This window comes from Pinus tabuliformis, chromosome X (genome assembly GCF_031772625.1).
Source record: "Pinus tabuliformis cultivar Carrire ecotype Pingquan chromosome X, CPIR1, whole genome shotgun sequence".
In the NCBI taxonomy this organism is placed as follows: Eukaryota; Viridiplantae; Streptophyta; class Pinopsida; order Pinales; family Pinaceae; genus Pinus; species Pinus tabuliformis.
In genome coordinates, this window is record NC_142308.1 from 502,951,997 (window position 1) to 503,024,085 (window position 72,089).

At 37.5% G+C, this 72,089-nt stretch overlaps 1 protein-coding gene across 1 annotated transcript; it reads right to left on the bottom strand.

Moving 5' to 3' along the window:
• Positions 1-14,757: 14,757 nt before the first annotated feature.
• On the bottom strand, positions 14,758-18,950 carry LOC149140889 (uncharacterized). Its single transcript, XM_089451092.1, has 2 exons — positions 18,910-18,950; positions 14,758-15,421 (listed from the first exon to the last, which is right to left on the bottom strand). Exons 1-2 carry the CDS (start codon positions 18,948-18,950, stop codon positions 14,758-14,760), a joined length of 705 nt encoding a protein of 234 aa, XP_089307218.1.
• Between the last annotated feature and the right edge of the window lie 53,139 nt (positions 18,951-72,089).

Sequence of the window (72,089 nt, forward strand, 5' to 3'; positions counted from 1 at the left end):
ACCCTCAAGCCTCCTCTTATACTTTTCCTGTTGACAAATCAACGGTTGAGATTAAGTCCCTAATCAACGGATAAGATTAGAACTGCCTTTATCCTCGTCACTTAGAACTTTCTCGCCCATTTTTATTAATACACATTAATATTTTTACTTTCCTAAGTTTAGACTTAGGAACCCATTAAAAATATTAATTATCTTAATAACTCCTCATCTAGGTGGAATTTCTCCAAACAATTTATGGGTCTTGGATATTTCATGTGCCTTGGCCTCTCCACCAAATTTCATGGCTAGAGAACATCCGATGCTACCCAAAATCAACACTTGATGTGGGAAGCGACTTTGAGAAGTGAAAAAGTAATCTTTTCCCAAATGGAAAAATCATGAAAAGAAAAGTATCCTTCTAACATATTTAACCATTTATCTATGATGTTTCCTTCTATCTGACCTTCAAATATGTGGATGTTGAAGTTAACTTGTACCTTACGGGATGTGTCACTTCTAGAGTGGCTGTTGGAAGGAGATGTGTCACATTTGGGTAACGATTGAGGGATTTGGGTGTTGGGTGTGGAGCTCGATTATCTTCTGTATTCAAAGGTTTCAGTCGGATGTATACCCCAGGAAGACTGTACACCCCTCCACGCGGGGGGATGTGGGGGGGGGGGGGGGGGGGGGGGGGGGGGGACTTGTCCCCCTCGCGGGGGTCCGGGGGGTAAATCCCACCCGGCTGGGGGGTCCGGGGGCCAGTGGTCCTCCAGTGGGGGTTCAGGGGCAATGCCCCCAAAGCTAAAAATAGATGTAAAATTTCCTTGTAAAGGTCTAGTAATTTCTAGTCAATCTGGGACGTTCATTAGGCGGATGATCTGACGGTAGATGTTATGTTTAGTTTAGGGTTTTTTGCCCTAGAAGGCAACCCCTCACTATATATGAGGGAATTATCTTGTGTCTATGTAGATCTGTATTCTGTGTGAGAAAAGAGAGAGGAGATTGAGAGCAAAGAGGGTGTTACAGTGGATCTGTTGTAAGTTGTATCTCTTCAGTTGGCTGGATAATATAATAAAAGAAGGACTAGTTGTTTCTTCGTGGACGCAGCCCAAACTGGGTGAACCACGTATATTTGTGTCTCTCTTGTTTTATGCATTTTCTGTGTTTATATTTCTACAATATTTTATGTGTTCCATTGCTCCATAATATATAATTTTCTAACAACTGGTATCAGAGTTGAAGGTCTATTTGGCTGATAAACTCGCAGGAGAGAAGGGTTCCTAGTTCGAGTGGGAGCAATGGCAGAAGATGGTAGGTTTAGGGTCAAAAAATTCAACAACTAAAACTACCAACTGTGGAAGATGCAGATGGAAGATTATCTGTATCAGAGAGATATGTACCTACCTTTGAGTAGAAATACAAAGCATCTGATGAGTATGACAGACATAGAATGGGACATTCTGGAGAGAAAGGCACTTGGAACAATACGGCTTTGCCTAGCGGCGTCGGTAGCATTTAATATTTCAAAGGAAATGACAACACAGGGTTTAATGTCGCCATTGGCAAAACTGTATGAAAAACCCTCGGCCTCAAATAAGGTATTTCTTAGGAAGTGTTTATTTAATATGAAGATGTCAGAAGGTGGATCTGTTGCAGATCATTTAAATGATTTTAATACAGTTACAAGTAATTTAAGTTCTGTAGGGGTAAATTTTGATGATGAAGTTAGGGCTCTATTATTTCTGTGCTCATTACCAAAAAGTTGGAATGGTTTAGTTATGGCCGTTAGTAACTCTGTCTCTGGATCTAGTACTTTAAAGTTTGATGATGTTTTTCGTGCAATCCTTAGCGAGGAAATGCGACAGAAAAGCTACATGTGAGACATCAGGTAATGCCTTGACTGCAGAGACTAGGGGAAGAAAAATGGAAAGAGGAAAGAGCCCAGGATATCAGAGTAAGTCAAGAAAAGGCAAATCCAAGTCCAGATCGGGGATAGTGTGCTAGAAATGCGGGAAGAAAGGACACCTGAAGAAAGACTGCAAGTCTTGAAAGGGAAAAGAAGGAGATGCACGGCAAGAAACTAATCATGAAGTGAATGTAACAGGTGATGTGTTGCAAGATGCTTTGATTCTTTCATTAGAAAATATTATTGATGCCTGGGTGGTAGATTCAGGGGCCTCATTCCATGCCACACCTAATAAGAAACATTTTCATGATTATGTTCAAGGAGATTTTGGACAAGTTCGATTGGGTGATGATAAACCCTGTAAAATCGTTGGAATGGGTACATTTTTCATAAAATAGAAAAATGGAAATTAGTGGCTATTGAAGAAGGTAAAGCATGTTCCAGATCTAAAGAAAAATCTAATTTCAACAGGGCAGTTGAGAGGTGAAGGTTTCGTAACTACTTTCACAGATAAAACCTGGAAGGTCACTAAAGGATCCCTCGTAATAGTGAAAGGAGAAAAGGTTATAACATTGTATTTATGCAATGGTATTTCTAATTCTGTTAATTCTTTAACCTCTACATGAGAAGATACAGCATTGTGGCATCATAGGCTCGGGCACATGAGTGAGAAGGGGATGCACATTCTTCACTCAAGAAATTCGTTGCCAAGTTTGAAGCATGTTGATTTAAAATTCTGTGAGAATATGGAAAATAAAAGAGAGTCAGATTCCTTAGAGTTGGGAAAGAAAAGAAGAGCGAAAAATTAGAGCTTGTGCATACAGATGTATGGGGACCTGCTCAGGTATCATCTCTTGGTGGCTCTTGTTATTATGTTACTTTTATTGATGATGCAACCAGAAAAACCTGGATTTATTGTATTCAAAATAAATCTGATGTATTTGATACTTTCAAGAAATGGAAAGCTTTGGCTGAAAATGAGACAGGGAAAAGGTCGATGTGTCTCAGATCAGATAATGGAGGTGAATATTGTAGCAAAGAGTTTGATAGGTACTGTTCAAAATATGGAATTCACAGAGAGAAGACAGTTCCAGGAACACCACAAGAAAATGGTGTGTCAGAAAGGATGAACAGGACAATCATGGAGTGTGCAAGGTGCATGAGATTTCATGTAGGATTGCCCTTAAAATTTTGGATAGATGCTGTAGACACTGTTGTTTATCTAATAAAAAGAGGGCCTTCAAGTTCCTTGGATGGTGGTATTCCAGAGGAGGTATGGACAAGTAGAAAGGTAAACTATTCATTTTTAAAGACTTTTGGTTGTGAAGCCTTTGTCCACATTAATAAAGAAAATAGAACAAAGCTTGAGGCAAAATCAAAGAAATGTACCTTTATTGGATATGGTGTTAATGATTTTGGTTATCGCTTATATGATTATGAAAATCACAAAATCGTTAGGAGCAGAGATGTAATATTCAATGAAAAGGTTTTGTATAAGGATCAATTGCAGGAAAAGAAACAGGAAAAAGAAAACAGAGAATACACAGTGCTTGACGAGATCACAGGAAAAGTGATGGTGCCTGAAAACCATAATGATCAATAGCCAGAACAACAACCACAACAACAACAAGCACCTCAAACACGTGAAAGTGGTGTTAGAAGATCTACTAGGATAAGTAGACCCCTAAATGATACTCTCCTTCATTATATTATATATTGTTAACTGATTCTAGTGAACCGGAATGTTATGAAGAAGTAATGTAGGTAGAAACCAAGAAGAAGTGGGAGAAAGCCATGAAAGAAGAGATGGACTCCTTAGCACATAACCAGACTTGGGACTTAGTCAGGTTGCCTGCAGGTAAAACAACATTGTAGAATAAATGGGTTTACAAGCTGAAGGAAGAAGATGGAGGAAAACAGAGGTACAAAGCTAGACTTGTGGTGAAGGGGTTTGTACAGAAGAAAGGTATTGATTTTGATGAAATATTTTCTCCTGTTGTTAAAATGACTTCAGTCAGAACTATTTTAAGTCTAGTAGCAGCTGAATATTTGCATCTTGAGCAGTTAGATGTAAAGACAACCTTTCTCCATGGGGATTTGGAGGAAGAGATATATATGCAATAGCCACAAGGATATGAGGTAAAAGGGAAGGAGAAACTAGTGCATAGGTTGAAGAAGAGCTTGTATGGCTTAGAGCAGGCTCCAAGGTAGTGGTATTTAAAATTTGACAGGTTTATGTCTGAACAAGGTTATACTAGATGTCACTTTGATCATTGTGTTTATCTCAAAAGGCAAAATGATGGCAGCTATATTATATTGTTATTGTATACATGTAGATGACATTCTTGTTGCAGGATCTAACATGCAGGAAATAAATGTTCTCAAAAGAAAATTGGCAAACTCATTTGCAATGAAGGATTTGGGTGCTCCAAAACAAATCCTTGGTATGAGAATAACTAGAGACAGGAAGAATTGCAAATTAACATTGTCTTAAAGTGAGTACATAGAAAAGGTGTTGAAAAGGTTTAATATGTAGAATGAAAAACCAGTTGGTATACCTTTGGCTAGCCATTTAAAATTAAGTAAGGAGGCATGTCCCAATACTCAGGAAGAAATGGCTCATATGTCTAAAGTTCCATATGCATTAGTAGTTGGAACCTTAATGTATGCAATGGTCTGCATATTGCACATGCAGTGGGAGTTGTAAACAGGTACATGAAAAATCAAGGAAAAGAACATTGGATGGTAGTGAAGTGGATTCTCAGGTATTTGAGAGGTACCACAAATCAAGCATTATGCTTTGGTGGTTCAAACATTGCTCTATAGGGATATGTTGATGTAGATATGGCAGGTGACAGAGATAACAGGAGGAGCACTACAGGATATGTATTTACTGTAGGTGGAACATCTGTCAGTTGGGTTTCAAAAATCCAAAGTGTTGTTGCACTTTCAACAATAGAAGTAGAGTATGTTGCTGCTACAGAGGCTAGTAAAGAACTTATTTGGTTACAAAGGTTTCTAGATGAATTGGGTAAGAATCAGGAGTTGGGCAGGTTATACAGTGACAGCCAGAGTGCCAAATATCTTGCAAAGAACTCTGTATTTCATTCCAAGACTAAACATATACAGCTTAAGTACCATTTCACATGGTCAGCATTGGAAGATGGATAGTTGTAGCTGGAAAAGATACACACTAGCTAGAATCCTACAGATATGCTAGCAAAAGTTGTAACCATGGAGAAACTGAGAATCTACTTAGTTCCAATTTGTCTTCAAGTATGATGAATAAGATGAGAAACAAGCAGGTCCAAAGTGGAGTTATTGTCTAGCAAATGAAGTAGAGGTGGAGTTGCTATAATCAGTCTCCAAGTGGGAGATTGTTGGGTGTGGAGCCTAATTATCTTCTGTATTCAAAGGTTTCAGCTAGATGTATATCCCAGGAATATTGCACACCCCTCCACGCGGGGGGGACTTGTCACCCCCGCGGGGGTAAATCCCCCCCAATTAAGGGGTCCGGGGGCCAGCGGTCCCCCGTTGAGGGTTCGGGGGCAGCGCCCCCGAAGCTAAAAATAGATGTAAAATTTCCTTATAAAAGTCTAGTAATTTCTAATCAATCTGGGCCGTTCATTAGGTGGATGATCTGATAGTAAAATTTATGTTTAGTTTAGAATTTTTTTCCCTAGAAGGCAACCCTTCACTATATATTATGGAATTGTATTACGTCTATGTAGATATGTATTTTGTGTGAGAGAAGAGAGAGGAGATTGAGAGCGAAGAGGGTGTTATAGCAGATCTACTGTAGGTTGTATCTCTTCGGTTTGTTGGATAATATAATTAAAGAAGCACTGGTTGTTTCTCCGTGGACGTAGCCCAAACTAGGTGAACCACGTATATCTGTGTCTCTCTTGTTTTATGTATTTTCTATGTTTATATTTCTACAATATTTTATGTGTTCCATTGCTCTGTAATATATAATTTTCTAACATTGGGAAAACTTGTCTATCATCACATTCCTCTGTCGCTGAAGGGCTTCTTTGATCAAGATTTTGAAAGGATATCCTGCCCCTCAGCTTCCTTCTCTTCTGTCATGGGAGGATTTCAGGAATTGTTAGGTTGATCTTGCAAAGGTTTGATTGGTTTGAGTTCTAATTCCTTATATCCTAACCTTGTTGGGGACATGCAAAGAAAAAAAGTTAAAGAGGAGACCACTCTGATACCACTGATCCGAACATAAACATGAATGCAAAAAATTACAACTATAACCATAAATACATAGATGCAAGATAAGTAACTCTTCATTTCATTAATATCAAATACTAAAAAATGCTTACAAATAAAATGGAAATAAACTAGCTCGGGCAATGGTAGGTTATGTCTAAGAAGATATGGGGTGGATACATGCCTCTAAATTGTGTTACAATGAGGTTTAAGGGATTATTTATTATTGAACAACAAGGAAAACCATAAACAACCAAAACCCTAACCCGAGGAGATGGAACACCAAGATTTTGTGGACCTCGTTGGGGTTAGTTGGGCAAGCAACTTCCCGGGGTCATAACTTAGTCATATTATCTCCATTTGGTGCGTACGATACTATGTTAGAAATATCTCTACATGTACTACAAGATTTGTGATAGGCCCTTTCCTATGGTTATGAGCATGCTGCAAAACTCAAAAAATGTCGTTTAGGGGTTCAAAATTGCTCCAGAAGTTGAGGGCCTGAAAAACTAGTAAAAATAGTAATTGTTGCAATAAACAAGGAAACGGATGAAACCAACTGGAGATGTAGGTGGAATAGGTAGGTGGTCACCAATATCCACCTGGATCAGGGGGTGCCTAGAATGCTCCATTAAGTAGAGTATCGAATGGGAAAGGGTGAGAGGTCCTCACAGGATCATCTTTGTTGCTAGTTGTCACCTCCATACAGGAAATATTTCATTATTTTATTTTCCCTTTCTTTTGTAATTAATTCCATCAAATATCTAAAATCTTTGTAGCCAATTGTTTGATGTCTTGTGAAATCAATTTTCACTAACTTTATAAATACTTGAATTGATTATTTTCATTGTTTTGTTCAATGATGATTGTTAATTTCTAATGGCATCTCTTTTTACATTATGTAGTTTTTAACTTTCTTTATTTTTAACCAAAAATTAGGTAGATATCTAGTACCAATACGTTTGAAGACACTACATCCCACCCCATGGAGACTCCTACCCCTTAAGTTACATCAAAATGAGTTTTAGATTTAAAGGAAAGTGAGTTTTAGATGTTAAGGAACATTCCCACAATTGTAGCGTGCATCCTCTTCACCACTAGTACATTCAATTTTTGCAATGTCTTTAAGGAATAATGAGTTTAGGGAATATATAAATTTTACTATATTGGTTGCAAACTTTCTATTTCTCGTTAATCTTCATCATCGAATACATATATATTAATTTGTTTAACCACCACAATATTCTTTCCACATATTGCATTATTCACACTCACAAAACACACTCCAAAGAGAAAGCATGTATATTGTTGGAAATCTAAAAAAAATCCAATTATTGATATTGAAAATAAAGCCACCAAGTATTAGAACATTCCCAATTCTAAAATAAGTGAATAAATTGTTGATACAATATTGGATGTTATGTATTAATTATGTGGTTTTCTTTGTGACAAGTGCTTGTTGACATCTCTATATTTCATGAAGTAGAATTCCATCTACTTATTGTTGTGCTTTAATTGGAAGAATTTTAATCTTTGGTGGCATTATTTTCAATTTAAATAATTGGATTTGTTTGAACTTCCAAACAATGTGTACTTTCTCAACCTTCAACCATTCTCCTAATCTCCAGGACATGTTATGTGGACACAGGTCAACAATAAACATAATGAAAAACAATCTCTATGGGATGGAATAGTTTCTATGAGTATAAAGTTTCTTCTACAATGTCTTATCCCAAAATAATTTTTAAATTCGGTTTGTAGTAGCATATACATCCCAACTTACCATGATCATTATGCCAATATAGGTGCCAACAAAGCTAGTGGCACTCCTACTAAATGATTGATTGGTTGCAAGATGAATGTGTATTCTTTACTTGGCCCCCCTCATCTTCACTCTATGTTGGAGATTTCATGTGGCTACTGTGAATATTAAACAAATCTCTCCTCTCTAAAATTATATTACAAACATCATCTTAGTTATAAAGTAGTTTTCAAACATTGTAATCATGTTTTCGCAATGTGCTTTCTAATAGTGTGAATTACTTTTATTAATGATGAAAAAAATGGATAGAACATACAAAATGTGAAATAGTACAAAACATAAGATATTTAATTCTCATGTGACTAACATGTGACAAATAGAAAGAAAGAATTTTAGAGAGATAGGTTGAAAGCTACAAGTGGTTGAAAATGGAGTGATTTATTTCATGTGTAAAACATGAAAATAAAGTACAAATAACATCAAAATCATACAAGAAAATAGTGTCTAAAGAATATAATAAAAGTGATTTTAAAGATGCATATGTCAAAAGGAAACACAATCTAAAAAGAATGATAAATTACATGTAAATATGTGAAGCTAAAGATATTACAACTCTAATATAATTCTATATCACCTATCATTTTAAAGATTCCAATGGGAAACAAAGTATACAATATTTAGCTCGATGTTCAATATTGCGTAATTGGAGGGTTGTGAACAACACATGATTGTGTGTGTGTGTGTGTATGAAGAGTGGAAGGAAGAATGAGAAGATATAACAACACATGAGGGTTTTGTGGAAGGAGGGTTGTGAACAACACATGAGTGTGTGTATATATATGAAGACTGGAAGGAATAATGATAAGATGTAAAAGGCCAAATTGATGTAAAATAGGTACATAATTAAATTTTTAATTCTGATGTGACTAACAAGTGAATTACATAAAATGGGGAGTTGTAAGAAATATAGGTTATGAGGGAAAAGTGGTTGAAAATGGTCTTTTATCTTATGCGCAAAATGTGGAAAGAAGGTACAAGAACATCAAGAACACCCAAGAAAAGAGAGAGCCAAAGGAAGACAATAAAAGTAATTTTTAAGATGCATATATGTCAAATGGAATACTATATATAAAAAAGAATGAGAAATTACATATAAAGGCCCCATGGCCAATACATTACAACTCTAATACAATGTTAATACCACCTGTCCTTTTAAAGAGTCCATTGGGAAACAAAGTGTAAAATATTTAACACAATGTTCAATCTAAGATGATTGGAAGATTAGGAATATAATATATGTGTGAGTGTGTGTGGACGTGCACACATGTAGCATGATAGGCAAGGCACTTTAAAATGCAAGTAACAAGATATCCTTGCTACTTTAGATATGTAAGATCAAAGGACAACATTAAAAAGGGTTGATTGAAGGGGTAAGGTTGGGAACATGATATCTTCATTACTTTGTATGTAACAATAAAAAGGTTCAACCTCAATAGGAGAATAACTTTGATATATTGTGCATGTGACATTTAAAAGTGCTATAGTTTTAATTGTGAAAAAACTATTCTCTTTCTATGTCACAAGTTCAAATCCAAAAATGGATAGGGTATGTATACCTTTATACACTAGGAAATCAAATCATTGCATAAATAGGGGTTGCTTTGAAGAAAAATAAGGGTGTCTCACACATCAATTTAGTGCGTCAATAGGTCGATCACCTTAACTAGTTTTAACAAGGTCCAGAAGGCTTACAACAATTTTTTTCTCCTCAATATTTAATGGATCTCAAATAAAATGACTATATGCTAGTAATAAGAGTGTATTATTAAAAAACATATAGAAAAAATTGATTATATTATTATATACAAATATATACCAGTTTAATAGGATGATACATAAAAAAACGTTTTCCCCATTAATCTTTATTAATTTTGTGTTTATTCATATTTGGATTCATATGTATTTTTAGTTTGCTTTCCTATTTGTTTATTGATGTAATTCTAACTTATTTTTTTTGGGGCATGTAGGATATACTACCTAGTTTCCCACTTTTATCATTCTACTTCCTCAATAGTTTTCTGAAGAATGTCTACTTAGTTTCACAATCTCCTCCAAATTAGGAAAGACCATGGCACTAACTTTATATAAATGGATTTTTTCTTAATCAAGCATTTTGTTATATTTTCACCCAAAACACATCAAATTGAATTTTTCTAGGTAACATTTATGTATGTACTTCCACGCAAGATACAATGTCATCCTTGAAAGATGTTACAACCACATATTTTTCAATATGGTTAGGTTTAAAGGAAAAGTTCTTCTTCCCATACGTAGAAAAAGACAAAGGATACTAAAACCCACACTAGTGATCTAATTATAGGACCTCTAAGGAGTTCCATATCAAGATGTATCCCTATTAATTTCGAGCCTCATTCTTACTTTGTCTATTAGTTTCTATTTTTGTCTAATTTTTAGTGATCTAAGAGTTCAGTGTCCAAGTTAGCCAGAATCCATGGATTTTCCAATCGAGGGCTAACAAATCAAGTACTCTATATAATTAGCTTTACTATGTCCCAAACCAAGTCCAACATTTCACCTAATTCATGGCTTCTATATTTGTTAGGAATTTTGGATTTTTGTACCAATAGAGTTTTAAAAGTGTAAAAATAACACTTCAATGAATAAATGGAAAATCCCTTTTAAGCCTCCCTATCAGAGTCAAGGGAGCCATAACTCCCTAAGAAAAGGCACATTGTTAATAACTCATATGTATTTTTTTTGCCATGTAATAAAGGTTTTGGGTTATGGGCTTTCACAATTTGAAAAAAAATAAAGTCTATTTGGAATATCCAATGGGGGTAGGCAATTTAGTCTCAACAACCCTTTTATGTATATTGGTTTTTTTTGAATAATTGTTTTTTCAAATATATAGTTATTAAGTTAAATCAAATTTACCCAAAGCTTGAAATTTTATTAACTTAGAATTGAAAATACATTATATAAATTGGAGAAGCCATTTTCCATATTAAATGGAATCACTTTTTAGTTTAGGAAATAATTTTCCATAATAAGCAGATATAAAATAGTTAAAGTAGAATTGATCTCACGTCAGTAAGAAGACGAGAAAAAAATTCTAACATAGACCTTCCGGTTGACTTACATAGCCCAATGGAAAAGCTATATTAACGTTTATCTTTGCGGAAATTTAACAACTCAAAAAACGGTCAGATTGCAATTTATGTTATTCAGATGGTTTTATAAACGATTTGTGTTTTCTGAACCAGAACCCGAGATTGTTCTTCGCTCTTCAACCCTTTCATTCACAATATGAGGAATGATAAAATTGTAAATGCCAATTTTTTCCCCGATGAAGATAATGAAAAGATGCCCCAAAAATAACATAATGAAGTTCCGAATTTCCAATGAAAATAATGATTAGGGGTGCAATTATAGACTTAGAAAAGCAATGTCAACACCATTCGACTGTGATTTGACATTAATTGTTGGGATAAAATAAATAAGCAGAGCTGTACTACGTGGTTATGTTGACAAACAAATAATTTTAAGTTTAGTTTTCTGTCTTGTGGGCCTCTTAAAAGTATGGGAACACATACGAGAGAAAACTTTTGAAAGAAACAATTATTTTCTTTAAATTCTCGGAACACATACCAGAGAAAACTTTTGAGAGAAACAACTATTTTGTTCCTAAAACAAATAAATTAATCCTGGAGAAGGTGAAAGTTGTGAATAAGGGTGAAGCAGTTTCTAAACCTTGTTCCTAAAACAGATAAATTATTCTTTGAGAAGGTGATACTTTTTTTCAGCAGGGAAGAAATGCCTATTTTGTATTATATAAAACAGTACATATACACAGTTACATATTAGCATCATATACCAAAAAAAACAGCCATTATCTGGCTGATCGGGATAATAACTATATGCCATTTTTATCAGCATCCCCCAATCCATAATATTCACAAAATATATGTCTCTGAATTATTGAGAAAGTGCTCATTTTCTAACATTATCTTCTAAAATTATCCTCCATGTACAAAAATCATCAATGTGTCTTCGTTCACATATTTACCATATACAAAAAGTAGAGAATAAAGTATGTTAAAAAATACTTATCTGTATTGTTCTGATGCTCAGGTGATAAAGTTGTGAAGTGCTCTACCCGGGCATGAGAATACTTCCTACTTCTATTATCCTTGTCATCACTTTTATCTGAATGTGCAATCCATCTAGTGTATCGGGTACCCCCTTCTCTGACATCCTGTTTGCATTTTTGTTGTAGTCTCTGTTGATGTGTTTTATGGTGGAACCTTGGAGTGTGGTCCATAAACTTTCTATTTGACTTAACGAGCCTTGAAGTGAGTTTTGTTGTATATTGTTTTTTCCCATGATATGGTCAATAATATATCGGGAATCTCCATAGATGTGCTTTTGTGGGATATCCATGAATTAACTGAACCAGATTAACCCCCACAAAGAAATAGCTTTAACTTTCATACTCAATCCCTCTCCGCATACCAGTGTATCTAGAAGTCTTGGTCTTCAGAATATTTTATCCAAATACCACATCTGCATCTCCCTCCTTATGAAGCCCCATCAAAAACGCTTGTTGGGTATGTATTACCAGGAGCCATCCCCTTGTCTTCCTTATTTTTATACAAAGTTCCATTTTCCTAACCAAAATTGATCCATCGATCTATGTAGTCACAAATCATATCTTCTCTCCACTTTTTACTTCCAAAGATAAATTGATTGAACGTCATTTCCAAATTTCCCAAAAGACTGCTAGAGAGAGCGTCCTCCATCTGGTGCATTGTGTACTCCACCATTCTAAGCAGTCATTTATGGTATTGAATTGGATATATGGAATCTTCATATTAGCAGTAAAATGCTTCCAAATACTAATAGAACTTGGGAATTCTAGAAATAGATGTATGTTATCTTCACCTTCATTCCCACATAGGTGGTATATCTCGAGACCTTATTGATTTCTCTTTTGTAAATTGTCCCATGTAAGGTTTTTATTCTACCATGTTAGCCACAGGAACATGGTTATCTTTATAGGAAGGTTCATATGCCAGAATTTATAGAACTGGCACCTATCAAAGATTTGTAGTTCTTTCATGCAAATATTAAAGTAGCGGACCACTATTTCTATCTCCCCAATTTTCTTCCTTTTCTTCTAGTCAATGTAATCTAGTCTCCCTGCGGTCATAGAAAACACTAGTGCTCTTCATTGAATTAGTGATTCCAATCCATTCCTATTCGAGATGTCTGGTGAGGTCCAATTGGTTGGGCTCCATCCAAATTGGTATGGTACCAATCTACTCTCAGATGACTTGGTTCCAGACAAAGATTCCTTTTCTATTGGGGTAGTTTAATAACTTTGCTAAAATAGGTGAATTTGTGTTTGTACCTAGGATATGATCTTCCCCCTTGTGTTCACTGCCAAAAAGCTAGGATATGTTCTGTAGAAAAATTTCTTTTATCTTGTTCCAACTGCACCAGGTCTTTGATCCTTTTTTATTTCCAATAAATCCTTGTCTCATCTAGCAAATAAACTCCTTATTCTTAAGATATTTGAAGCAAATTATCTTACCCCATTGGGCTTCACTGAAAATATCCCTCCATAACGATTTAAGCAACAATGCCCAGCCAAGACGTCTGACATTTATAACTCCCCATCCTCCAAGCTTTTTCGGTCTGGAAATCTTCTCCAATTTGAGCAGATGGTATTTGAAACTCTTTCTAGCCCCAAACCACATGTATTTTGCCATTATATGATTGAGAGTGTTTAAAATAAGCCGCAGGATTCAAAATACATGTGCCCAATAGACTCCCAATTGTGTGAGCACTGATTGGGTGAGGGTGATACGACCTCCCGGAGATAAGCACCCATGTTTCCAACCCTTGATTCTCATATGAAATCGATCAATGAGCCACATCCAATCTATATTCTTGTATTTTCCCGGTTTTAGGTGGTGTCCTAAGTATTACACGCTGTAACCAGAGGTTGCGCTCCCACCCCGAAATTCCTCTGTATATATAAGATGTCTTCTAAGTTACATGATCCATATAGGATGGAGGATTTGAGCTCATTCATAAAGATGCCAAAGGCTCTTCCGAAATTCTTGAAGGTTTGGGATAGTGTGAGCCATTTGAATCTGTTGATCATTCCCATCAACAAAATATCATCTACAAAAAAGTTGTGTGAGATTAAAATTTGACTGCTAATTTTTAAAGCAACAAACTCACTTATTGTTACCGCTTTTTTGTTGTGCAAGCTTAAAGCATCCATGGACAGTATGAATAGGAGGGGAGAAAGAGATCATCCTTGTCTAAGTCCCCTTCTGACTCCAAAAAAGTGAGATGGATAACCATTAGTTACCACAACGTATATGACTGTTGTGACACATGCCATTATCCATTTAGCAGCATTTGGTCTTATGCCAATTTTATGAAGAACCATTCTCAAATATCCCCAATCTAGGTAGTCGTATACCTTTTTGAGGTCCACCTTCATAACTGCGACATTCATCTTTTTTGTTTGAATAGTATGCATGCACTCCTGAGCAATGGCCACAACATCATGTATTTATCTGTTCTGGAGAAAGCCATATTTCTCTGGGGATATGAATTTTGATAACATTTCCTTTATCCTAGTGGCGATTGTCTTAGATATAATCTTATAAATGAGATTGCAAAGTGAAATTGGATGATAATCAACAAAGGTGGTCGACATTTCCTTCTTAGGTATGAGTACAATGTAAGTAGAATTTATATGAGGATGTATATTTCCATTTATTCTAGATTCTTCTACCATTCTTAGAAGGTCCTCTTGAAAAATGTCAAGGAAATGAACAAAAAATTCAATCGTCTAGCCATCTGGTCCTGAGCTTTTGTCACCCTTCATTGTTTTTATAACTTGGGACAATTCCTCCACCGTGACAGTTTTATATAGCTCCTGATTCACCTCCTCATCAAACATTGTAGGGTATTCACTTACCCCCCAAACTTGTGCCTCCCTGCCATCAAATTCCTTGTGTTTGTAGGCATGTTCAAAATGAGTGACTACAAGATTTGTGATTTCCCGTTGTGTGCTATAGCAATTTCCATCATCATTTGCTATCTCCCAAATGGTGTTCATTTTCCTTTTGTGATTGGCGTATCGGTGAAAGAACTTAGTATTCTTGTCCCCTTCCCAGATCCAAATAGCACGACTCTTTAAATGCCATGTGGTTTCCTTTTGTTGGAGGATCTTCTTCTTATTCATCTCCAGTACATGGATTTTTTCTCGCACTTCGGCAGATGGGTAGTGTGTGGCCATAACATCATGTAGTGGCCTTAGGGCCTTTTCTATTTCTGTCAGTTGTTGTTTCAGAATTACATTCTTCTTTCGTTCCCATCTTTTAACCATTGCTTTTAAGGCATGTAGCCTGTGTAAAATGTCCTCCATGGTGTAGAGGCCAATCATTCTATCCCTGTCTTTAGACCAGTGAGCACGGACGAGGGTCTCAAATTCTGGGTCTTCTAGCCATACTCTGTTAAAATTAAACAACAAACCAAACCTTATATCCTCACTATGCCAAGTGAGAGTAATTGGCCGATGTTTTGATATATAGTTATTGATAATACAGGATCTCACATCTCCTAGTTTTTCCACCATGTGTTCATGTAAGAGAAAACGATCAAGTCTCTTAGATGTATAGTTAATTCCATTCCTACCATTGTCCTAGGTAAGTGCACTCTTGACAGGGAAGATGTCTATTAAATTGTGTTCAAAAATAATATCTCTGAGTTCTGTGCCATCTTATCAACAGTTCTGGATTGACGCCACACATCATCAATCCCAATAATGTAGTTAAGGTCCCCAACCAATATAAGAGAGAATAAATGAAAAATTCCAGATGCTTCCATGTTGTCCTAGAGTACCTCCCTATCCATCTAAAGGGCATATATATTGAGGAATTTTGTCTTCCCTGGGATGCCTCTGATGTTCCCTGCCAAGAACATGCCCAAAGAAGAGGAAAAAGTATTCATCTTAGCCCATCAAGGATCCCATAGGACAGCTAAACCCCCTGGCCTTCCAGTAGCATTAGTAGCCACCATATACCATGTAGGGAGCATCCTCCAGAAATAATCTATAGTCTGAGTAGCTGAGTGCATAGTTTTTTGAATGAGAATATTAATAGAATAGGAAGAGAGAAAGAGCTCCTTGACGGGGAGGAATTTTGGAAGGGCCCCCAAACCCCGAATATTCATAGAAAGGATGGAATTCATTTAGGTCATGTAGTGGGCATGCTTGCTTTAAGTGCCCGAGGAGAAATGGGGGATGAAATAGGAATATCGATGAGGGAAGGGGAATTTGTCAAAGTAGTATCAGTTTGTCGTGGGCATCCCCAAAAATGTCTACTACCTCTGTTTTGAGTCCTCCTTACAATTATGTTCCCAGCAAAGGATGGGTTGATAACCAGGGATGTTGAGCCAAGTGGTTTGTGAATAGTGAGAGAGTGAAGTTCAAGTGTCTTCCTCTGAAGTAAAAAATCTAAGTCACTATAAACGGAGTTATTCGGTGAGGATACCGGAGATATCGGTGAAATAGGCCTTGTAGGAGTTGAAATAGGGTGGGTGGTAGGGGAGAAAGGATTACGTGCCTGCGTATATGCGGCGAAGGATGTGGAGGGAATGTTGAAAGGACATCTCTGAGACAGAACAAAATTCAGGGGAGGTAGAACTGGGGCAGAAAGAAACTGATTTTGTTCTTTTCATGGTGAGTTAGCATAATTATGAGAGCCAAAGTGTTCTGACGTCCAAGGGATGTGGGAACATGAATGGGAAAATAAATGTTTACAAGATGGGAAGATGGATCAGAAAAAAACAAAGCAGAGTGATTTCTATTACTTGGACATGGGAGTTTGCCACCTGGAGTCACAGTCTTTCCTCGACATGAGTTATAATATTCAGGCATGGCCTTCGTCTTGTTCATGTATTTTCCCTGTGACATCCCTGGCTAGAATGCCAACCACCTTTTCCCTTAGGACAAATTGCCATGAGATGGCCAGTCTGATGGCATATGAGGCATCTAAAGGGTATTCCCCGAAATCTAGACACTGTCAAAGATTGATATCCTCCCATCTTAATTCAATATGGTCTGGGAATACCTCGTAGAAATCCTTCTCAATTATGATCCAAGCAACCCTTTTTTCCCTGGCCCCAAATAATGGGGGTTGACGTAGATGAATTTTCCTATGGCATTGTCGATATCAGTGAACATTTCCTTCGTCTAAAATTCAGTTGGAAGTCCCGGTAGTTTGACCCAAATGAGCTTGTTTTTAAGAATTTTCTTCAGAGGATTAAAGTCCACATACCATGAGTGTAGAGGTAGGAAACCGCGTCCCTTCACCCATGGCAGTGCTAAAATGTTTTGTAAATCTTCCTCACTCAGAAAATGGTAACTGTACCAACTGCCCATTAATCTAACCACCGTAGAGATATATCCCAGAAGAGACTTCCATTTAGTCGCAACCCAATTCCACATCTCTGCTTCCTCAATCTCTGCAAAATACCATTTACCCACCAGTGCTCTCTTCTGAAGGCTAATTACTTTGTCAAAAAAAACGTCGTGGCCGAAAGATAGTATAAGTGTTGGAGCAATGATTTGGGTGGCACGATGTTTTTGGCCACTCCGTCTTCCACCCCCTTTTTACGAGCCTTGTGTGAGACATGCGCTTCAAGCCCGCCATCTACCCGCATATGTCTTCCATCTCCAAGGTTAGTCAGTCGAGGAGGGTCGGCCATGTTCCTTGTCGACTCCAAGATAGCGTGGCGCTATGATTCAACATCCACAATGCCGCGAATGAATGCCTCGTGCGCTGAGGTGTCGGATGCAAAGGGGTCCATCCGAGACCAAATAAATAAAATGAAACAATCCCCAGGTATGGTACCATCCCACCAATCAAGATTTTATCCTGCAAAAAATAAATGAGGGTCCTCCCTCCGGCTAAGGGGAGGTCAACTCCCACGCCTCAACCAACCTGGATCTCACAAACCAAGGAGAAAGAACGTCGCTGAAAACAAATGCCTGATAAGTAAAGAATGTACTTCAGATCCGGAAATAAGTTAGGCCCGAAAATGGAGGGTCAGCACATAAGAGGGATCAGGTGGGGGCCTCACATAGAATGTGCGAAGTGTGAGATGATAAGGACTACTCTCAAGTCAGAAATGGAAATCCATCCTATCGCCCTTCGGAGTTTTTTTTTTTAATTTAAACAACCCCAGAAAATTTGAGATTCCGGATTTCGATGGTTGCCCCTCCCTGGAAAAACCAAAGTTGTCAAGGACCAACAATCCAAAAAAAAATCAAGACTCTAGATCTTCACAACAACACATGCAGAAACAACTCCAGCATGACCACCATCGATAGCAAATTCTAAAACCAAAACTTTTGCATGGTTGAGAAACAATGAAAAAGTTTGTCCATTTATACCAGATTGTATAAAGACTTTGTGTCCGAAAACAAGATTCCAATAGTTAAAGGCAAGTAATAGCCCAGAGATTAGTCCATACAGGCATCTAAGTGACAGGAAAAGTGGAAAGAGTGTGTCTTAAAAATGCAAATCAAGATGTATACAACATTGAGAAGGAGCAGAAGGAGCAGGATGATATGGATGACTTCCGAAAAAAGAAGAGACGGAAGTAGATCAAGTAAAAAAAAAACTGGCATTGCTTTAAAAAAAAACAGATGGACTGATGTCCAGACTAGACTATCTATAACAATATATCTTCCGGTAGATCCAGTCCCATTCCCTCAACTATTGGCCACTTCCTAGAACCATATCCAGCTAAACTTATCAGCTTTTCATGTTGAAACCTGAAACTTACGAATGTTCCATTACGCAGGCTCCTGGCCTAAAATGATAAAAAAAAACCCAACTCATCTTTTATCGGCATGTGTCTCCGAAATAACAATACTCTACCTGCACGATTTTTCCCTATTTCTCCTTCTAATGCTCAGAAAAAATTGCGATACCTTTCGAAATTTTCAGGAGCGGAGAGTGTATCCACGGACATAGCAGACGCATGCAGTGCAGGGATCGGGAAACGATGAGTCCTCCTTTCTCCTCAGAGGCTTCTGGAGAAGGTGATACTTGTGAATTGGCGGAGCAGTTTCTAAACCTTGTTCCTAAAACAGATAAATAAATCGAAACTCTGGTTTCAAGGATCAACCAGTGTCATCCAGTTCGGTCCTGAGTGGTGATTTAGACTCCATACCTCTTGGATAAGCCCAATATAATTATACCAATGCGCACAGATCATCCACTGCGTTCGCTCAGAGATGAGACACTTGAACTCGGGTTGATCACACGACCTATAACACCGGAGAATGTCGGAGGAACACCCTTGATAGAGGAGCAGCGCAGCAACACTGGAAATGCCTAGGAGCTCCCGACCTGCATGACAATTTTTACTTCTCAGGGTCGCACACTAGTGGATATTTGGGTTATCTCGTGGGATATGCGCGTTTCAGCTGGATATGCGGATTATGATAACAAAGTATGCGAATTATATGCAAACTATAATGGAATATGTGAATTATCATCTGATATGTGAGTTCTTGGTATTTATTACTATCGAGTTATTGTTGGATACGCGGCTTATCACGGCAGCATATACGGATCATTACCTATTACGCGAGATATCCTTGGATACGCGGATCGATCACTGCTGGATATGCGAATGTCACACACCTTCACGTAAAAATATACCTAGTAAAAAAAAAAAAATTAACTGTAGTATAAAAGTTACCACACGTACTCTTTAAATGAGAACACACCAATCAATAGTTTACGCATCAATATGTAACCACTATGTGTAAACCTTATACAGTTGACCTTGTGAACATTTAACACCATTGTGATGTATATGGTTCACCATGACCAAATTGAGGTTATGCATCTACGTAATGGCTCTTAAGTTTTTGCATTGTGATATAACTATATTATTTGCCAAGTCCATTTTTGTTGACATTTGGCTTTAACCTTAAAACACCTCCCAGTACATGGAGCCATTGCTGTCTCGGTTTCCGATGGGCCAAGTGCAGGCTTGGCATGCTTACCTACCTACCGCACCGGTTACGAGAGTTCACAGCTGGACAGGTGGATTGGCGGGTACGCAAGGCCATGTGACACCTTGACTTTGGGGCCCTCGGCCTTCCCGCCTCCTCTTCCCGCTTCATTTGGACGCTCCGGATTTGGCTTGGAAATCGGACGGAGGAGATGGCTTTAAGGGTTTTGCTTCATTACATAAACCCCGTGAATTAAGGGCTAGGTTCATTTGTTCATTTGTTGTGCATTCAGTCCGTCGACTTGGCTCGCTGCTGCAACTATGTTGGTCTGTCCAGCTCACAGTCCAACCTGTTACCGCTCTGGATGCCACATAAGGCCAGCTCCGGAATTCTTCAGGTAACCTCGTATTCAGTACACGGTTATGGTCTGTTTTCCTTCCGCTGTAATACGCATTTTGATTAAGTTTTGCTCTCTGTTGCAGGTGAATACCGGGAAGGTTGCTCAACCCGGATTCAGGGTCGAGGTAAGGAACCCCCAACAAGTCTCGTCTCGGCGGATACAGGTTGGTTTCTTTCCAAAACCTCTGGTTCAGTTTTAAAGGGGCTCGGAGCCATTGTTCTGAGCTATTTTTCATGCTCAACTTGCAGACCTCCGATGCTGCTAGCTTGCACCTGGGGTCTGACGGGGTACTCCTATGAGGACCCTCGAGATCTTGTTATGTGCGGTTCCTTATTGGTTTGAAGTTTCTCCGGTGGCTTGTCTGCAGATGGAAACAATATTACAGTTCTTATTTCCTTCCGGTCATGGTAGTTTTCACACAGTCGAGCTAGGGTCTTTAGGGTTTTATAACTGTTAACTTTAATCTGGCCGGAGGGTTGCCTTTAAAACTACGGCAACAACCTCAGCTCTTTGCTACTTCTATTTACAGTAAAAATGTATGTATTTTCATGACAGGGTATATATTGTTTCGTTCATGAATGAACTCGTTGTCTTGGTTAATTTCTCCTGACGCATAAGCCTCTGTACAACTCTTCGTTATAGTATTTCTTCTTAAACTACAGCCGCTTGGCTTGCTGGTGTTGTCTGTAATCGGCTGCCTGTGTTTTGTTTATTTTGAACATTTAAACGCTGTGAAACTTAGCGTTACCAAGTTGCTAGTTTTCCTTGCGGTTATCATGTAAATAATGATTACTCATATACAGGTTCTTACGGTTAGCATATGTACTGGTTTATTGTTCGGTTATGGGTACTTTCGATACATTGTTATATAGCTATCTTCTGTTGTTTTCTTGCTTATAGAAATAGCAATACACAGTGCTTTGATTCTTATGGGTATAAGGGTTTATACGGGGTTAGGGTCTGTTCCCTTATCCTCATTCCTCATCCCGGAAAGATCTTCTCGGTGCTTCTTATGAGATGTTTGCGACCCCATCGCATAAATCTACCTGCGAGAACCATGTTCCAGGTAGCTAAGATATGATCTCTGTTCTAAGCAATTTCTTTCATTCGTGTATATATATAATGTTTACGTTTGACCGAATGTACTCACATTCCATTCAGTTTCATAAATATATCATTGTTATATGCATCTGTGTATGGCCATGCGCATACTGTCTTATTTCAGTGGAGTCCTTCGGCTACAGCCGTGACCATGTTTTTCCGAGACCTGGGTTGGTTCAGGCTCGTATATCAGTTTCTTTTTGTTAAAGATTGTATGCATATTGGTTCGAACTTTCAGTTACAGTTTTTCTATTACAATATCTTCTGCTTAACCACTCCATGGTTAACGCTGCCTGCTCATGCTATACACAGAGCCTTGACAGACTTTAATGGATTATTTAATCAATGTACAAACTAATTTAATAGTTATAATGGTTTTCCTGATGGTTTACAAACCTAACCCTTCGTGTAATGTCCACTGTCGGACAGACTCTTATACCTGCGCTAACAGCAGGTAACCTTTCTCTCTACCCATTTAACGATTCCAGGTGCACTGGAACAGTACTAGAATCATACGGTCTTCTTTAATATCTACACTTTAATACCAGAATAGGACTTACTCTATAACATCCAAGAATTGCTGAAGTTAGAACACCGTACCTGGTTATAGTTTCACTATCAGATACTCAAGCAGTCTCTTGTGCCTTGAGTTCGCTCGTCCACCCAGCCACGAGATCCATCTTCTGATAGAATTCTCTCCCCCGAGCTATCTTGCAGGTCTCAAACCCTCAGCAAGATCTGGGCACCCAGTGCCTGGTTACTTGGTCCTTACCAGACTTAACCAATTCTCAGTATATCCTCTTTCCTCCTTTTTGGTTTTCTTTTTGGAAAAAGAGTTTTCTTCTGTCTGTCCCCACAGCACAGAACTTCCTCCCCATACCCAGGACTTCCTGTTTGGGAGGGCAGTTCAAATCAGTTATGACAACTGATTTCCGTTCTTTGAAATACACCTCCCAGAGGCTGCCAGCATTTCAAGAAAATATTCCATTTATTAATAATGTAGTTTATCATAGTTTTTGTTTCTTTTAAACATAAACAACAACTACTTAACATATCGTCTTTTACTTCAGTAAAAATCCACATTTACATTCTGCTGGGGATATTACATCTCCCCCCCCTAAGATTGGACATCGTCCCGATGTCTATTCTTCTTAAAAAAATGCGGGTAAGCTTTTTCTAGGAGTTCCTCATCCTCCCAAGTGGCCTCTTCAGGCCCGTAATGCTGCCATTGAACCTTAGCTTGGATAATAGCCCGTTTCTGCAGCTGCACTTCTCTCCGGTCGAGAATGGTCAGTGGTTCGACCAGAACTTCGCCTTCCGGCTCGACCTGCGAAAGCAACAGATTTAGTTATTCACTGTTTAAGAACAGAATTTATTCATAATGAGCAACTTTAACTCTTACCCGAATTCCTTTCCATTGAATCACATGTTTGGGATCGTAGACGTATTGTTTTAATACGGAAACATGAAAAACATTGTGAATCTTAATATGGCTTGGTAGAGCAAGCTGATAAGCTACTGGCCCTACTCTAGCCAGAATTTGGAAAGGTCCAAAATAGCGGGGTGCCAGCTTGGCACACCCACTCCACTGCAAGGCACTTCTTCTGGTTTGAATCCTTACGAAAACGTGATCTCCGACCTGGAATTCCTTGAACCTTCTCTTTCGATCAGCGAAACTTTTTTGTCTGTCTTGAGCAGCTTTTAAATTATTGCGCACCTTCTTCACCATGTCTTCCATTTCTTTAAGCATATCCGGGCCCAATCTTAATCTATCTTCAGGTCCACCCCAACTTGAGGGTGTACGGCACTTCCACCCGTACAGTACCTCAAAAGGACTCAATTGTGTTGATGAATGGTACCCGTTATTATATGCGAATTCAACCAAATGGAGATAATCCTCCCACTGGTTTGGCCGCAACATAACACATGCCCTCAGCATATCTTCCAACACCTGGTTTACCCGCTCCGTTTGCCCATCGGTCTGGGGATGATAGGCTGTACTGAAGTTCAGTTGTGTCCCCAGTTCCGCAAACAATGTCCTCCAAAAGGCTGATGTGAACTTAACATCACGGTCGGAAATTATCACCTTCGGAAGTCCATGCAACTTAAACACATTTTGCATAAAGATATGGGCAATTTGCACAGCTTTATACGTGGACTGAACCGGTATGAAATGTGCTGCCTTACTTAGTTTGTCCACTACTACCATAATGGAATCATGATTTTTCTTTGTTCGGGGTAACCTGGTTATAAAGTCCATGGAAATGATCTCCCACTTCCATTCCGGAATGGGTAAGGGTTGTAGCAACCCTGCTGGATGCATATGTTCTGCCTTAATTTGTTGGCATTTTAGACAGCGTGCTAGATATTCAGCCACTTCTTGTTTCATTTTTGGCCAATAATATTCTTTCCGAAGTGCAACAACCATTTTCTGATACCCTGGATGTCCGGTGTAATGGCTGGTATGGAATTCATCCGGAATCATTTTCCGAAGATCATTTTCTTTAGGCACATACAGCCTTTTATGGAAATACAGCAATCCGGCATCATCTAACTCATATCCTTGCTGTCTTTCCTTGTCAGAAAGCTGCTGTACTCGCTGTTTAAGCTGCTGGTATTCCGCGTCTTGATCAGCTGCTAACTTTATCTTTTCCAGTAAGGTACTCTGCCAATTGCTAACTGAAAGTTTGCACACACATTGCACCTTTCGGCTCAAGGCATCGGCCACTCGATTCTCCTTTCCTTTCAAATGCTTAATTTCGAAGTCAAACCCACTTAAGAAATCTGCCCAACGAGCTTGTCTCGTATTTAAGGTAGGTTGACTGAAATAGTTCGTCAGGCTGTGATGGTCTGTCAGCAACAAAAATTTTCTCCCTAACAGGTAGTGCCTCCACATTTTCAGCGCATGAATAACAACTGTCAATTCCAAGTCATACGCAGAGTATTTTTGTTCATGTTCCTTCAATTTCCTTGATTCATATGCAATCACTTTTCCTTCTTGCATTAGCACTCCCCCCACACCTTCTTTACTTGCATCAGTGCAGACCACGTAATCCTTATTAGGATCAGCTATACTCAAGATAGGTGCAGTGGTGAGTAAGTGTTTGAGCTGCTCAAAACTTCGCTGACATTCTGATGTCCACTTAAAAATCTTCCCTTTCTTTTGCAAAGAGGTGATAGGGTATGCTACTCTTGAAAAACCTTCCACAAACCATCTATAATAACCTGCTAGCCCCATGAAAGATCTGATATCTGCCACGTCCTTGGGTACAGGCCACTCCATTATAGTTCTGATTTTTTCAGGGTCCACTACAATTCCTTCCTTTGAAATCACATGACCCAAATACTGTATTTCCTCCTTGAAGAAATCACACTTACTGAACTTTGCATATAACTGATTTTCCCGCAAGGTTTGCAACACCACCCGTAGATGTTCCTCATGCTCCTCTCTTGATCGGGAGTAAATCAAAATGTCGTCTATGAAGATTAGCACAAACTTATCCAAGAACTTGTGAAATACACTGTTCATCAAACACATGAATGTAGCAGGTGCATTGGTCAAACCAAAAGGTAGCACCACGAACTCGTAATGTCCGTACCGCGTTCTAAAGGCTGTTTTTGCGATATCCTCCTCCTTAATTCTGATCTGATGATAACCAGATCGCAAATCAATCTTAGAGAATATCGTTGCTCCCTTTACCTGGTCGAAAAGTTCATCGATCCGAGGTAAGGGATATTTGTTTTTGATCGTGAGCTTATTCAGCTAATGATAATCAATACACATCCGGAAGGTTCCATCCTTCTTTTTGACGAATAACACTGGGGCTCCCCAGGGTGATATGCTGGGATGGATGTAATTCTTGTCCAACAGCTCCTACAGTTGCATTTTTAATTCTGTTAGCTCAGGTATACTCATTCGGTAAGGCGCCCGTGATACGGGTGCTGCTCCCGGAATTAGTTCAATGGTGAAGTCCACATCCCTTTTAGGTGGCAGTCCTGGTACTTCCTCGGGAAATACATCCACAAACTCTTGTACTACTGGAATACTGTCCAGCATAGCTGTTTTATCCTTTTGATTTGCATAACCCACCTGAATTGCATAAATTTGACACCTCTTCTTGATACATTTAGCTAACTGCGATGCTGTAATGGGTCTGATCTGTACTGGATGTTTGATTCCTTGCAGCTCCTGCTGCTCCCCATGATCGTCCTTATAATAAATGGTTTTCGTCTTGCAATTCACTAGCGACCAGTGTTTTTCCAGCCAATCCATCCCAATCAGGACGTCATATGAACCCAACGGTAGTATGTTTAAATCTGCCACTATTGGCTGCCCTGCTATGGTTAAGGAGCATTTGTTTATTTTGGCCATGACTCGCCTCTTGGCTCCCGTGGCTAATTGAACCAGCCACGGACTTCTAAATTTCTCAGATTGTAATTTACACTGCTCCACTATCCTAGGGCTAACATAACTTAAAGTGGCTCCTGGATCAATAAGAACAACTAAAGAAAATTTTGAAATTTTACATTCAAATTCAACCATAGATGGCTGGTATTCTGCTTGGCGGTCTTTCAGGGCTGCATTAATTCTGGGTATGCTACGTGCCACGTCTCCTACAGTTGAGGCTTCATGAATTTGGGAGATCTGATCTGTCCCTTTTCGCTGCGGGCAGTTCTTGACATAGTGAGGTCCTCCACAGCCCCAGCATTGTACTGGAGGTCTGGTCACCCCTTCACTTTCTGGCCTAGCAGACTGTTCATTTACTCTAGATTCACTTGCTGGCCTTGCTCGGGGTGCACCTCTGGCTGCAGTTCTACTGTTAAATCCTTTCGCAGCAGCTCCCTTACCTCCATTGCTGCAACCTCCCTTGCTGTTTCCAGCCATGCGACTGTTCTTTTTCTCATTCCATCTTTTGTTTGAAGTATCCCCCTTCTGCCTACTCTGCTGATAACAGATCCTTGCCTTTCGAATGGCTTCATCCATGGTTCTCGGATTGTCAAACTCAATCCGCTCTCTTATGTATGAAGGTAAGCTGCTAACAAACCTTTGAACCTTGGCTTTCTCTTCTTTGATATAAGGTACGTAATGTAGCAGAGAGGTAAAACGATTAATGAACTCATCCATAGTCTGCTGCCCCAATCTCAAATCATGGAACTCTCTTGCTTTCTCATCGTAAAATCGGTTAGTTAGGTACCTTTCTTTGAAGTACTTCTGAAACTTTTCCCAAGTAATGGTTCTTTCGCTGACCCCTTTAACGATCTTGATTTCCTCCCACCACAAGGTTGCCTTACCCTGTAGCTGGAAAATGGCCAGCCTTGCTTTGAAGTTGTGATCGTACTCATACAACTGGAAGTATTTATTCATGTTTATTAACCATGCCTCCGCTGCCTCTTCCTGTTCGCCATCGAAATGCGGGGGTTTAATCTTTCAGAATTCTCCCTGCAATTCCACTTTCTGACGTTTTGAGGTTTGCTGTTGTGGCACATTGTCAGAATGATCCTCCTTGTCTTCAGAATTTTCAGGTACATTCTGAAAGTCCTGCTCCTCTGTTACTCTCTGCTGTTCCGCGCTGGGGTTAATTGAGGGTGGGTTCTGTCTCTCTGACAAACTCTTCAAGATTCTTTCTTGTTCTACTGTTAAACGGGCATTGTCTTCTCGCAAGCGTGCCATCTCATTCTTCAACTCCTGCACGGTTTCAAGTATTGCCAGGTTGGTACTTCGGGTTACCTCTCCCAATTGTACCCACAGTTCTGCATTTTCCTGAGGGTTACTGCCATCTCCCTGCATCTTGATTACTTTGCTTTACTTTTGACTTGTCTGCTAGCTTGTTAAATCTCTGTGTGTCACCCCTTCATAACAGAACAACAGTTGCGTGTTTTATCAGTTTTTTTTTTATACAGAATGTATGCTGCTGCACAGTGAAACATGTCAGATTGAGGCCACAGTGTTGTAACTGGGCTCTGATACCAATTTGTCACACACCTTCACGTAAAAATATACCTAGTAAAAAAAAAAAATTAACTGTAGTATAAAAGTTACCACACGTACTCTTTAAATGAGAACACACCAATCAATAGTTTACGCATCAATATGTAACCACTATGTGTAAACCTTATACAGTCGACCTTGTGAACATTTAACACCATTGTGATGTATATGGTTCACCATGACCAAATTGAGGTTATGCATCTACGTAATGGCTCTTAAGTTTTTGCATTGTGATATAACTATATTAATTGCCAAGTCCATTTTTGTTGACATTTGGCTTTAACATTAAAACCCCTCCCAGTACATGGAGCTGTTGCTGTCTCGGTTTCCGATGGGCCAAGTGCAGGCTTGGCATGCTTACCTACCTAACGCACCGGTTACGAGAGTTCACAGCTGGACAGGTGGATTGGAGGGTACGCAAGGCCATGTGACACCTTGACTTTGGGGCCCTCGGCCTTCCCGCCTCCTCTTCCCGCTTCATTTGGACGCTCCGGATTTGGCTTGGAAATCGGACGGAGGAGATGGCTTTAAGGGTTTTGCTTCATTACATAAACCCCGTGAATTAAGGGCTAGGTTCATTTCATTTGCTGTGCATTCAGTCCGTCGACTTGGCTCGCTGCTGCAACTATGTTGGTCTCTCCAGCTCACAGTTCAACCTGTTACCGCTCTAGATGCCACATAAGGCCAGCTCCGGAATTCTTCAAGTAACCTCGTATTCAGTTCACGGTTATGGTCTGTTTTCCTTCCGCTGTAATACGCATTTTGATTAAGTTTTTCTCTCTGTTGCAGGTGAATACTGGGAAGGTTGCTCAACCCGGATTCAGGGTCGAGGTAAGGAACCCCCAACAAGTCTCCTCTCGACGGATACAGGTTGGTTTCTTTCCAAAACCTCTGGTTCAGTTTTAAAGGGGCTCGGAGCCATTGTTCTGAGCTATTTTTCATGCTCAACTTGCAGACCTCCGAGGCTGCTGGCTTGCACCTGGGGTCTGACGGGGTACTCCTATGAGGACCCTCGAGATCTTGTTATGTGCGGTTCCTTATTGGTTTGAAGTTTCTCCGGTGGCTTGTCTGCAGATGGAAACAATATTACAGTTCTTATTTCCTTCCGGTCATGGTAGTTTTCGCACAGTCGAGCTAGGGTCTTTAGGGTTTTATAACTGTTAACTTTAATCTGGCCGGAGGGTTGCCTTTAAAACTACGGCAACAGCCTCAGCTCTTTGCTACTTCTATTTACTGTAAAAATGTATATATTTTCATGACAGGGTATATACTGTTTCGTTCATGAATGAACTCGTTGTCTTGGTTAATTTCTCCTGACGCATAAGCCTCTGTACAACTCTTCGTTATAGTATTTCTTCTTAACCTACAGCCGCTTGGCTTGCTGGTGTTGTCTGTAATCGGCTGCCTGTGTTTTGTTTATTTTGAACATTTAAACGCTGTGAAACTTAGCGTTACCAGGTTGCTAGTTTTCCTTGCGGTTATCATGTAAATAATGATTACTCATATACAGATTCTTACGGTTAGCATATGTACTGGTTTATTGTTCGGTTATGGGTACTTTCGATACATTGTTATATAGCTATCTTCTGTTGTTTTCTTGCTTATAGAAATAGCAATACACAGTGCTTTGATTCTTATGGGTATAAGGGTTTATACGGGGTTAGGGTCTGTTCCCTTATCCTCGTTCCTCATCCCGGAAAGATCTTCTCGGTGCTTCTTATGAGATGTTTGCGACCCCATCGCATAAATCTACCTGCGAGAACCACGTTCCAGGTAGCTAAGATATGATCTCTGTTCTAAGCAGTTTCTTTCATTCGTGTATATATATAATGTTTACGTTTGAACGAATGTACTCACATTCCATTCAGTTTCATAAATATATCATTGTTATATGCATCTGTGTATGGCCATGCGCATACTGTCTTATTTCAGTGGAGTCCTTCGGCTACAGCCGTGACCATGTTTTCCCGAGACCTGGGTTGGTTCAGGCTCGTATATCAGTTTCTTTTTGTTAAAGATTGTATGCATATTGGTTCGAACTTTCAGTTACAGTTTTTCTATTACAATATCTTCTGCTTAACCACTCCATGGTTAACGCTGCCTGCTCATGCTATACACAGAGCCTTGACAGACTTTAATGGATTATTTAATCAATGTACAAACTAATTTAATAGTTATAATGGTTTTCCTGATGGTTTACAAACCTAACCCTTCGTGTAATGTCCACTGTCGGACAGACTCTTATACCTGCGCTAACAGCAGGTAACCTTTCTCTCTACCCATTTAACGATTCCAGGTGCACTGGAACAGTACTAGAATCATACGGTCTTCTTTAATATCTACACTTTAATACCAGAATAGGACTTACTCTATAACATCCAAGAATTGCTGAAGTTAGAACACCGTACTTGGTTATAGTTTCACTATCAGATACTCAAGCAGTCACCTGTGCCTTGAGTTCGCTCGTCCACCCAGCCACGAGATCCATCTTCTGATAGAATTCTCTCCCCCGAGCTATCTTGCAGGTCTCAAACCCTCAGCAAGATCTGGGCACCCAGTGCCTGGTTATCTGGTCCTTACCAGACTTAACCAATTCTCAGTATATCCTCTTTCCTCCTTTTTGGTTTTCTTTTTGGAAAAAGAGTTTTCTTCTGTCTGTCCCCACAGCACAGAACTTCCTCCCCATACCCAGGACTTCCTGTTTGGGAGGGCAGTTCAAATCAGTTATGACAACTGATTTCCTTTCTTTGAAATACACCTCCGAGAGGCTGCCAGCATTTCAAGAAAATATTCCATTTATTAATAATGTAGTTTATCATAGTTTTTGTTTCTTTTAAACATAAACAACAACTACTTAACATATTGTCTTTTACTTCAGTAAAAATCCACATTTAGATTCTGCTCGGGATATTACAGCGAATCATTACCTTGATACACGAGCTATCGTTGGATACGCGGCTTATTACTGCGAGATCTGCATATCATTACCCTGATACGCGACTTGTTTTGACCGTTTATACGAAAGATGTCAATTGCATAAATGAATAATTGTCGGCGAATATATAGATTTTCTTTGGTTATGCGACCAATTACTGGTCATACGCGAATTATCAATGCATTATACGCGATTTATCATAAGATACGCGAACTATCACAAAATACGCTAATTATCATCTGATACGCGAATTATCAAAATTGAATATGCGGGTTGTCTGTTCATACGCGGGTTATTTAAACAAGATATGCGGATAATTACGCTGATAAGCACGTTTTCTATGCCGTTTATGCTAGCGATGTCTTGATAATTACCGTCGAATATGCCGGTTATGCGGGCTATCCCCACCGGATATGCGTATTATCCGTTAACTTCTGGTTATGCGATATCTCCCCTTTGATTATCCGAACTTTGTGCCAGGTATGCGAGTGATCACCGCTGCAGGTTATGCGCATTATTTCCACTGATGCACATTGTCTCTGCCATTTAAAAACCATGAGCTCATTTAGAGAGGTGGTGTAAGAATTTATAAGAATTCTAGGCGTCTCCATTCATTATGTGTGCTGATATTTATTATAAAACTAGTTACTCCGTATTTATTAAATTAGATATTTTAGTTTTTTTCTATTTAAATTTTTAGATTATAATTTTAATAAATTACTGTAAAAACTTGTTAGAATGGAAAGTTTAAATGGTATTTATTATAAAACTAGTTACTCCGTATTTATTAAATTAGATATTTTAGTTTTTTTTCTATTTAAATTTTTAAATTATAATTTTATAATTTTAAATAAATTATTGTAAAAATTTATTAGAATTGAAAGTTTAAATTGTATAGTTGAGTTTAAAATGTTCCTATTTTCTTAATCTATTAAATATATAAAATAAATTATTTTTAAATATATAAAACAAATTATTTTTAACAAAAGAAAAAGCTTCAATTTCATGTTATATTGGCATGAACGCTTTAAGAAATTATTTACAGTCTGATGCCGAATCCGTGTATAGGAAAAGACATTTTTAACGAATGTCTACTCTGGAATTTATGGGGGCATATATATTTTGTTGTTTATATTGAAAAAGTTATTGACTTGGGACAGCGGTGTGATAGGTTTTTTATGGAAGCGTTTCATTTTTTGTTTTTTAATTTCTATGGTTGTCTCAACGAAACAGGTTTCCCTTACATCTTGGCTACAAAAACTACTTTATGGGAAGTTTTTCATTTTCTCTTTCTTCTGCTTTTATAGTTATCTTAATGCAATATGTCTCTCATATATAATACTAAAAAGGTAAGAATGCAAAATATAAAAAGGTAAGAATGCAAAATATAATACTAATTGACATAGAATATTGTCTTAGGCAAGAAATCTTTCATAATATAATAGTAAAAAACTAAAAAGTAAGAATGCAAACTAGAATACTAATTGGTATAGAATAGGGTTTGAAATATTAATATTTGTATTAATAAAATTTTAAAAAGGTATGCAAAATATAATCGATTTTTTTTAATGGTAACATGGACATTAAATGAGGTTAATCATGTTTGACTATATCACTTTTCTTTTGGTAGTATACTAGTGTAGATCTATTTTAACCATAGATCTAGTAAGAGTTTAGAGGGATCAAATTTCTTGAAATACAAAGCGTTTTTAGAGTGTAAAATTTAGATTACACAGAGTCATAGATCCATGTTACATGTTATATATATATAAACACCATTTGTAAATTTTTATTGTTTAAGTTGGATTTTTAACACAATTTTTTTAACCATATATAATATATTTAAATATTTATTTAACTTGAAAATTAAATACTTAACTTTCCAAGTCAAAATATTTTCAAATATTTTAATGGTATTGTTGGATATTTCCAAAAGAGAGCTGTGTAATGGATTTGATGCATCCATTTTTCATATGTTTACTTCATCCATCATCAGGAACCAAAGAGCTAATGTGAGTAAACTAGTGTTGAAGGGCCTATTTATAGGAGAACATGAATTAATTATTTGTTGGGTCAAAGTCAAATTCATACAAAATTATTAAAATGATTTGATAAGTAAAATGGGTCTTTAATCAAAATTAAGTTAAATAATTTATATTTGACCGAATCCACACATTGAAAATATAAAATAAGAGTTAATTAAAAATAAAATAGGAATTAATGGATGATTAAAATGATTAACAATTAGCTAATTTATAACAAAAATAGATAATAATAAAATAATATCTACCATCCTAGATCCAGTTCAATTTTGGATCTAGCAAGTGGTCAGAGAGATCAAATATCTTTTCATTCTAAAATAGGTTTGTATATCAAGAGATTTGATCCCTCTTATTGCTTTGATAGATTGAAGTTAAGATGGATCTAGGTTGGTTTAATTTTCTCTTTAAATAAGTTACATTCCACATGAATACCATGGGTGAGTACCACAAGTTCTCAATACCATGGGCCATTTATATTTATATTTATATTTTATTTTTATAAGTTGCTTTTTTAGAATGTTAAACTATTTGCATTACATTACATTAATTTTTTTTTTAGGTTATTTGACATAGTTAAAATGTTAAACATTGCAGTACAACATCTCTACCATACTGGGTTGGGTGTAACTAGTAGAAAATAAGAATTAAGGAGAATTACTAATTAGAGCAATAGTAATGAAATTAAGGCATGAAACAAGAGTACAAATTGAAAATAAGAAAAAATAAGAATTAGTTGAAAATTAAAGTGAACAAAATAATAATATAAGAATCAAAATTATTTCTGCACCCGACGTGCATGATTAGACGGCTGGGGCGGATGGCTTTCGCTCCCCCCAGCCAGGATCGATTCCTGCGGCAGTGTATCTGTGGACCGCGCTTCTGCTGGCTTCGGCCTTATGGACGATTTGTAACGGCTATGCCGTAAATATTCTGAAATTCTGCTGGCTTTGGCCATATGCTGCAAAAATCTGCTGCCATATGTTGTAAAAAAAAAAAAATCTGCTGGCCTCGGCCATATGTTGATTTTCCCTCTGAAAAAAAAAAAAAATCAAAATTATTTAAATACAACTCATTCCAAATTGAAAATTAATAGTGAAAATAAATTAAAATTAAAGAATGAAAAAAAAGAATAAGAATTAAAAATAAGAATGGGTTGAAAATTAAAGTTAATAAAATAATAATATAAAAATAATAATTGGTTAAATAAACTTATTCTAAATTGAAAATTAATAATCAAAACAAATTAAAATAAAGATTAATTAAAAATCTAAAAATGAAAAAAGAATTCATAATAAATATAATTTATATTAATAAGAATTTAGACTTCACGTAAGAATTAATAAGAAATAAAATAAGAATTTAAAATTAAACGAATTAAAATAAAAATAAATTAAAATTAAGAATAAAATAAATAAATTTTAAAGATAAGAATGCAAAACAAATCAAACAAATTCCAAGAAGCATTTAATGGAAAATTAGATAATAAAATAATTAGAAGTAGGAAAATAAAATAAAATTAATATTTAGAAATAATTATATAATATAAAAATTATAAGTATTTTTGTTTTATATGATAGGGGGTTTAATGGGAGGAATTTAATGGGAGAGATATCTCCAACAATATGAATAATTTTGAAAGCTTCTAATCATTTATATTTTATTGATGCTTCACATTGCATTTTTTTTAGTAATAGTATTTCTTTTTCTTTCTTTTTTTCTTTTCATATATTCAAATAGTTTAATTGATTCCTATATCGAAATAGTTATAAAATGTATAATAATTATACAACTTCATTTTTTTTAGCTTTTAATTATTTTATTTCTCTATAAAGTTGATAAAAATTTATTTGATTTCATGTGGACATCAAAATATTTTGTTTATGGTTCACAGTGTGAGTGAAATGTTTTTAGGACTTCTTCTTCATATGAACACTCAGGATGAAATTGTTGATATTTTATCATTTTTTTAATTTAAAATAAGTAAACATGTATATTCATTTTTTTTATTATAGTTGACATTACTTTCTATTTAAATAATATATATATATATAGATGCATATATATATATATATATATATATATATATATATATATATATATATATATATATATATATATATATATATAATTTTCATTTTTATTTTAAGAGAGAAACTTGTCAAAGGTTGAGCACAACAAGATTACACCTCTCTCCCATACTGTGTTGTAGAATAAGCCTCTGAGCTCAATAATACCTAACTACCTTATATTAACTAACAAATAAACATAAAAACATAATCAATCTCATCCACTTCTTATCTAGATTATTATACCATATATTTTATCAACAAATTTTTATTAAGTTCCATCTAAGCATTAATCTCATTGATAGTTGTTCGCAATAACAATATTTATAATCCTTTCATCAAGTTACAAACTTTTGTTGGCTTCCAACAAACATATCAACACACATAATAGTGTCCATTCATCCCCTAAGTTTTCTTTAGCAATAGAATATTTCTACAATTTTAACATATACAATATGTCTACAAACACAAAAATTGTGAACTTCATGTAGGATTTTAAGCACAAGCAAAACATCAAGCTCTGACAAAATACTACATTAGTAATTTGCATGAAAATGATAAGAGAGAATCAAATAACATTCAAATAGACTAAGTAAATTCAACGACAAATTCAAATTCACTTACGTTACTTTGCTTGACATGAGGACAATTAAACTAGCATACTTGCTTGACAAGTGAATGGAAATGTGAATGTGAATGGAGGGTTGGATAGATAGGATGACCCAAGGTATACAAGGAATGAAATGAAATGGAGGAATGTAGCTGAAGCACACTAAAAATATCTATCTTAAGTATGGATCTAACATGATCCGAGAGGGATCAAATTTCTTCATGTACAAACTTCTTTAGAGTGCAAAATACATTGTGAATTTTTTCATTGTTTAAATTGTAATTTTGAATTCTATATAAAGTATATATAGGACGAAACAAACATTTTAACATTAAAAATTTATTTTTTCATGATATATACATAATTGTTTCTAAATAACATATAATATATACAAAGTTGACATTAAAATATTTTATATAACATGTACAATGAGACATTTTATCGACATAAATTAAAATGGTTTTTTAATTATTAATAAATATTTAAGAATATACCAAGTATTAAAATATTTTATTTTAGAATTTTTTTTCTATATAGAGATATATATGAATTTGATATTAGGCATAAATTGGTTAACATAGATGTTCAAATATTTTATTTAAATAACATGTTGAAATGTTTTTGAAAAAATAGTTTATTTAAATCTCTTGATGAAATATTTTTGAAAAGTCTAAAGTTTAAACATCTTAGTTGTGCACATTTCTTTTTACTTCTAATTACTTTACAACATATTCATTTTGTTTTATTATAGCCGACATTATTTTTCAATTTAGAGCATAGTTTTATTTTTATTTTATAGGGGCACATGTCAATTTGAGGGATGGATGGATGAACTTACACATCCCCCTCATATTGGTTTGTAGAATGAGCCTCTCAACTTAATAAGTATGGTAGAGACTACAATAATATGGTGAAAAGTCAACTTATATTAATGAATAAAATAAGAGGATATTGTAGAACAAAAATTGGCTAGAATGGTTGTACCCATCTCTAAATAAAGAGATAGTAGCTAGATACATTTACAAAATCAATTGCAAGGGGTCAAAATAATTGTCTTTTAACATAAAGAGAGAACCCTAGAGGTGCAAAAGCATAACCCTAGAAGATAAAATGGCAAAAATTTTATGGGCCTTTGAGGTGGTTAGTTGATACATCAACTTTATAAGGGCACAATGTTTGCATACAATATCAATTTGGGGTGCATGATAGTTTTTCAGAATGAACTATTTGAGAAATAGACCTTTTGGTTGGGGCTAGGACATGCCATTGCAACCACTAGCCCCCAGAATTGCAAAAATACATTTTTTAAGGCCTTAAGACAACCCTAGATGTTTGGGTCACAAAAATCATAGAAACATCACCAATAAGATAGAAAATTCTCAAAATAGCGGAAGAGGCGGGTAACCACTTATACCCATCTATATTATTCCTCCATCCTTCGAAAGAAATTATACTCATTGCATCAATTTCCCTCATCAGATGGGGAAACTTCTACTAAATTTAATTCCTAGTGAGCCACCTACCTTGGTGAAGGAGTTTCCCTACTTTGACAACCTACTAGAATTTTATGTGTTGTTGATGGGCATCTTTTATCTTGGTGTCCATGATCTGATCCATTGTATTCTTATTCAATGTAATCAGGATTAAGTTCTATGGGGGTGAATTCCCTGATGACATTTGATGTGTCCAAAGAGGTGGATAACATGTCAATGAAACTCTACATTAAACATTGGGTGCAAGCGAAGGAAAGGAAAAGTGCTTAATTAAAAATTATTTTCACCCACAACCTTTATGATTGTGTAAGGCCCATATTAGAGTTGTATGACCTTCCTATGGGGGCTTATGAGGCACTCTTTCTATAAATATAAACACACCTTATCACCAAATTGAAACTTATGTGGAAACCTATGTTGGTCATGTTACTACATGTACTTGTTATTAGATTTTGGTAGGATATCATTAGATTTTGGTAGGATATAATTAGATTTTGGTAGGATATCATTGACATATTGTTGGAGGTATTGGATTCATTTGGAAATTTTGTTTTCTCTAATTGAGTCAACCTAAGAATGGGATGAATATGTTTATGAATATGAAATGGGCATAGCTACACCAATTAGGGCCATTGGTTGAAACCCTAAACACGCCTAAAAAGGACTTTGACTAGTAGAGCTATGGATGGATATATTACAGATACGTTGAACATATGGAAGGATTTAACCCCATGTACACAGATGCTTGGATTTTTCCATGTGTAATATATGCACATTCATCTTGTTTACCACTTCTATTTTTCACTTGATTAGGGATGAAAGATTACCATTTTGGTCAACTTGGTATCCATGAGAGACAATAGACTAGAAAAATTGTGGTGAGGAACATCTTATCCCTACCTTAAATAGTGGTTTGATGTAGCACAAAATCAACCCAAACAATCTCAAAGTAGAGGGTAGCAATGGCTTAAGTTATGATGCTCTTCTTCAACGGTGCCAAAATGGCCATCTTAGAGAACTAGTCAATAACGTCAAACACACAATCATTAACATTATTTGTGGAAGGAAAACCTAACATGTAATCCATGGAGACTACCTTCTAGTTCTTGTCCAGGCTAGGTAGAGGAGTGCATAAACCTACTTCTCGATGGCTGGTTTATCTAAGTCATAAATAGTGCAATATTTGATATACCCTTAGACATCTTGTTGAAGATTTGGCTAGTATTTGGTATACTCACTTGAAGGAACACAAAGGTGGCTCAGGTAAGTTGTAACACAAGAGCATATCCCAGAGTTTGAAGTATAGAACTTGCTTTAAAGTAATAAACATATGGTATGTGGCAGCGAAGTCAAAGTCACTATTGTATAATTTTCACCACTAAAGGGTCTCCTTCCTACAAGAGTTAATAATTTTACTTAGCGCCACAACTACGGCTAATTAAGGTAGCCTGCAACATGATTGGTGTTATCCTTCTTGTATTTAATGTTCAAATGGAATTGTTGCAAGTATGTGGACCATTTTTTATGTCAATAATTTTGTAAATTTCCTTGTGTCTACATAAATTTTAAGGGTCTGTGTTCAATGTAGATGATTATCTCCTTCCCTAGAATATAATGCTTTGTTATTAGTAGGCTTGCATGATTGGGTACATATCGTTGTTAAAGGTGAGATATCTTCGAATAGTATCAGAGAGTGTTTGACTATGACAAACCACTAAATGTCCTTGTTGAGTGAGTATTGTACCAATAGCATAATTGGAGGCATTTGTATCAATCTCAAATGTCTTTTGTAGGTCTGATAGGGTGATTACTGGTTTAGAGTAAACCCGATGTTTTAGATCCCATGGTTTAGATTAGATAGTTATATTTTTTTCATTCCTCTTGATGCTTTTAGAGTGAAAAATGTGGAGGAATCAACTCACAGGCCCATTTTTACCAGTGAGGTCCAATTTTTGCAAATCCGGCTTTGAAATTTTTTGAGAGTAGTTTCAGGCGTCAAATGCAAGTATTTTGGGTGGTTAAAAATTTAGGATCAAGATTTTAACCCTTTTGTAGGATTCTAAACACATTTATACCTTTCCAACAATGCAATAATTCCCTCAATTAGAGTCTATATGCAAATTTTATGTGACTCGAAAGTTGAGCCTTCTATTTTGACCATTGTAATTCTAGAGGATGTTGCATTAGCCCCCATGAACCAGATTTTAAACAGGAAAACAAAAAATTAAAGATATAACCATAAATACAAATATGTTGTAGAAATAACACTTCATTTCATTAATATCAAATACTAAAATATGCTTACAAACATAATGGAAATAAGACTAGCTCGGGCAATGGTAACTTATCTCTTAGGAGATGAAACACCAAACTATGGGCCACTTGGCGTAGGTTGGTACATCAATTTCCTAGGGTCGTAAATTTGGCATACGATCTTCGTTTAATGCACATGGTACCTCGTTAGAAAGATCTATCCAAGGATTACAAATTTTGATAGTGAATATTGAGATGAAAATAGGGATTCGTGACCGGTGGCTTTCTTAAAAAAATGTCATTGAGGGCCTCAAAACGGCTCTAGAAGCTCATGACATGAAAAAATGCCAAAAATAGTAAATTGTCGTACATTTAATGAAACTAAAAAAATTGAAAGAAATAATGGTGGGGGTCCAAGTGGAATAGGTGGGTGGCCACCAATATGCACCTGGATCATTCCTCCCCCCTTAGGAAGAAATGGTCCTCATTGCATTGAGTTCCTCGATGAGATGAGGAAACTTCTTCTGAACTTGGTCCCTGGTAAGCCACTTTCCCTGGTGAAGGAGTTGGCCTGCTTTGAAAACTTGATATAGTTGGATCCTTTAATGTCGAGTGTTATTGAGTTGTGTGTCCATGATCTGATCAATTTTGGCTTGTTTCATGCGGTCTGGGTTTAACTCTATTGGTGTGAGTTGTTCTACAATGTCAGAAGTGTCCAACAATGGTGGAAAGTAGGGTCAAAGGTGGTCCACATTGAACCATAGGTGCATAGCAAGGAATGGTGGAATACTGAGCTCGAAGGCATTGTCCCCTACTACCTTGGTGATGGTGTATGTCCCATGTAGGAGGTGGCAAAACTTGCGGTGGGGCCCAATGATTTGCTCCTTCTGCAAATGTAGCCAAACTTTGTCGCCCACCTGGAACTTGTGTGGCACCCGATGTTGATGATGTTGCTACTTGTACTTAGAATTGGCTTTGTCAAATATGTCATGGACCTATTGGCAGATGTTCTAAATGTGCTCAATGAAGTTGTTTGCCTTGTTGGCTTCCGACTCAACATGAGATGAATCTTCCTGAGTAGCTGCAAATGGTATGACCACATCAATGGTATAGTGGCTGGAATCCCAAGCCCACTTGAAAAGGGCTATGGATGATCGAGTTGTGGATAGCCCTATTATAGCTATTTTGGACATAGGGGAGGCTCTCATCCCATGTGCATGGATGCTTTGAGTTGTACATGCACAGAATGTGTACGTTCATCCTATTGATGACCTTTGTCTGGCCATCAGTTTGGGCATGGAAAGTTGTGTACTTAGTGAGCTTGGTGTGCAACATCGACTAGAGACTGGACCAAAATGTACTGAGGAACCTGTTGTCCCGATCTGAGGTGATAAACTATGGGATCCCAAATTTTATCCACACTCATTCAAAGAAGAGTTTAACAATGGATTCTGCTGTGATATTATTCTTGCAGACCACCATAATGGCCATCTTCGAGAATCTATCGATGAGCACAAAAACACAGTCATTTCCATGCTTAGTATAAGGAAGGTATGACATGCAATCCATGGAGATGGATTCCCAAGGTTGACTAGGGGTAGGTAGCAGGGTATAGAGGCCTTGCTTCTTGATTGTTGGTTTGGAAATGGCGCAGGAAGTGCAACATTTGATGTATTTCCCAACATCTTGTCGAATCGATGAGTAGAAATACTTATGCAGTACTACCACTTTTTTCTCGACCCTGAAAAGTCTACTGACCCGACTATAGTGCACTTCCAATACCATATTGGAACTCTCGCTTGAAGGAACAAAAAGGTGTCCTAGGTGGCATAGCAATGCATTCTGGAGGTGAAGATATGGCACCTACTAACCCTCCAAGAGCATCTGGTATGTGTGGCCGAATTCTGGGTCGATTTTGTAGAGAAGTGGCTAATTAGAAGTCTCATGCCCAAAAGAGTTGACCACGGTGGTTAATTCCATGATCAGGGGTCAATTAAGGTAGTCATCCCCTTGGTGATCAGAAAGAGATCATATGGTTATCCAATTATCCATCTAAGATATAAGAGAGGGAACACCTATATGAGACTTGGTTTAGCCACTGCTAACCTCTTCTTTGAGCAAGTCGGGGTACATTTTTGGATCCAACAGTCCATTATATTATATTGGGATAGTAGATTCCTAAGTGCATTTTGGTCAAGTCTTTAGTCAATGTTGGATACCAAACTTACTAAGTCCATAGTGTTCCACCCCAAACTGATGGCCAAATAGAGGTCATCAAAAACATGATCATACACGTTCTACGCATGTACAACTTGAAGCATCCATGCACATGGGATGAAATCCTCTCCTTTGTCTAGCACAACTATAACAAAGCTCTCCATAGCTCAACAAACCATAGCCCCTTTCAAGTAGTTTTGGGATTCTAGACATTATGTCCCATTTATGTGGCCATACAATTTGCAGTTACTCACAAAGATCCGACTCACATTGGGTCTGAAACAAACAGGGCTAAAAACTTCATTGAGTGCATTCAACACATCCTCTAGTTTGTCCACAGTATATTGGATAAAGGAAATGCTAAGTACAAGTAGCACCATGATCAACGTCAAGTTTTGCACAGGTTCTAGGTGGGTGACAAAGTTTGGCTACATTTTTATAAGCAGCACCTCACTGGATCCCACTGAGAGATTCACTCACTCTTATATGGTCCATACATCGTCACCAAGGCTATATAAGAAAATAGCTTCAAACTCATCATCCCATCATTCGTTGGTCTGCACCTAACGTTCAATGTAAACTACCTTCGACCATACTTTCCACCATTGTCGGACACATCTGACATTGCAGAACAACTCACACCAACAGAGTTAAACACAAAATACATGGAACATGCCACAACTGATCAACTCATGGACATGCGGATCAAGAACACTCGTCAATGGAGGATCCAACTATATCAAGTTGTTAAATCATGCCAACTCCTTCACCAAGGCAAGTGGTTTACTAGGGAACATGCTCAATAGAAATTTCCTCACCTCATGGAGGCTATGCACATAACGGGGACCATTGATTCCTAAGGAGGGAGGACTGATCTAGGTGGAGATTGGTGGCCACCTACCTATTTCACCTAGACCTCTAGTCGGATTTTATATGTTTCCATGTTTATTTCAGCATTTACTATTTTTAGCAGTTTTCGGGTCGTGAACTTCGAGAGCAGTTTTAACCCCATAAACAAAGTTGTTTGAGGTCTGTATCAGGCCCATGGCCATATGCAAGGGACTGATGCAAATATTAAATTACTGAGAGAGACCTTTCCAATAAGTTATCGTATGCGCCAAACGCAGATAATATGACCAAGTTATGACCTCGAGAAGTTGGCTGCCCAACTAACCCCAACGGGGCCCACAAACCCTTGGTGTTCCATCTCTTGGGGTTATGGTTTTGGTATTTTAAGGTTTTCCCTTGTTTTTCAATAATAAATAGCCCCTTAAGCCTCATTGTAACATAGTTGAGAGGCATGTAGCCGCCACATATCTTCTTAGAGATAAGCTACCATCGCCTGAGTTAGCTTATTTCCATTCTCTTTGTAAGCATATTTCACTATCTTGATATTAATGAAATGAAGTGTTATTTCTATTGCATATCTATATTTATGGTTATATATATAATTTTTTGCATTCTTGTTTAATTTTTTTATCACATATAAACATTCAATGTTGCCAACAGTGAAAGTCCATGATGTTTTCCATGTTTCATTTCTTAAGAAGTATGTTCGGGATGTTGAGTATGTCATTGATTGGTTAACCAGAGGGAGAATTCTAGTTAGAACCTCAGTGAATTTTGCAATGAAAACAACTTATGTTATGGAACATATCAATCAAGCATGTTAAAGTGTAGTGGAAGCACTTTGGGCCTGATGAAGCTACATGGGAGATGGTTGATGAGATGCGGGCTATGTATCCTTCTTTATTTGTTGTTTGAGAAAATGTGTTTGATATATCTATTTTTGTTTATGATTATAGATGCATATTTGTATTGTATATACTGTAATGATCTATGTTATAAAACTCCAATAATAAGTTTGTTGTAAATATTGCATCGGGTTGTGTTATAAAGCTCCAATAAGCAATACAGTGTTCATTGTTTCAACAATTTGTTAGGATGTAAATGTTGCATCGAGTTGTGTCATAAGGCTCCATGAGCAACATGTTTTGTTGGTTATAAGCATCATTGATCACCGAGGATGATGTTCCCCTAAGGGGGAGGTATTTGTAACAACCCCTAGTTGATTTTCCATGTAAATAAAATAAGACAAGGATCACAAGACATGTATTCCAAGTTGAATGTTGTGCAAGCACTATAGTGGGCATCACTTGTGATTAGTTGATGACTACGAGAATTGGCAAAGGAATTGGTAAATGAAAAGAGGCAATAATTGGCATTTAATTATGAAAAATAAGGAAAATAAGAGAAAAGGAAGGTGAAGAGACACATATTTTCATGCAAGGGAACTTAGAGTGAAAATGAAGGAAAATGAAGAAAATAGAGGCATCAATGATAAAATTGCTTTAGAGAAAAAATTATTATCTTTTGTCAGTTCATTTTTGTCTCTCATTTCATTCTCTCATATTATAGCAAACTTAGAGCATTCTTGGAGCATGTTTGAATCATTCTACCATTCACTTATATTGGAGAAATAAAGAAAAGAAAAACCAAGGATCGTAAGGGATATAGTTGGATCAACTACTACATTGTGACTGTTTTTTGGGTAATAGGTTTAATGTTTGATTTTCTTGTTGATTTTTGGATGCAAGCTATATTCATGTGCTTCCCTAGTTATGTGTTGTCATTGGCATGAATATTTTCCTAGATTGAAAATGGTTTCAGCCTTTCCTTGCCATTTCCTAGATAGCCATGGTTTTGTGTGTTTTCCCACTTGTTCTTATGATTGGTGCTTAGTTTCCCAATGAATGTGGGTTGGAAGAAATTCTATGAAATCCCTAGAATAGTTTGGGTTGAGTTACTAGTTCCCGTAGCCATATGTTGGGTCAAATTCTCTGGAGCACTTGGTTGTTTGAGTTACTATTCCCTAGAGCTATGGTTGGAACAAATACTCTAGAGCCCTGGAAGGTTGTGAGTTGACTTACTAGTTCCTAAAGCTCTAGACATCTCGGGTAGAGACTGATTTGGTTCATGTTAGTGATTTCTAGACTATGGAGGTGGAATCACTATGGTTGAGAGTTGAGGTGGTTTGGCCTCTAGAAGCCCTGGTTTTTTTTTTATTTATTTAACCCATGAGATCCCACATTAATTTGGAGTATGGCATGGGGGTGATTAGCTAATAGAGATATTTGGTTTAGCCCAATATATGGTTGGGTGGTACGTGGAAGTCCCTGACTTGGTTGGAATTTTCATATATTAATAAGATATATTTTCCTATTATGATTTACAAGATTATACTAGTTATCATGTTGAAATTATGGTTGATTTTCCATGGATTATATGCTATTTATTTGTCGGTTATATGATGTATTCAATCTATGGTTCTTGTCATTTTTTGATAAGTTATTGAATGGTTAATGAATGCATGGACTAACAAGTTCCATTTCATCTAGCTAGAGAGGGCTTAGAGGTTTCTTCGTGATTCTTAGATGATTACTATAAATTATGATCAGATATTCATTCATGAACCATAGCTTATATGTTTTCCATATGTTTGACGAAATGTCAATCATGGATTAGGCATGTTTATGTCAAGTTCTCTCTTGATTTTTGATTAATCAATACTTTTGTTTCCTTTGATTGCATTCTTGAAAGTTACAGGCAATTTTCAGTAGTGGTCCAGAGGCTAGCCTAAAAAAATGGCTCCAATCTTGGAACCATTCGAACTAAAATGGAGGATTTAGGTCATAACTGCATGGAAGTAGGATTGTGCGTGTAGTTGGGGCATCATAATTTCACTCTTTCCTTATTTGGCATGTAGTTAGGGTGTTATGTCAGTGAAAAAGGGTTCCAACTGAGGGATTGATCACCTGCGGTGGTTATTTAGCTCCTTAGTGATCTCCAGTCCCTATGGGATGTCACTAAGTGTTCATTTTGTAGGCCCCACTTCCTTAATTGGAACATGGATGTTGGTTCATGTTATAGTGACACTCGTCTCATGTTTTCCCTAGCAAGCTGGTGAATATCAATAAATATGAGATGAGGCATTACATTAGGCATACAATTTCATTAGGAAGATGCTTCAATGGATTTCACTATAGGTTTACATAAATATAAACAAAATATTGTTGTTATGGTAGTTGTAGATAAGATGAAATATATGCCCATTTGCTCTACATTTTTCATTCTTAAAGTAGGTATCTAGATATAAGCATTAATGGAAGAAATTCAAGAGCTACGTGGAATACCAAAGATTATTGTAAGTGACAAAGATCCAATTTTCACTGAGCATTTTTAGATTCATTTATTTTCTTGTATTGGTGCTTAATTTTCCCATCGTTCATCTTACCATCCTTAGTTTGATGAGAAAGATGATAATTTGAAATAACGTGTATAAGGATATCTACATTTACTTGCATATAATAAATTGACATAATAGATCATAGGGTATCCCATAGCATAATGGTGGTATAACACAACCTTCCATAATTAGTAAAAAATATACCCATTTATGAATATTTATGGATATCCCCCTCCATCTATCACATAAATTTTAAAAGGGAAAACAAAGGCTCTAGGAGTGGAGGACCACATAAAGCACCAACAAGAGGTTCTCAAACAATTGAAGGAAAACTTGGTTATAGTGAAAACTAGGATGAAACAATAAGTAGATCAACAATGTAGTGAAAGGGAATTTGTTATTGGGGATTAAGTACCTTTTAGACTACATCAATATAAACATATGTACCTCAAGTAGGATAACTAGGACAAAAAATTAGCACCAAGTTATTATGGCAATTACGTGGTGTTGCAGAGGATTGGATTTATGGCATACAAATTGTAATTGCCTCTATCTTCATGTATACATCTATCCTTCTATGTTTCTTTACTAATGAAGGTAATTAGTGACAAGATCCTAGTCCAAACATTTTCGACAAGGTCTCAGTGTTATTCGAAAAGAAACAATTATTTGCAAATCCTTCCAATTATGCCTTTGGGGTTCAGGAAATGGATGTATTGTATTCCATGAATGTGTCAAAGTGAACTCTAACAAAATCAAAGATATGAAGGAATGGAAAATACCTAATACCTTGAAGAAACTTAAAGGATTCATAGGGTTGATAAAATATTACAAAAAGTTTATGAAGAATTATGGTCAAATAGTAGCACCTTTAACAAAATTATTGAAGAAAAAGGAATTTTATTGGACTAAAAAATTAGCAAAAATATTTTTAAAAACTTAAAGAGGTTGTGTGTAGAACTCCCACATTAGTTACTCATGGTTTCACAAAAACATCCATTATGAAGTGTGATTCCTTGGGACATGGAATTAGTGTATTTTTGATGCAATAAAAAATACCCCTTACCTTTGAAAGTAGTGAACTTAAATGAAATGACTTACTAAGGTCCATTTATGAAAAATGTTGGCCATGCTAAGTGTAGTTAAAAAATGTCATCCATACTTAATCGAAATACACTGCAAAATAAAAATATAGCATGATAGAACTTTAGAAGTACTTCTTAGAACAAAGATAACTTTCAAAAGAGAAATAATGTTTAGCTAAAAAAAATTTGGGTTATGACTTTGAAGTTATCTAAAAAAATGGAAAACAAAATATTGTGGAAGATGCGCTCTCAAGGAAAGAGGAAGAAGTAAGATAGAATGGAAGAAATATGCGGAGATATACAAGATATAAAGGGAGACTTATAATGATAGAAGAATCCACAAAAATAATATGAAAGCTACATGGAATACCAAAGATTATTGTAAGTCACAAAGATTCAATTTTCATTGGATATGTTTTGACTAGAATATTTTATTGTTTGGGTACCCAATTTTCTCATAGCTCATCCTACAATCCTCAATTTGATGGGAAAATTGGCTTTGTGAAATAATGTGTATATGGATATAATGGTGGTACAATACATCCTTCCATCCTTAATACAAAAATTTCCCCATTTACGGAACTTTGTGGATATCATCCTCCATCCATCACATCACTCTTGAAAGTGACTATAAAGGCTCAAGAACTGGATGACCATATAATTCACCAATAAGAGGTTCTTAAACTATTGAATGATAACTTGGTTATAACACAAAACATGATGTTCACATGCTCTCATTCCTTATCTCCTTCTCTCTCTCTCTCTTTAACTTTGGTATTTTATTTCTCCCTAACCATTTCCTTCATTCTCTCTAGCCCCCCTCACTCTTTCCTCTCTCTCATCTTCTATTCCTCATCCCCTCTACCATGTCTTATTGTCTCTCTCTCTCTTGTTATTTCACCCCTCTTTCCCTCACCAATATCTCTCTCGTACCATTCCCCTCATACTTCTACCCTCTTTTCCTCTCTCTCCCCCATCATAATGCTTTATCCCCTATCTATGTCTCTCCTCACCTTTCTCTCCATATTTACACTCTCTCTCTCTCTCTCTCTCTCTCTCTCTCATGATATATATATATATATATATATATATATATATATATATATATCTTTGTCTATTTACCCCATCCCTCTCTCTCATCATTTCTCTCATGCTCCCCCACTCTCACTTTACCATTTTCTTGTCTCTCTCCCTCCACCCCACTAAATTTTATCTCTCCTCATACCTCCATCTCCTAACCTCCTTCCCTTTATTTCTCGTTTCCTCCTTCATTATATCTCCCTCTCCCCTATGTCATTCCATTTATACCTCTCCCTATATGCCTCTCCTTGGATCTATTTGTCTCCCCAACACTCTCCTCTCTCTCCCTCTATTACACTCACTTTTCCCCTTAACCCTTTTATTTCTCTTTCTCACTCCCTCTCCCCCCTTTCTTCCCATATCTCCTTTACTCTCTCTCTCTCTCTCTCTCCATCTCTTTGACTTTGCCACTCTATTTCTCCCTCCCCCTTTCCTCCCTTATATATCTCTCTCACTCATTCTCTCTCTCATTTTCAAAATAAATATCTCTTATTTTATTCCTCTCCCTCTCTTTCTCCCACTTTATCTATCTCTTTTTGTCTCCATATTTTCCTCTATCCCTCTCTCTCATCCATTCTCACTCTCTAACTCTATATATCTCATCCTCTCACCCCGTCTTTGCATCACCTCTCTCTCTCTCTCTCTCACCTCCTCACATACCTCTACCCTCTCTCTCACCCACATAATACTTTATCACCATCTACACACTTTTTCCTACTCCTCTCTCTCCCCCACCCCACCCTCTCTCTCTCCCTCCTCTATCTCCTTACCATCTTTTCATCTCTCTCTACTCTCCTTCACTATATTTACCCCACAATAATTATTTATTCTCATTCTTCCGCTCTCCCTCCCCCCACACCATCTCTCTCTCTCTCTCTCTCTCTCTCTCTCTCTCTCTCTCTCTCTCTGTGTGTGTGTGTGTGTGTCTCTCTCTCTATCTCTCCCCTTCTTTCTCCCTCTCCCTATGTACACCCTTCCCTCTACTACTACACATATCTATATACCTTCCCCCTCTCTCTCTTCCTTCTCTCTCTCTCTCTCTCCTCTCTCTCTTACCCTCTTCCCTCACTTTCCTCTATCTCTCTTCCCCTCTCCCCTCTAACACCTTCTCTCTCTCTCCCTTATATCTCTCCCCCTTCTCACCCTTTCTTCCATCTCTTTGTCTCTCCCTTGCTCTCTCTCTCTCTCTCTCTCTCTCTCTCTCTCTCTCTCTCTCTCCCTTATTTCTCTCCCCCCTCTCTCCTCCCCCCCCTCTATGCCTATCTACATATGCCTCTCACTTTCTCTCTCTCTCTATCATTATAACCCTCTCTCTCCTTCCATTTTTTCTCTCCCTCTCCTTCTAGATCTTCCCATTCTCTCTGCCCCTTTATCTCCTTTCCTCCCTCCCTCTCTATTAACCCTTCCCTTGCACTCTTCCCCTCTCTGTCCCTCCCTCACACCACTCCCACTCTCTTCCACCCTCCTTACTCACTCCATCGCAAATATCTTTCTTCCTCCCATTATGCGTCCTTCCCTTGCTTTCTCTATCTGGATATATCTCATTCCTTTTCCCTCACCCCCTCTCTTCATAAATCTTTTTCTCTCCCCCCCATACTTTTCTCTCTCTCCCCACCAGCTCCATCCCTTTGTCCCACTCGCTACCCCCCTCTCATCCCTCTCTTTCTCTCATCCCCCCCACTCCTTTGTCCATCACTTCCTTTCCAACTACCCTCCCTCTCCCACTCCCATATCTCTCTCCTCTCCCTTTCTATTTCTTCGTAATCCCTACATTTCTCTCCCCTCCCCACCTTATCTCTCTCCCACACTTCCTCCCTCTGTCCCCCTCTGTCTCCATCCCTCCCCCCCTCTCTTTCTTCATCTCCCTCTATCCCTCCCTCTCTCTCCCCCTCCTCCACTTTCTTCCTCATCCTCTCTCACTCATTATTTTTCACCCCCTTCTCTCTCTCTCTGCCAAATTCATTTTGCCTCTACGCATATCACTATCTAAGGATCGATAGTTATATTAAGTAACTTGGGCGGAATTCCCAAAGAAGATTAAGGATCGATATCTAAGTTAGTGTGATGAATTTGTGGTGAAATTCACAAATTTGTTGTGGTATGTACCTTATATTAAAGAATTTAACAATCTGAAGAGGATGGATGAGGCAGTAAGAGAAGCTAGACTGTGTTATCAAAAGTTCAAAAATAATCGAAACACACACAAGTTTTGGCAAAAAAAAGACAAAACCAAAAGTGTAATGGGAGAAAAATGGCAGAAACCAAGTTATCTAAAGAACTTTGGAAAGGGACATCAACAAAAAAAATATAGCAAAGGGATTACAATGCATTTGGTATAGTAACAAGTGGGATCAAAACCCATGAACTTGGATGGGAAGAAAATTAGGGTAGTAAAGAAAGGGAAACACTAAAGTGTTGGGGGTGTGGGGAACCCCATGTATTGAGAGATTTCCCACATAACCACCAGTCTGTTCATAATATTCAAGTTATTCGGGAGCTTACTACTATGAATGACATTTCCAAGAATATTCCCAGAATAAGCGTTGCCTTGGAGGATAGATAGGAAAAACATCAATCAACAATGATTGAGGTCGAAGGTATTATCTCCATCCAACGTGTTTCTATTTTAATTGATCGAGGGGCTAGATTAAGTTAATTCGGCCATAGTTGATAGGAAAATGTGAACTTAAGACTAAAAATTATAAAACCCCATGGCTAGTTCAATTGGCAATTGGTACCAAGAGAAGGGTAACTAGCCAAGTAAAACAATGTCCTCTTAATCTAAATGGTTACTCCATAATGGTAAATTTGGATGTACTTCCTCTAAGATATTATGATATATTAATAGGTAAATATTGGTTGGAAAGTCAAGAAGCTATTATAAATTGCCCAACTAAAATAGTGAATTGAAGAAATCAGTAAGGAAATACTCAAATAATTCAAGGAATATTAAAACCCATATTTGTTAGACAGATTACAGTTGTACAAATGAAAAAGAGTGCACAGAAAGGGTGTCAATTATATCAAGTAAAGTTAGAGACAGGAAATCAACAAGGAGAGAAAACAAGTTTAGACACACTGCCAATTTTTAAAGAATTCTGAGATGTGTTTCCAGATGAGATTCCCAGTTTACCACCTCACTAGGATATATATTTTTCTATCAATATAGTAGTTGGTGCCACCCTAGTATGAAGACCACAATACCAAATGAGGCCATCTAAGTTATTGGAATTGAAAATTCAGCATCAAGAGATGTTAGATAAAGGCTACATTAGGCCTAGTGTGTCACCATGGGGAGAACATTTTCTATTTCTTATGAAAAATGATGGCACATTTCGGATGTGCATAGGTTACTGACAGTTAAACAAGTTAATTGTCAAAAATAAATATCCATTGCCCCATATTGAGGACTTGTTCGATCAAGTAAGGGGGGAAACAATTTTTTCAAAAATAGACATGAGGACATGATAACATCAACTAAGGATCAAGAGTGAACATATACGAAAAAAAACTTTTAGGAATATATATGGGCACTACGAGTTTGTAGTGCTGCCATTTGGTATTACTGATGTCCCAAAAACCTTTATGTGCTTAATGAACAATATAATCAGTAAATATTTGGATAAATTTATGCTGGTCTTTATTGATGACATTTTGATATACTCTGGGAATGAAGAAGAACATAAAAAACACTTAAATTTGGCGCTGCAAACTTTAAGAGAGAATCAACTATACGCCAAATTCAACAAGTGTGAGTTCTATAAAACCAGAATACAATATCTTTGTCATGTCATCTGTAGGGAAGGATTATTAATTGACTCGGAGAAGGTTAAAACCATGGTTGATTGGCCTATTCCAAAATATGTGTATGTTGTTCAGTCCTTTATGGGACTTGTAGTGTATTATCGCAGATTTATAGAAGGACTTTCTAGAATAACATATCCTATTACATCCTTATAGAAAAAAGGAGGAAGGTTTGAGGGGACTTCTGAGTGTCAAAAGTGTTTTGACACACTGAAACATCTACTTACAACGACAACCATATTAAAACTTGCAGATCCCAATAAACAATTCATAGTTTGCACATATGCTAGTATGGATGGCTTAGGGGGAGTTCTATTACAGGATAATTCGGTGATAGCATATGAGTCAAGGAAGTTAAAAACTCATGAAAGAAATTATGTTGTATATGATCTAGAGTTTGTCACAGTCATATATGACCTTAAAAATGTGGAGGAATTATTTACTCAAGAAGAAATTTACCTTTGTAACTGACCATATCAGCCTAAAATATCTATTTAGGAAACCATATTTGAATGCAAGACAAGCTAGGTGGACAAAAAATTTTAGCGAATTTGAATTTGACATAAAACACATAAAGGGAAAAGAAAACAAGATAGCAAATGCATTGAGTAGGTAGGTTTATAGTATAAATGGGGTGAAATTTAGCAATGTTAATACAAATTTTCTGTAGAAGATTAAGAATTCTATCAGCAATGATCCAAAATATGTTGAAATTCAACCAAAATTACAGCAAACTAATATTCCTGGTTACGTAGAAAATTCTGAAAAAAATGTTGTTTTATAAAAAAAGAATGTATATACTCAATGTAAATTCTTTGAAACAACTGATACTTGAGGGATATCATAAAAGACCTTACTCAGGGTACCCAGGATATAAAAAAGTGGTCACAACCTTAAGGAAAAATATATTTTTCCTAGGAATGAAGAAGGATGCAGCTAAATTCTTATCAAGATGCTTAGAATGTCAACAGGTAAAAGTAGAGAATCAACACCGTGTTGGATTGTTGAATCCATTACCCATTCCAGAATGGAAGTGGGAGATAATTTCTTTAGACTTAATCATCGGGTTACCAAAGACAAAGAGACAACATGAACCTATCATGGTGGTAATGGACACCTTGAGTAAGGTAGCCCATTTCCTACCAGGACAATCTACCTTTTGTACAACAAAAATTACTCACATCTTCATGAATGATATTTATTGACTGCCTAGTATACCCAAGATGATTGTATCAGACAGAGATGCAAAATTCACTTCAAACATATGGAAGGCCTTTTTTTGGGGCATGGGAACCAATTTGAACTTTAGTATCGCATAACATCCTCAAATGGATGGACAAAGTGAAAGAACAAATCAGATTTTGGAGGACATGCTCAGAATGCATGTAATGAATAGACCCACAAAATGGGAAGATTTTTTTCATTTAGCTGAGTTTTGTTATAACAAAAACTATCATAAATCTATTAAAATGAGCCCCTTTGAAGCTTTTTATGGCAAAACATCCCATACACCAGTTAATTGGAGCCAACTAGAGGATAAGTTGGTTCTTGGGCTAGATGCATTACAAGAAATGGAACAGATTGTATGAAGAATTCAGTAGAATATTAAAATAGCTCAAGACCTGTAGGTTTTTGTAGGTTTTAACCCCAGAAAGAAATTACCTGCATACAAATTCTAAAACACAGAAAATAAACAATGTAGGAGCATAACACATAAAACACATATACATAGAGATTTTCCCCTGGATCCCAAAACTGGGACTACCAGCTTGATTTTTCATTATCTTCCTTTCAATGTTATAATACATATTTATACATGCCAAAGCATCCAATACCATGGACCAAAAACCATCACGTCTAATACCATGGACCAAAAACCATCGCGTCCAAAAACATGTGTAAAAATCATGCACAAAACCATAGGCAAGTCTGCCCATCCTAACATAGGGTCCAAAACCAAAATTTTCCAGGGCGCTGCCCTGGACCCCATAAAGTTTGGTTACGGGTATGCCTCAAACCCCCTATGACCCCCCCCCGCTACACAATCGGCGCAACAAAGGGGGGCTCCACCCCCCCTCTAACACCTGGTTAACTATGTGGGCTAGTCTTGGAAAGAATATAACACAACCCAACATTCTCCCACTTGTTGTTTTCTTTCCACAGGGGGACACAAGAGAGCTTAGTCATTTTCCAGCCCTGAAGTGCCCAATGCCTCTCTACACCAAGAGAACTTCTCAGAGCTCACAGATTTTGTCAATGCATCTGCAGTATTCTTCAAAGTGTCCACCTTTACCAGCAACACCTTTTTGTCTTCTATCATATCCCTCACAAAGTGATACTGAACATGAATGTTCTTTGCCTTTGAATGATATGGGGGATTCTTTGTCAAGAAAATTTCACTTTGGCTATCACAGTCTATCCTTATAGCTCCATGTACTAACCCCATACTTGAACACAATCTCTTCAACCAAACTACTTCCTTGCTTGCATGAGTGGTTGCCATGTATTCTGCCTTTGTAGTTGATAGTGCCACTGCAAATTGTTTCTTACTCATCCAACTGACTGCACCTATAAATAGGTTAAACACATACCGACTTGTAGATCTTCTCTGATCCAGATCTCCAGCCTAGTCTACATCAACAAAGCCATGAATATCCAACACTCTGTCCAATCCTGGTCTTCCTTGGTAGCACAAACCATAATCACTAGTGCCACGCAAATACCTGAAAACTCGCTTCACTGCTATCCAGTGCTCCTTCCCTGGTTTTGACATAAACCTGCTCAATACTCCCACTGCATGTGCAATGTCTGGTCTAGTACAGACCATTGCATACATCAGGCTACCGACTGCACTTGTATATGGAACACGGGACATATCCTCTTCCTCTTCTTGTGTCTTAGGACACTCTTCAGCAGATAACTTTACACCTACAAGAATAGGAACCTTCACCGGTTTACTATCTTGCATATTAAACCTCTACAGTATTGTCTCAACATACTTCCTATGGTTTAATCAGAGCTTCCTCTTTGCCCATTCTCCTTTAATTTCCATGCCCAAAATATAGTTTGCAGCACCAAGATCTTTCATGTCGAATTTGGAGGACAATTGGGTCTTCAAATCCTAGATAATTTCTTTGTCATTTCCAATCAGCAACATATCATCCACATACAAGACCAGATAAATAACACGGTCACCAATTAATTTAAAATACACACAGTGTTCTACTTTGCTTTTGGTGAATCCAAGTCCCCGTATAAATGTATCAAATTTCTGATACCACATCCTTGGCGACTGTTTTAACCCATACAGAGACTTCTTTAACTTGCATACCAGTTCTTTCTTACCCTTCACCGCAAAGCCTTTAGGTTGTTTCATGTATATTTCCTCTTCCAGATCCCCGTGAAGAAATTTTGTCTTCACATCCATCTGTTCTACCTCAAAATCAAAAGCAGCAGCAACAGATAAAAGTAATCTAATAGAAGTTACCTTGGCAACAGGAGAAAAAATATCACCAAAATCAATTCCTCGCACCTGGGAATAACCTTTTTCTACCAACCGAGCTTTATATTTCTCCACCTTTCCTTCCGCATTTGTCTTCTTCTTGAACACCCATTTGCTACCAATGGGTTTCCTTCCAACCGACAATTCCACCAGATCCCAAGCCTCCTTTTTGTGCAAAGATGTCATTTCATCAACCATGGCCTCTTTCTAGGGTTTGCCATCCTCTGAATCTACTACTTCCTTCACAGTCCTGGGATCATCGTCAATAATAGATAAAGCAAAATTTGAACAGAATGCAAATGGACTATACCTTTCTGGCTGCCTTCTTTCTCGAGCTGATCTTCTCACACCATGAGTTTTTCGCTCTTCATCTTCTGATTCCTCCTTTGCTGTAGAGTCTGATTCTTCCTCCTTAAGCTCAAACTCTATTTTCTCAGGTTCCTTTGGTTGGAATTCATGTTTAATAACATCTTTTACCTCTCTAAACACCACATCTCGGTTGTACACAACCTTCCGTGTGACTGGGTTCCAAAGCTTATAACCCTTTAAACCATCCTTATACCCAATAAAGATGCATCTTTCAGATTTACTATTCAACTTGGTTCGTTTCTCCTTTGGAACATGTACATATGCATCACATCCAAATACCCTCAGATGTGAAAGAGAGGGTTTCTTACCAGTCCATGCCTCTTGTGGAGTCTTATCCTCCAACACTAATGAAGTTGACCTGTTGACCAGGTAACATGTAGTATCCACCGCCTCTACCCAGAATTCCTGTCGTAACCTGGCACCACTGAGCATGCTTCTTGCCCTTTCCATCAATTTCTTATTCATTCTTTCTACAACTCCATTTTGATGAGGTGTATATGGAGTAGTCTTCTGCCGTACTATACCACATTTCTTACAGAATTGTTTAAATTCCTTGCTGCAAAACTCTCCACCATTATCTATCCTCAACACTTTTATCTTCTTCTCTGTTCGATTTTCCACGAGAGCCTTAAATTCTTTAAACATATCAAAGGCTTCAGATTTCTTCTTAAGGAAATATATCCATGTATTCCTTGAGAAGTCATCTATAAATGATACATAGTACATAGACTTAACCAATGATGGAACCTTCACAGGTCCAACACATCACTGTGCACAAGTTCTAATATCTGTTTCGCTCTCTTACTACCAGAGGGGAAAATCACCCGATTCTGCTTCCCATGTACACAGAAATCAAAATCCAGAGAGCTATTATTCATACCTTCTACCATACCTTTACCATGAAGTATTTGAAGGCCCTTCTCTCCAATATGTCCAAGTCTTTGATGCCACAACATGGTCTTCTCTCCATAGACCACTAGATTTTCTGCTCCACTTTTAGGAACCATAGAACTGTTGCACCCATCAATAACAGAGCTATGTTTCAGCTTGTACAGAGTTCCAATTTGAACTCCCCACATCCATACCAGTTCTCCCCAAACTATTTTACAGGTATCCTTCTCGAACACTGTTTTTACACTTTCATCATCCAAATTTCTTACAGAAATCAGATTTCTGGCCAATGCAGGAATATGAAGAACACTCGGAAGTGTTCTAACCCTTCCACCTTGCAACTTCAACTTTACATTTTCGCGACCAACGATTCTAGCCTTCCTATCATCCCCCAAGAAGACATCACCACCATTGTATTTCTCATACTCGCAGAACCACTCTCTATGGGGAGTAACGTGAAAGGATGCACCCGAGTCAATCAACCATGCCTCATGATCTACATGTGTACTTGAAGAAGCCAAGTACACATCCCCACCTTCATCTGTGGTGGTTTTCGCCTCTACAGAAGGAGCATCATCAGATCCCTTTCCTTTATCAGGAGCATTAGATTTACAATATCTAATTAATTCCTATTTTAAATATCTCCTATTAAAATCACTCAAAAACCTTAATAATTACATTAATCTAATACTCAGTAAACCAACTTCCTTAAAACATAAGACTCCCTATGTCTACTAAAATACAATGATATTTCTAAGCCAAATTCTCCTGCATCACCCTTCACCACCCACCTCCTCCACCTTCTCCTCCTCCCCCTTCCCCCGACCTCTCCCTCCTCATCTCCTCCCCCCACCTCCTTCCCCTCCCCCTTCGTCTCCTCCTCCTTCTCCTCCTCCTCCTCCTCTTCCTCCGACCCTTCCAACTTCTCTGCCTCCTCCCCTCCCCACTTCCTCCCCCACCTCCTCTCCCCCAACCTCCTCCTGCACCCCCTCCTCCTCCACCTCCTCTACCATTTTGCAACCTCCTCCCCCTCCCTCATCTGCCTCCACCCCTCCTCCACCTCCTCCTCTTGCCGCTCCTCCCCCTTGTTCCCCCCCCCCCCCCCGCCTCTTCTCCCTTTGCCTCTTCCCCCTCCTCCTCCGCCTCCCCCTCTAACCTTCCCAACCCTACCCGCCACCCACCATTCACCTCCTACCCTGCCCCCTTACCCTCCACCAACACCCCTGCCACCCTCTCCCTCGGTTCCTCCCTGCCACCCTCTCCCTCCTCCTTTCCCTCTCTCCCTTACTCAACGACCCATTCTCCAACTCTGCCCTACCCAACTCTCCCTCACCCTCCCTTCGTAACTCCCTTCCTCTATCCCTCTTTATTTCCCCCTCCTTCCTCCTCTCCCCTCTCACACCCTATAACTCCCTCTACCTCTCTCTAAATATCCCTTACTACGTCTTCCCCCTTATCTCCCTCTCCCTCTTCTCTTCCCATTCCTCCCCCTCTCTATCTCTCACTCCCACTCTTGCCATTATCTCTCTTTCTCTCTCCCTCCCACTCTCTTCCCGATCTTCACTATCCCTCTCCTCCTTCCCTTTCTATCCATCTCCATCCCGAATATCTCTCCCTATTCAATCTCTCTCGCTCCCTCCCTCTCTTTCTCTCTCCCACTCTCTCTCTCCATCCTTGCCCCCTTTACTTTTCTAGCCATCCCCTCCCCCCTCTCCCAACTACCCCCCTCATTCCCCACCCTCTCTCTCTCTCTTCGTTACTTCTCCCTTCCCTCTTAGCCTCTCTTTATGTCTCCCTCACTCCTAAGACCACATTCTCTCTCCATTGCACTCTCACTCCTCTATCCTTCTCTAAATCTAACTCTATGTGTCTCTTTATCTAACTCCCTTTGTCTACCTCCCTCCCCTACCTCCACCCCTCCTCCGCCTCCCCCACCTCCTCCTCCCCTGCCTCCTCCCCCTTTCATCCACCCCTCCTCCACCTCCTCCTCCCCTGCCTCCTCCACCTTGCATCCTCTGCCTCTGCCTCTTCCCCCTCTGATTTGCCCTACCCAAACCCCACCCTCCGCCTCCTACCCCCCCTTTCTCCTCCGCCTCCTCCCATTTTCCTCCCCCTGCCCCTCTCATTGTCTCCCTCCCTCTTTCTCTCTCATTCCTCCTCTCCCCCACTCACCCTCTCTCCCTTACTCAACCACCCCTTCTCCAACTCTTCCATACCTAACACTCCCTCTCCCTCCCTTCATAACTCCCTCTGTACATCCCTCTTTATCTCTTCCTCCCTCCTCCTCTCCCCTCCCACACCCTCTACCTCTCTCACATCTCCCTTGCTACCTCTTCCCCTATCTCCCTCTCCCTCCTCTCTTCACATTCTTCCGCCCCTCTCCATCTCTTACTCACACTCTCGCCATTATCTCTCTTTCTCTCTCCCTTCCACTCTCTCCCCCATCTCTGTTATCCCTCTCCTCCTTTGCTTTCTATCCCTCTCCCTCCCAAATCTCTCTCTATCCCTCCCCCTCTTTCTCTCTCCCACTCTCTCTTCCTTGCTTCTCCCTTCCCTGTTTCCCTCTCTCTCTGTCTCCCTCACTCCTATGACCACTCTTATGACCACATTCTCTCCCTTGCTCTCTCACTCCTCTCTCCTTCTCTAAATCTAAGTCTATTTCTCTCTTTCTCTAACTCTCTTTGTCTGCCAACTCTCTATCTCTTAACTCTTACTCTCTCACTAACTCTATCTCTCTCTACTCTATCTTTCTCCCCCGTCCCCTGCATTTACCCATCTCCCACCACTCCCTATCCATCGATGCCACTCTCACTCTCTCCTCTACTACCAACCATTATATGTTTAACACAACTTTCACCCCTTCTCTCTTCCTCTCTTTTTACACTCTCTTCTTTTATTTTGCAATTAAATTTGTGAACATATTTATTATAAAATAAATTTTTTTATCATATATTATTAGTTGAAATAAGTGTAATTATAATATTTTATTTTATTTTGAAAATATATATTCACCTTAATTGCTAAAGTAAAAACAACCCACCTTAAAAAATATATAATCTATAAAATTTGGAGTCAGATATTCTTTAAGGAACTTAAAAAAATTATTTCTTCATAATTATTTCTGTTTTATGCACTTCTCCCGCCTTCAATTCTTTGATAATTATTTCTATTTTATACACGTCTCCCACTCTCAATTCTTCCAACGGATAGGCTTTTTCACCCAACTTGTGAATAATTTCAAAATATATTTACCGCTTCTGTTACTGCCTTTTCTTAAGTGAAAATATTAGGTAACAATCAAATTCTTTCCAACTTGAAATCCCATTATCATGGAGTTAATTTGTTTGTATCATTTTAGTTTTAATTACATTGTAAGATTTTTAAAGTGCTATATATAAAAAATAAAATAACATAAAACTTTATGAAAAATTTATACGTTAGAAATTCTTTTTAATGTACATTAATATGTTAATCTTCATGTGGATCATATGGAGTTGTCAATTATAGTGTGTCACCAAGCGAAGGAATCCCTTTTCTAATTAAAGTTCGCATGCATACTGATAATTTGATTTCGTGGAAATCAACAAAGGGGTTGAGCGAATATTTAAATAAGATAATGCAATTAAGAAAGAGCATTGATCTCAATTAACTGCATGTAACAGAAGATCTTTTGGAAAGCCCATATGGCCAAATCCATATCCATTGTTCTGGAGACTCTCAAAATCCAAGTACAAATGATTCTTGTTTCCAGCAACAGAAATCTGAAACCCAACACATAAATGAAACCTAAATAGAATAAGATAAATTAATTATCAAAATCAACAAGGAGGGGAGGCCGGTTTAAAGAAACTAAACTAACACGAGGGAAATTAAGCTAAGTAAAGAATTCTTCAAAATTGCATCCAACAGATCATCAAGAACACACTGAAGGTCCAAATCTAGTGTCGTTGGGACATTAAATTTTACAGGTGTCTGATTTCGAACATTAATCTCTCCACAAAAGTACAAAACCTAGACACCCAAATCGAGGCGCTTCACACAAAACATACCACAAACAAATTGTCAGGAGGACCAAAGAGGGTGAATATTTGAAATTTATAGCTGCTTCTACCTCCTTTTAAAATCCTTTTCGTTTTAAAAGGGAAAAAAATATGCTGATTCTTTGTACCTCTTTGGTTTCCTTTCGCTTTTTCCTGATCAACGGATATAGTTGATGCACACGCCCACTTCTTCCAGTACATAGGCGTTTCCATTTAACTCATCCATTATAATTAATTCTAATATATAGGCGTTTCCTGTTAATACATAGTTGTTTTCCAGACGGTTAAAAGTGGTCAGAATCCAGGCAAAAAAGTTTCAAAAAATCGTATAGATGCAGTTTTTGAATCATGGTTTTGATGGTGAAAATGGATTCAGCAACATTAAAAATGTCTAGGACACCTAAGATCTTGAAGTTTAACAACTATAACATGGATTTACAAAAATCTTTGCCAAATTATTTTTAAATATAACCAGAATTTCTATAACTTTCCAAACAACTCCTCCACCTCGTTAAACTACTTGCATCATAATTATTTCTGTTTTCATCCATCATAGTTATTCATCTCCGTACTCTGTCAGACAACTCATCTTTATTTTTATTATTAAGTAATCGATTTGGTTCTTAATTATTTAAAAAAAGACTTACCTTTATATTCCTATGTTTGAGATAATGGTAAACTTTCCTCACATTTGAATTTTCATTATTTTGAAATAATTTCTGTGTTTTTGTTTAATTATTATTAATAATTTGGTTACTCAGCCAGCTCAACTTTATTATTAAGTAATGGATTTGGTTGTTAATTATTTCAAAAAAGAAATTATCTTTTAACTTCCTCTCTTTCAAGTAACCGTCAATTTCTTTCATATTTGAATTTCAAATATTTTGGATTTTTTTCTTTAGTTGTTTTTTGTTTTTTAATTATTATTATTAATTATACGTTATTAAATTTTTAATTTTAGTTGTTTTTTGTTTTTAAATCATTATTATTAATTAAATTTAATTATATAACAAGATTTTTGTTTAAGTGATTTTTGTTTTTTAATTATTCTTACTAATTAGATTTCTTTGGATGAAAATATTTTTAAAATATTATCCATAAAAATAAAAATTTAAAAATCTAAATACATTTAAATTAAAAAAAAAACAAAAAAAAAAAAAACTAAACTAAACTTTACTTCAAAGAGCTTAAACTAGTCCAGAGGTACAGCGAAGAAGCTCTCAAGCTCTCCTTCGCTGGACGCTCGCTTTCAAGCCCACGTTCAAGCGCAGTAACTTATTTCCTAGAAGCACGAGGTGAGGTTCAGCTTGACCCATACAGATGAGATAACATAAAAAATTATGAAAACATTATAAGTTGGAAATTCTTTTTTAATTTAAAATAAGAGAAAATTATATAATTGATATTGTTTGGATTTCATAGGTTGCTGTTAAAAGTTGAGTGATAAGATTGTACAATTGGCAGATATAATGATGGTATATTTATTAAATTATAATGATGGTATATTTATTAAAATAAAGAGAAAGTATTGCATTTCAATTTCAAGCTAAAATTTAAAAATATGTATAAATATTATATATTAAATATATAATATTTATTTTTATATTTAAATTATTTTTACTAAAACATAATAAAAAAATTTGAAATGGTTAAATGATAATATTGAAAGTTTAAAAAATATATTTTGATCTTAAATAGTGAAATATTATTTTCTTTATGAAATTGAAACGTACTAAAAATAGTTTTATGAATTATTTCTTTTATACACAAAACAAAAAGAAAAATATTTTTAACATACAATTTTTATTTTTTTGTTGTAATCTTGTCAAGACTATATCTTCGTCATGCCTTATGGTGACTTCACATCAAGGAGTGACTTAACAAAGCACCCCATAATTAAAATTTAAGATACAGTATTTAAAGAAATTTTGACAATAATAAAAATATTTTAATCATAATTATAAAGAAAGTATGCACTCTTATTAACCATCAACAGTGTAACTAGCATTTGCACCACATGTTGCAAAGGAAACCTCATAAGGCAATGGCATAAGAAACAATAGCATAGAAGAAGGAAGTCAAAATTGTATGCAATTTTGTTTCTTTATTGGTGTTTCTTTTTTATCATATGTTATGTTTAAGGGAGATTCTAACCAAGATATGTTCAAAGTGAAAGATTTATGAAAATTCCCTTCATTAAGATTCTGGAACTTTTATAAGTAAATTATTTAAATCAAACATTTCATAACAAAGTAATCTCATATCACCTTAATTCACAATGCAATGGATAATAGTTTTTGTTCATTAGAAATTGGTGTAATTTTATGAGGAAAGCTTAATAGACAGACTTTAGTAGTAAGGGGAACATTAATGAAGTCCCTCATCATCTGTTATATGATGTTGTTAATTTAGTTACTTGTTGCTTCTTATCTTTATTTCACTCGTGTAAAATGTCCAAACTATAAAAGAATGGTATTATTTGTTGTCTCTTAGGACCATTGCATTTTATCTAACTCAATCATTTCCAAATCCTCTACTAGGTGCCTAGCATTCTCTTTCCATAGTGACTCAATCTCTTCAAATGCATTTCATAAGTTTGGTTTAATAAATGTTGGTGGAAAATCAATATATTTCAGTTTGTAGAAAGGAGTGTACATTGGTTGGGGTAAAATTGTATTCCCCTTTGGACTACTCATTTGATGGAGATGATGATGGCATCAGTTTCCTGTTTTTGAGAGGACCAAAATATGCCTAAAAGTCACCTCATTTGGCCAAGCGGAAGTTGAGTTATGAATTATTTTATTCATACATATATTTTTTATCAAGTTCGCCCTGTGCACATGTACCAATGGACCGGCCAAGTGGACGCTCATGGAAGCCTATAAATAGAAGATACCTAAAGCTCTTTTTGACACACATCAATATCCCTTCTCCTCTTCTATTTTTTTCTTGGCTCATACAAGTTTGATGGAGGAAGCCCACTCAAGGGTTCGAAAATTCAGGATGAAGCTAGCACTGACCTAGGGTTTCCCGATTCAAAGTCACTGTCATAGAACTAAGCATTTAGGTCTCTAGACATTGGCACACAGTGGTCATGAGAGTAACTTTGTGTCCTTGGACACTGGCACAGAGTCTTCATGAAAGCGATTGGGAGTTTGGGTCAGTTTGTTCCTTGGTTGCTCCCACATAATGGTATGGGAGCGATTGAGATACCAAAATTGCTATCATGCAATTCACATAGAGAAACCATGTCTATCATAGTCTCTCACACAAATCCCCCTCCTTTCAATCAGGACTCCAAAATGAGATTTCAGTATTCTGAAGATTTTTCGGAGTGATAGAAGTGTTCGACAACAAGTTACATGCAGTGACAATACATTACAATTATTTGAGTTAACGTTTTGGTGTTTAGAATAATTTCATGGATATTCTAGCTGGTGTGAAGATATGGATCATTGTAGTCTCTTTTACTGAATCATTTGATGACAATCTATTAGAAGAATATTTGCAAAGGTTTTCCCCATAGCGAGTTTTTCCCTAGTCTCCGACCAATCCTCGCGTCTCTATGTGTGCATGATTTTCTTCTATTCTTCCTTTATGTTTCGTTGCATTGATGATGATCTTACTGTTATTTCTATATAGTTGCATATGATGATGAATAATAACGAAAAAAATGAATAATGTTATGATGCCCTAAGGAATAAGTTTCCAACATCGTTCTTATCACCAAAAAATTGGTACAATTCATGTTTTTGTCATCTAAACGACCTCAATAGGGAATTACCAAAAGATAACTATAGAAGCCCATTTATTGAAGAAATCATTAATGAATGCACTTGTAGTGATATATTCTCATTCATGGATGTTTTTCTTGGTTATAATTAGATTCAAATAAAATCAGAAGATCAATATAAATGGCTTTAATTTCTCCTTAGGGTACATTAAAGTATCAAAAAATGTCGCGGGGTCTTAAAATCATTGGAACCACCTTCTAGTGGGCCATGCCTTATGCTTTCACTACATCACATGAATTTTTGAGTCATATATGGATGATCTCCCCTATCACTTTCACAGACACACTAACAATCCAACACATCTATGATCCATCCTTATGTGTTGTTGCTACTATAATATTCATTTAAATCAAAAAATGCATATTTTTTGTTATTTCCAGGTGATTGCAAGGCTTCATTATGTCAAAGGACATGATCATGTTCCTTAATGTCACTAAATAAAACATGTCAATGAATATTGCAATAATTCGCAAAATTATCTTTCATACATTTTCACAAACACTTTGCATGAAAATGTCTCTTCAAACACTTTTTATTCAAAGAAGAGAATATTGATGGTAGATACATTTACTCAAACATTTTCATGGTTCCAAATATGAAACCTTACTCAAAGTATGAACAACAAAAACTCATTGAATTTATTTATTAATTTGGAGAAACAAATACATGGCAATCACTCCATTAATACAAAATTTGGAAATTATGAGTAAATAAGAAATTTGGCATGTTTTGGCTATAAGTGTGGCTAATGGTGTTAATGAGGAAGTGATCTATGCACAAGAATTACATCCTTCATAAAGTAGCTTGGTCCTTCTATAGAAAATCACTCCCCACTAGACAAATTCAACTTCTATATAAATAAACTCATTTGTTTTAATAAGCTTTGCCTCACCACAAATAAACTCAGTTGTTTGAATAACACAACATATCCACAAATAAAATTATTTTCTATGGTAATTTAACCTCTCCAAAAATAAACTTAGATACTATAACAAACTTTGTCTTTTCACAAAAGAAGGATTTGGCCTCCCCCAAAGATGAAACTTGAACTTCAATGTTGAATACTAATGATAAATATGAAGGATCCCTCACCTCAACCATATAGGGTGGTTGGTTTTAGCATTAAATAAAAATCCTTAATTGGGATTTCATCCTTACACCTAAGCTTTGGGATCTATCAAATAAAGTATGAAATATAATAACCAATATAGGTTCAAAAATGAGCTATAATTCTCCTTTTCTAACTTGTATCGTCATAACATGATTATTCAATAGCATGGGTCATCAAAATACCATGAATATCCCATTTTATATATTTCCTACTCAATAATACAAAGGGATTTTATATATTTTTTTTTTTTTTTCCCATAATCACTTAATAACACCATTTAATTTAATTGTTTATTGTCACTTCTAAATGTTTCTCTCTTAACTTGAATGATAGCCAAATAATTTAATTAATTGTCCCCATTTTCCTTCTATAGCCTATGGGAATCAAATAGGACACTCAGTTAGTGACCATTTGAAAAAAGGGAAATTACATGGTCAACCTTGTCAAGGTTGAAAAAATAATTAATATGATTCATTCATACACTTTTAGTTAGCTTTACAATTTTCAAGAAAAAGTGAACTTTGTATATCAATTAACATCCAACTTTGTTGAGGTAAAAAAAGGTTTCATACACCTTCTCAAGAAGGCACTATTTTGTTGACCACAATTGAATGACACTTCTAGGCAGGCTCAGATTAAAGTGGCATGCCTATGGTATTCCATATATAACACATTCCATTATTCCCTATATTTAAAATGCATTCTTTATGAAGGTGGTAATTGTTGATGGTGATTTCCACTCTCTCATTCTCATCCTTCAAATTAGGTTAGAAAGAATTATCCTAGGGGTTTATGCCACTAAAAGAACGAGGAAATAGAATAATGCCACAATAAAAAAAAAAAAAAATGCAAGAGATGGTTGGAACAATATTTAGCACATGGGGAAAATCCCAATATGATCTCTACCCTACCTCATTAGTCATCACTCGGTTATTAGTGCACTTGATGCTACCCAAATAAATATAAACCCTTCTATTTTCCCAACCCAAATGAGGAATAAACCATATCCTCTTTTGGGTTAACAAATTCAAATATATCAAATGAAAATTCGGGCTTGTGAAGTATCCAACCATATCAAAGCATTATTATAAAGAAGTAATTTGTAAACTAGAGTGATGGAAATAAAATTCTAAGAAAAGGGGTAACTAGTGCCTCCATGACTAGTCCTTACTTACATATATACACTCTAGATGTTGGACCACCATTATGATCCAAGTGGAAATTAGCAAGCACCTGTCTATTCCACCTAGACCCCCCAGTTAGTTTCATCTGTTTCTTTGTTCATTTCAGCATTTACTATTTTTAGCAGTTTTTTGGGTCTTGAACTTCTGGAGCAATTTTGACCCCCTAAACGACATTTTTTTGGGGTCCACGATAGGCCCATAGCCTTAGGAAGGATCTTGTGGAAAAATTTTTATTACTTGGTGAGACCTTTCCAACAAGATATCCTACACACCAAGATGAGATAATATAACCAAGTTCGACCTCAGGAATTTGGATGCCCAACTAATCCCAATGGAGCCCACAAACTCTTTGTGTTACATCTCCCGGGGTTAGGGTTTTGGTTCTTTAGGGTTTTCTCATGTTTTCCAATAATAAATAGGCCTTTGATCCTCATTGTAACATAGTTCAGAGGCATGTAGCTGCCACATCTCTCCTCAGAGATAAGCTACCATCAAATGAGCTATCTTATTTCCATTATGTTTGTAAGCATAGTTCAATATTTTTCTATTAATGAAATGAATTGTTTTTATATTGCATCTCTATGTTTATGATTATATCTATAACTTGTTTTATTCCTGTTTAAGTTCATATCAGTGGTATGAGAGCAATATGCTCTTTCTCTATTTTTCTTTGCATGTCCCCAACGAGGTTAGGGTATAAGGAGTCAGGGCTTCAGCTGGTTGAAACTTCGGAAGATCAACCTCTTAAAACCTAACGACCTCCCATGATCGAAGAAAAGAAAGATGAGGGGGTAGGAGATCCTTTCAACATGTTTCTCTAGGAATTCCTCGAGTGACAGAGGGATGTGATGAGGGATAACTTTTCCTAGATCCTTTGATGGCTACCCATAGGGAATGCATCCTCATCCAGAAGCCACTTTGGAGGTGCCACTCCTTTTAAGGTAAAAGTTAACTTTGATATTCCCATATTCGAAGGCCCGATAGATGTTAATGCTGTAGATAAATGGTTAAATCTGTTGGAAGGATATTTTTCCATTCATGACTTTTCCAATTGGGAAAATATTATTTTTTTACTTCTCAAAGCCACCCCACACATCAATGACAAGTGGGAAACCTACTATGACCAAAAGGATAAGAGTAAACCCTCATTGTTTTCAGCCACACCCACATGGAATTATTTCTGAGAAGCCAAAAAGGAACAATATTACCCTGTTGGGAGCTATGGAGACAAATACATAAAGTGGACCACACTATGGCAAGGAAGCAACCAAGTTGTGCCAGAGTCCACAAATATTTTCCATACCCTTTGCATGAAGGTGGGTATCAAGGACACTTAGTGACATTTGGTGCTCAAGTACCACGAATGTCTACACAAGTACATCTAGGATGAAATGGAGTTCTTGTACATTTCCTTGCTCGACACGACGTATCAGTACACAATCAAAATTGAGCAGAAGTTTAAACATAATAAGAGGGACATTGGATATGCAAATCCAAAGAAAGGAAAAGCCGCCCCAAACAAGAGAACAAAGGAACAAGCTAAGGCAGGTCTACCGAGGACAACCCACTAATGCCGCAAGAAAAGAAAAACACCACAAAGATGAGGAAGGACACGAGAAGTTTGTATGAGTTTCATAAGAGCTCCACTCACAATACAAGTGAGTGTCAGGTCAAGCAGTCACTGGTGGACAAGCTGAAGGCTTTCGAATCATATGCAGGTTTCGACTCTGAATCAGAACCCAAGAAGGGAACTGACAAAGGGAAGTAGATCATTGATGTGGAGCCCAGTGCCACCATGGACACCACCAAGATCTAGAATATAGAGCGTGAAGATCCAGAGGAGGGGGAACGCTTCTTCCACTCATAGATGTGGGTGAAGGGTTATCCGCTACAGTTCATTGTCGATAATGGGAGTCAAAAGAACCTCATTTTAGTAGAGGTCTTGAAGCAACTTGACCTAAATAATAGAATACATCAACAACCATACACCATCGAGTGGCTTCACCAAGCACAAGATCTTCACATTAGCCAACAGTGTCACTTTCCCTACAACTTTAAGCCGTTCATGAATGAGGTACTGTGTGATGTTTCTCCTCTTGAACTTGGTGATGTATTGTTAGGAAAACCATACTTGTGGAAGCGACATGTTTTATATGAGTCTAGACCTCGCTCTGTGATTATTACTTTGGCTAATAATTTTTACAGGACACCAGAGGTAGCCCCACCTACCGCCATCACTTTGATCACTACAAAGAAATGTAGCAAGATCATCTCCTAAACCAGGAAATTTGTTTTCCTTACAATTCACCCCCAAGGCAAGAAGAAGTTTGTGGCCACGACTTCTAGACAGGGCTCCTCTGCACAAGAATAATAGATGGACAATTTTGTGGTGGAGTACAGGGATATTTTCACCTCACCCACAGGGGTACCTCTGTTCTGTTAGGCCAAGCACTTAATAGATCTAACCCTAGGCATGCCACTGCCCAATGGACCAATCTATCGAAACTCTGTTCTAGAGAACGATGAGATCAAGAGGTAGATTAAGGAACTATTGCAGAAAGGGAACATCAGGCCAAGCTCGTCACCTTGTTGGAGCCCGATTATATTGGTACAAAATAAGGATGCAGCCTGGAGGCTCAGTATTGACTATTGGGTGTTGAACAAGATCAATTTCCAGAATAGGTACCCAATCCCATGGAATGATGACCTTACGGAGCATCTCAAAGGGGCCAAATATTTTAGCAAGATTGACTTGAAGTCAGGTTATCACCAGGTTCCTATCGAACCCTCTGATGTGTGGAAGACTACCTTCAAATCTGAGCAGGGCCTTTTCGAATGGTTGGTCATGCCTAATGCAACCTTCATGGGGCTGATGGAAGACTTATTGTGACCTTTCACCAATGCATTTGTGATGTTTTATTTAGATGACATTTTGATCTTCATCCAGATTTGGGAAGACCATGTCCACCATATTCGATAGGTCCTTCAAACCCCACGACAACATAAGTTGCATGCTAACTTTGATAAATGCGCCTTTCGCCTGATCGAGGTTCAATATGTGGGATACATCATGGATTAGCAGGGTGTACATGTGGACCCATACAAGATACAAGCCATTCGAGTTTGGCCAACCCAAATCACTCTAACAGAGCTCCAGAACGTTTTGGGTCTTGCCAATTTCTACCATAGGTTCATGTTGGGGTTCTCTCATATCACTTGGCCTTTAAGTCAAGTCACCAAGGATGGAGGGAAAGCAAAGTTTTTTTGGTGGGAAACGCAACAAAAAGCATTTTCCAAGTTAAAGAATCGCCTTTGTTTTGCACTAGTTCTCACATTACCAAACCTCCAATAACCATTTGAGATTGAGATAGATGCCTTCGACTATGCTATTGGTGCAGTTCTTACTCAGCATGGGCATGCAATGGCTTACCACAATGAGACATTTTCAGACACAGTCCAAAAGTACCCCACTTACAACAAGAAATTTATTCCATTGTCCAGGCCTGCCATCAATGAAAGAATTACATTCTGGGAAAGGAAATGATCATCCACACAGACCAACGACCTCTATAGTTCATACAGACACAAGGGAAGTTGCAGAATGCTCACCATCATAAATGGTCGACCTATCTGTAATAGTTCCATTTGAACATAAAATATAAGAAGGGAAGCACCAATAACATTGTTGATTGCCTCAACCGACCATTCGTCATGCCACTAATCACTGTGTTTGACTCCTGTGGGCACGAGACATCGGAGTGGCCACATCTTTACAAGAGCAATCCACAATTCGACAACATATACTAGACACTCCTAGAAGGGAAGAAAGTTCCAAATTCTCACCTTCAGGATACACTGTATGCCACCTGGGACACATCTATGTTCCTTCAAGTAAGTGTGCAAATATGGTTTGGGAGGCACACTACAGTCAGGTCACTGGACATTTTGAAGTAGAGAAAATAGTGGCGGTATTGCAAAAGTATTTTTCTTGGCCCAAACTTTGTCATGATGTTGGGAAGTACATTAGATCATGCACCGCCTATGCCATTGCCAAACCAACCATCAAGAAGCAAGGCCTATATACTCCTTTACCTACTCCTAGCTGACCTTGGGAATCGGTCTCCATGGATTACATGTCAGGCCTTCCTTCTACTAAGCACTCAATGATTATGTTTTCGTGGTTGTCGATAGATTCTCTAAGATGGACATCATGGCAGCTTGCAATAAGAGTATCACAATAGAGGCCACTACGAAGCTCATATTTGAGAGAAAGTGGGTACACTTTGAGATCCCACAATCCATTATCTCAGATCAGGACAACAGAATCCTGAGTGCATCTTGGTCAATTCTCCGGTCGATGTTGGATGCAAAACTTACTAACTCCATGAGTTTCCATCCCCAAACTAATGGCCAAACAGAGTTTGTCAACAGCATGATCATACACATTCTATGCATGTTCAACTTGAAGAATCCACACATGTGGGATGAAATTCTCCCCTATTTCGAACACAGCTACAATAGAGCTCTCCATAGCTCAGCAAGCCACAACCCCTTTCAGGTAGGGCTAGGATTTCAACCATTTTGCCCCATTAATGTGGCAATACCATTTACAACCCCTCAGGTATATTCGGCTCATGTTCAGTATGAAGATGAAAGGGCTAACAACTTCATTCAGTGCATTCAACACATCTGCCAATAGTTGCATGATATATTGGACAAAGCCAAATGATAAGAACAAGCAACACCATGATCAACATCAAGTGTTGCATAAGTTCCAGGAGGGTGACAAAGTTTAGCTACATTTTCAAAAGGAGCGCCTTATTGGACCCCACCTCAAGCTTCTCCTGCTCCGATATGGGCCATACACCATCACCAAGTCTTTGGCAACAAATCCTTTGAGATCAGTGTCCCACCGTTCCTTGTTCTACACCCAGTGTCCAATGTAGATCACTTTTGGCCATAATTTCCACCATTGTTGGACACATCTGACATTGAATAATCACTCACACCAGTAGAGCTCAACTCGGACTACATGGAGCATGACACAACTGATCAAATCATGGACACACAGATCAAAAACACTTGCCAATAGAGGATACAATTATATAGGGTTGTCAAAGCAGGACGACTCCTTCACCACAACAAGTGGTTCACTAGGCACTAGATTCAACATAAATTTCCTCACCTAATGGAGGCTCTGCAAGCAATGTCGACCATTGCTTCCTAAGGGGGGAGGAATGTTCGAGTTTGATATTGGTGGCCACCTACCTATTCCACCTAGGCCCCCCAGTCAGTTTCATATGTTTCCCTGTTCATTTCAGCATTTACTGTTTTTAGCAGTCATTGGGGTCTTGAACTTCCAAAGCAGTTTTGACACCCTAAACAACCTTTTTTAAGGGTCCGCGGCAGGCCCAAATCCATAGGCATGGACCTTAGGTGAAATCTATAGTACTTGGCAAGACCTTCCCAACAAGGTATCGTACATGGAAAATGGAGATAATATGACATAGTTACCACCCTTGGAAGTTGGCTACCTAACTAACCCAATGATCCAGGTCTAGGTGTGACAAAGGACCCTTCCAAGACCTTTTACTTTCATGATGTGTTAGATTGCAATTTTGAAAGAACATTAATGAATACATCTGCATGCTATAAAGAAGAGGAACATGACAATCATTAGCACATGAAATAAGAAGACGTTGATAATAGAGTTCTTCTAGGAGGGACTACGTCTCTGGGCCCCGGTGTCAAGATGGTGTAGGCTGCTACATTAAGTGCTACCAATAGTGATGATGTACATAAGAGGTGATGTCGCTATCATACAAGGAAAATTCCCTCACGCAGGAGTGGCTCCAAGAGATATTCCACTACAAGAACTCTCAGTCAAAAGACTCCTATTAGTATGACATAAACTCATGCATGATGATAATGAG

Bases quoted from the DNA above. Each gene is read 5' to 3' on its own strand.
- LOC149140889 (XM_089451092.1), bottom strand. From the start codon at position 18,950: ATGTCCGTGGATACACTCTCCGCTCCTGAAAATTTCGAAAG. The intron at 15,422-18,909 runs GTATCGCAATTT...TAATTTTAACAG, and splicing joins GCTCCTGAAAATTTCGAAAG to AGTATGGCTAGAAGACCCAG.